The 72,089-nt window shown below is 47.6% G+C and overlaps 1 protein-coding gene, 1 long non-coding RNA gene and 1 other non-coding gene across 3 annotated transcripts; 2 read left to right on the plus strand and 1 right to left on the minus strand.

Annotated features, from left to right (window-relative positions):
• Positions 1-5,351: 5,351 nt before the first annotated feature.
• LOC134486331 (guanine nucleotide exchange factor subunit RIC1-like) lies at positions 5,352-9,081 on the plus strand (the record flags this gene model as incomplete). The annotated part of the gene is made up of 3 exons (XM_063285216.1): positions 5,352-5,399; positions 8,101-8,723; positions 8,967-9,081. Coding segments are annotated over exons 1-3 (786 nt in total), but the record flags the coding sequence as incomplete, so codon positions are not given.
• Positions 9,082-24,780: 15,699 nt separating this feature from the next.
• Positions 24,781-28,003, plus strand: LOC134486483 (uncharacterized). The gene is made up of 2 exons (XR_010065472.1): positions 24,781-26,366; positions 26,457-28,003. It is a non-coding gene; the product is annotated as an uncharacterized LOC134486483 (long non-coding RNA).
• A 40,473-nt stretch (positions 28,004-68,476) lies between these two features.
• LOC120102059 (small nucleolar RNA SNORA17) lies at positions 68,477-68,604 on the minus strand. Its single transcript, XR_005503092.1, has one exon. It is a non-coding gene; the product is annotated as a small nucleolar RNA SNORA17 (small nucleolar RNA).
• Positions 68,605-72,089: the final 3,485 nt, after the last annotated feature.

The following is a 72,089-nucleotide window of genomic DNA, read 5'->3' on the forward strand; positions in this document are numbered from 1 at the left end:
CTTCCTGGTATGGGCATTAGAGGTGCACATTGGTGTACCTAACTTTTTCTGTGGGTGCTGGGGACTCAAACTCAGGTCCCCTTGCCAGTGCAGCAGGCACCTTATACCCCAAGACCCAGAGGGACCCCAGCTTGACATGTCCCTCATCATCCTGAGGTGAGATTCTGTGTAAAATTGCCTGGTATTCGTCAAACATGGATCATGAAGGAAAAATGTGGTGAAGTGGGAGAGAACGAGTGTGTCTGTGTGTTCCTCTGTCCTTCTAGACCACCAGATCTCATGTGTAGTCCTGGCTGTCCTGGAACTCAAGCTGTAGACCAGGCTGGCCTCGAACTCAGAGATCTACCTACCTCTGCCTCTAGCACTAGAGGGCAAGCAGGACACACGGTTCTGAGAGCTCGATGGCCAGCGGGCCTAGCCAAAATCGTGATTTTAAAAGTTCAGTGAGAATCCAGATGTGGGGGCTCACACCATTATTCCCAGCACTAGGAGGAGGAGGAGGAGGCAGGTGGAACTCTTGTGTGTTGCAGGGCTAGCCTGGTCTATATAGTGAAACTCTGTCTAGAAACAAAACAAACAAAGAAAGATAGAAAAAGAAAGGAAAAAAGAAAGCCAGCAAGCAAGAAGGGAGAGAAGGAGGGAGGGGATATCCTGGCTAAAGACAGGAAAGACAAAAGTGACTGAGGAATATTCTGGTCTCTGAACACACACACATAAGTGTGCACATCTATGTACTCGTGTGCATTCACACACAGACCCCGAACAAAAAGCTCACTCAAGGTTCCTACAACCATGAAGAAACCCGACAGACAGCTAACTCCCCTGAAACACAACCACATCTGTACCCCATGTAGAAACAGCACGCCGCATCCCTGAGAGCTGCAGAGTTACCTCACGGATCAAAGCCGCTGAGAAGGGGCTGCGGAAGTTGCTGAGTGGGGTAAAAGCTAGTGCTGGCCTCTGAGGTCATCTTCAGGACCCAGGTGGTGGAAGGTCCTTCTCTGTCCTCGTCCACATGTATGAGTACATGCCCTACCCCCTCCATCCTTCCCACCCCTCCTCTACCCCCTGCTCCACATCCCTCCATCTTCCATATCCCTAGAGCTCACGTTATACATAAAGTGCACACGCACATACATGAGTAAATAAATACGATTTGAAACAAGGCAAACAAGTCCGCAGGTAAAGAGAGATATTCGGGGTTGAAAATCCAGTCTTCTAAAGAAGATCAAGTGTGGACTGAAATGAACCATCTGGAAAATATACTCGAGGCCAGTCGGGTGTGGTGGTGCATGCCTGTCAGCCCAGCTCTCAGGAGGCAGAGCTATGAGTGTGAGTGGGTGTGAGGCTAGCCTGGACTACACAGTGGCACTTTGTCCTTAAAAGGGGGGGATGCAGGGTTTGGGGATTTAGCTCAGTGGTAGAGCGCTTGCCTAGCAAGCGCAAGGCCCTGGGTTCGGTCCCCAGCTCCGAAAAAGAAAAAAAAAAAAAAAAAAAAAAGAAAAGAAAAAAAAAAGGGTGTGTGTGTGTGTGTGTGAGCTCAGAAGTTAAGAGCACTGGTTGTTCTTCCAGGGGTCCTGAGTTCAATTCCCAGCCACCACAAGTTGGTTCACAAGCATCTGTGATGCCCTCTTGTGGTGTGTCTGAAGACAGCTACAGCGTACTCACATCCCTAAAATAAAACAAATTTAAAAAAAAAAAAAAAAAAAGAAGAAGAGGAGAATGAGGAAGAGGGGGAGGATGATATTTGGGAAATGCTGTGGTTGTATAAAAATCCTTCAGTTTTAGCTTACATGACCTAAGGGACTTAGTGACAATTCGCAGGCCATAATTTCAAATTCCTAAGGAAACATAAATAACACATGGTGTTTACGATCATCCCCGAACATACACAATCTCCCTTCCATCTCAGAAGCCAGGCAGGGGTGGGCCTGATCAGTCCCTGGACCGGAACGTGGTAAAAGTCATCATCCGCGGTGATTCAGTCACTAAGGGCTGGGAGGTAGGATCTATGTTGGCCTTTCTGCAAGTCTGAGATTTTTCCAAAGGAGAGCTAAAGAGAGGTCTAGAAACCACAGAGCTTCTGAGATGCCTCAGGCAAACACCAGGTGCGAATGCCTACTTAGCATACACTTAGCATGTGATTAGCATATGCTTAGCATATGCATTATATTACAAATAGGCCTGGTTATTTATTCAGCCATTCATTGTTTTGTGATAGGGAATCTGTCATGGAGCCTAGGTGGACTTTAGACTTGGTCCTGTCACCTTCTTTCTTTTCTTTTTTTGTTTTTTTTTTCCGGAGCTGGGGACCGAACCCAGGGCCTTGTGCTTGCTAGGCAAGCGCTCTACCACTGAGCTAAATCCCCAACCCCCTGTCACCTTCTTTCATCTGTGTAAGTGCTGGGCCTGTGTAAGTCGATTTTTTAAAAATTTAAGCAAGGTAGCTCAGGCTAGCCTCAAACTCACTATGCAGTCAATGATGACCTTGAATTCCTGATTCTACCGGCTTTCCCTTCTTCTTTTTTTTTTTCTTTTCTTTTCTCTTCTTTTCCTTTCTTTTCTTTTCTTTTCTTTTCTTTTCTTTTCTTTTTTTCGGAGCTGGGGACCGAACCCAGGGCCTTGCGCTTGCTAGGCAAGCGCTCTACCGGCTTTCCCTTCTTGGTATTGGGATTATAGGCCTGTGTCCACACGCCTGGCTCTTTGAGGGTGATTTTACTATTTATTTTATTTGAGAGTGGTGTAAATATGCAGAAGACAATACACAGGTGGAAATATTGAGGAGAAAAATTGTCCCTGGGCAGTTCTTCCTCTCTTGTGTCCCATGTTCCCTGTGATTCTGTGTCCCAGCCCGACTCCGGGAGCCTGATCTCCAGACACGTGGAACTGCCTGAGACCAAGACTGGACAGGCTGCAGTCTGCTTTGCCCTTAACTTTTACCCTCCAAGATTCTGTCTGGATTCAGATTAATCCCTCCGCCTCATGGACACACCCAACTTCTCAGAAATTCCGTTTATTCTCTGGAACGGGAGAGCGCGATCCAATCTGGTCAGGTGGTGGCGAGGTGGGAAGCCGGTAGCTGTTAGACTATTTCCGTTAATGACAGAGATCAAATGTCACTTCTCTGAAGTGATCAGTTAATTTTCCAGGGAGAGGCAGCTATGAAGGGGAGTTGAGAGTGAACCATAAACTTGAGGGGTGGGGAGGAGGAAGGGGTTGTATTAACAGCTCAGTTCATAGTGCACTAACCCAACACGCAGGAAGCCCCTGAGTTCAGGTTTTAGACCCATGTAAACCCCGTATGGAGGCACGCTCCCACGCTCCCAGCTCTTTGGAGGGGAAGGCAGGAAGCTCAGCCGTTCAGGGCCATCCTTAGGTACCGGATGACTTTGAGGCTAGCCTGGGCTGTTCGAGAGTCTGTCTCAAAGGAGGAGGATAAACAGTTGGCTCCCGAACACAACATCAGAATGCCAGCTTTCTTAGAGCTTCCTGATTGCTCTCTGACTTTTTAATCTATGACCCTTAGAAGACAGCATTGTTGATAAATGCACAACAATACCAGCAGATACACTGTTGATATCGATAAAGGAATTTTGGAAGAGTCAAAGTCCACAGACCCCACCCCTCTATATGCAGTGAATGCCTCCAGCTAGGATCCAAGTCACAGCAAATCACTCATGGGCAGGACGAGGCACTGAGATTTCACAATGAAAGCTTCATATCTCCTTTTTTTTTTTTTTTTTTTCCCAAGGCAGGGTTTCTCTGTGTAGCCTCAGTTGTCCTGAAACTTTCTCTGTAAACCAGGGTGGCCTTGAACTCACAGAGACCTGCTTGCCTCTGCCTCCCAAATTCTAGTATTAACTTAAACTTGTTTCTAACTAAATGAATCTAAAGAGTAAAATGCTGACTAATAATCCAAGTGTGGAATCTACATGCTGTTCTGGTTGCGACTGGGCAAGGTAACTGTGAACTAAACTAGCTTAGCATAGCAACACAGTGTTGGGACATGTGTGTGTGGGTGGCTTGTGTCATGGGACACCAGAGGCCAATGGGTCTTTCTTTCTGCTATGTGGAGCCCAGATACGATCCTTGGTGGTGAGGGCCCTTATCCTTTTGAGGCATTTTTGACAGTCCAGAATTATTATCTTTTAAAAAAAAACAGATTTGCTTTGTATTATTTTTAATCATACACATATGAGAGGTAAAACATGTGAGTATTTGTAGCTGGTGAAGCCCTGAGGTCAAGTCGTGATTGTGACTCTAGTCCTGGAAGTTAACAGCTCTCAAAAAATTATAGCAGTAGCCAGGTAGTGCATGCCTTTAATCCCAGAACTTTGGAAACTGAGCCAGGGGGATGTCTGTGAGTGGGAAGCCAGCACTAGTTCTAGGAAAGGCCAGGACTACACAGAGAAACCCTGTCTCAGACAGACAGACAGACAGACAGATAGACAAAGCAAAACTAGCAGCTACTATTATTAATTTTGAACCTAAGCTCTCACAGGTTAACACATCCGTTGCTCTCTGAGCTGAGCCTCTGTGAATGAAATGTCTGCTTAAGTGACAGGGCTGCTCCCATGACAAGGGTGTTTATTGTTCTGGGAATGCCGACAGAGTGTGTGGGGTGGGGGTAGGGGGGTGTCATTGGACTGTTGTCAGTATTTTCATAGTAAAATCTTGGAGGAAGAATGGACATTAACAATGTAAGAAGGAGAGGGAGAGAGGGGGGGAGAAGAAAGGAGGAGAAAGAAGGGGGCAGATGTGGAGGTGGGGGCAAGGGGTTCATGGGCAGCCTGGGTTACATAGTACATTTGAGTGGAGTCGGAGCCAGGAGACACTCTATCTAAATAAACAAAAATAAGTAAGTAAATGAATAAATAAAAGGAGAAAGAGAGAAAGAGAGAGAGAGAGACAGAGGCAGAGACAGAGGCAGAGACAGAGACAGAGACAGAGAGAGCGCAATCCCTAACAGGGGAAAGACCCTGCATTCCATAGCTGGTTCACACACAGATCACAAATGTGGCCAAATAACAGATAGAACCACGTGGCCTCTGAACTTACAGTCACCACCTCTCTCCCCCAGCATACACTAGATAAGCAGGGGGAAGAAGAGTAGCCATCTCTCAGGTATGACCACAAAACAGCCGTGGCTGCAGCAACTCCTTCCCTCAGGAGATGCAGACAACACCCATCCTCCTCATAGGCACTTATAGGACAGCTGCAGTGGGATCCACCGAAGCCCATCCTGGCTGGCTGATGAGTCCATTGTGTTTACTCCCAGAGCACAGGCGAGGGGTTACTTACAGGAGGGTGGAGGACCACAAGGCAGCCACATCTCAGCCATCTCACACAGCATGGATGATGGCTTCCCCGAAGCTCCACAGATGGAGATCCCAGCTCTGGTAACTTTTCTACCACATTGTACTGGCTGGTTTTGTGTGTCAACCTGACCCAAGCTGGAGTTATCACAGAGAAAGGAGCCTCTCATGAGGAAATGCCTCCATGAGATCCAGCTAGTTGTAAGGCATTTTCTCAATTAGTGATCAAGGAGGGCGGGGCCATCCCTGGGCTGGTGGTCTTGGGTTCTATAAGAAAGCAAGATGAGCAAGGCAGGGGGAGCAAGCCATTAAGTAACATCCCTTCGTAGCCTCTGCATCAGCTCCTGCTTCCTGACCTGTTTGAGTTCCTGTCCTGACTTCCTTTGGTGATGAACAGCAATGTGGAAGTGTAAGCTGAATAAACCCTTTCCTCCGCAACCTGCTTCTTGGTCCTGATGTTTGTGCAGGAATAGAAACCCTGACTAAGACACACGCATGTGCTCTAGTTTCTTGATGCCATAAAACCACAAGGACACTTTCAGTTAGGGTAGAATTATATACAAGTGTCTGAGAGGTGCAGGGGGCAGAAACTGGAATCTCCCTGAGGATCCAATGGCCCTTCCCACCCCCTCCTGTGAGGGAACACCAACGGGCAAGCTGGAACTCAGGAGTCTGTGGTGGAGAGCGATCAGCCACAGCATCTTTAGCAGGCTGGGCTCCCATGTCACTTTGAGTTCAGTTTGCTTTCTCACAGTGGTGGGAATTGCTTCTGTGGATCACAGTGTAAAGTATTTTAATAAGTGATAGTACCTCGCCCCTCAGTCCACTGAGTCCAGGGTCTCTCTTCCTTTTCTCCCCTCGGTGGGGTCCCTATGTGCTACCAAAGCTGATCCAGAACTCTTGGTCTCTAGCAAGTGTGAGTCACTATGCCTGGTGCTGTCTCTCTATACCTGAGTTCTTGTTCTCTCTCTCTCTCTCTCTCTCTCTCTCTCTCTCTCTCTCTCTCTCTCTCTCTCTCTCTCTCTCTCTCTCTCTCCTTGGACATCCAGAAAAATCCATTCCTCCTAACTGAGTTTTCCTGCCTTGAGCAGTCTTCAGGTCAATGATGTTCACAAGATTTCAAACAAGTTGTCCTTCCAGCGGGAAAAATGAGCCCCGAGGATCCCAGCCCAACCATCGAACTGATTCCAGGGAAAATTCCCATCAACCATTTGTCACATAAGCCAAACAAATGGTCAACCGGATCAACAGGCTTTTATGTGGGGCTAAGGTGCAGGTGGGAGTGAGAATAGGCCGCCGGCATTGATTCTAGTTCAGGCATCGCCAGAAATTCAAGGTCTAGAAGGTCTGGATGGAGAGAGAGGAAAGAGAGGGAGAGAGGGAGAAGAGAGGGAAGAGGGAGGAAGAGGAGACCTCTTCAAAATGTCAGGTTGCAAGACTTGCTTCCTTGTTAATAACAAAACAGGTAAATACACACAGAGAGAGACAGAGAGAGGAAGAACAAGAAAAAGGAAGAGGAGAAGAAGGAGGGGTGAGTCTGGATGAAGGAGACACACACACACACAGAGAGAGAGAGAGAGAGAGAGAGAGAGAGAGAGAGAGAGAGAGAGAGAGAGAGAGAGAGACTGTACTGTCAGGACACTTCCTGGAGAATTCTGGACATTTGTTCTCTTGCTATTTACTTTGCTGATTCTCAGTCTCCCTGACTGTTAGATGGTGAGAACAGACTAAATGATTCATTGGGGTGGTGGGGTGGTGGGGTGGTCTCCAGCCTTGGTGCAGGGTAAGAAGGAAGAATCCTGCTGAGAGCGGTGGGGCTACATTTTTGTTTTCTAAAGATTTATATGAGTACACTGTAGCTGTCCTCAGACACACCAGAAGAGGCATCAGATCCCATTACAGATGGTTGTGAGCCACCATGTGGTTGCTGGGATTTGAACTCAGGACCTCTGGAAGAGCGGTCAGTGCTCTTAACCTCTGAGCCATCTGTGCAGTACCTTGTTTTTGTTTTTAAGACAGGGTTTCTTCCTGTAGCCCTGGCTGTCCTGTCCTGGAACTAGTTCTGTAGACCAGACTGGCCTCCAACTCAGAAATCCACCTGCCTCTGCCTCCTGAGCGCTTGGATTAAAGGTGTGTGCCACCATCTCCTGGCTTCAACCAGTGATGCTTCAAAGCAGGAAGCTGAGCTGATGTCTGAGGGAATAATTGTAGAGGTGATAGAAATTATGAGCCTAGATGTATTCACATGACACAGTTTGCCACTTAGAACCATTACTTAATAGGCCAGACATGATGGTTGGTGCTTGCATACCTATAACCCCAGCTTTCTAGAGGAAGAGGCAGGAGGATCAGGAGTTCAAGGTCACACTCAGCTACATAGTGAGTTTGGGGCTAGCCTGGGCTACATGAGACCCTGTCTCCATAACAAAACGAATCAAGAAAACAGAAAATGGAACTGGGTTGGGGTTATAGACCTGTCACCTTAGCTGCTCAGGAAGCTGAGGCAGGGGAATCTAGAGTTTCGGGTCAATGTGGGAAACAGTTCTAGGTTAGCCTAGACAATTTAATGAGACCTTGTCTCAATTAAATGAAAACAATAAAGTAGAGTGCTGTTAATGTGCCTGGGCTCCAGGCTGGATAACCAGTAACATGTCCCCCACCAAAGGTTATGCAGACAACTGAAATTGTACCATCCATTTCCATCTGTCCACTCTTTCCTCATCCATCTATTGCCCCTCATCCATTCTATCAGCCAGCCATCAATTTATTCTTATCTACCCATCAGTCATCTACCCACCAGTCATCTGTCCATCCATCAGTCATCTATCCACCCATCAGTCATCTATCTATCCACCCATCAGTCATCTATCTACCCATCAGTCATCTATCCATCCACCCATCAGTCATCTATCTACCCATCAGTCATCTATCCATCCACCCATCAGTCATCTATCCACCCATCAGTCATCTATCCATCCACCCATCAGTCATCTATCCATCCACCCATCAGTCATCTATCCATCCATCCATCAGTCATCTATCCACCCATCAGTCATCTATCCACCCATCAGTCATCTATCCATCCACCCATCAGTCATCTATCCACCCATCAGTCATCCATCCACCCATCAGTCATCTATCCACCCATCAGTCATCTATCCACCCATCAGTCATCTATCCATCCACCCATCAGTCATCTATCCACCCATCAGTCATCTATCTATCCACCCATCAGTCATCTATCTATCCACCCATCAGTCATCTATCTATCCACCCATCAGTCATCTATCCACCTATCAGTCATCTATCTATCCATCCATCAGTCATCTATCCACCTATCAGTCATCTATCTATCCACCCATCAGTCATCTATCCATCCACCCATCAGTCATCTATCCATCCACCCATCAGTCATCTATCTACCTACCCATCAGTCATCTATCTATCCACCCATTAGTCATCTATCCATCATCAGTCATCTATCCATCCATCCATCAGTCATCTATCTATCCACCCATCAGTCATCTATCCATCCATCAGTCATCTATCCATCCATCAGTCATCTATCTATCCACCCATCAGTCATCTATCTATCCACCCATCAGTCATCTATCTATCCACCCATCAGTCATCTATCTACCTACCCATCAGTCATCTATCTATCCATCCATCAGTCATCTATCCACCTATCAGTCATCTATCTATCCACCCATCAGTCATCTATCCATCCATCCATCAGTCATCTATCCACCCATCAGTCATCTATCCATCCACCCATCAGTCATCTATCCACCCATCAGTCATCTATCTATCCACCCATCAGTCATCTATCTATCCACCCATCAGTCATCTATCTATCCACCCATCAGTCATCTATCCACCTATCAGTCATCTATCTATCCATCCATCAGTCATCTATCCACCTATCAGTCATCTATCTATCCACCCATCAGTCATCTATCCATCCATCCATCAGTCATCTATCCACCCATCAGTCATCTATCCATCCACCCATCAGTCATCTATCCATCCACCCATCAGTCATCCATCCACCCATCAGTCATCTATCCACCCATCAGTCATCCATCCACCCATCAGTCATCTATCCACCCATCAGTCATCTATCCACCCATCAGTCATCTATCCACCCATCAGTCATCTATCCACCCATCAGTCATCTATCCATCCACCCATCAGTCATCTATCCATCCATCCATCAGTCATCTATCCACCCATCAGTCATCTATCCATCCACCCATCAGTCATCTATCCACCCATCAGTCATCTATCTATCCACCCATCAGTCATCTATCCACCCATCAGTCATCTATCCATCCACCCATCAGTCATCTATCCATCCACCCATCAGTCATCTATCCATCCACCCATCAGTCATCTATCTACCTACCCATCAGTCATCTATCCATCCATCCATCAGTCATCTATCCATCCATCCATCAGTCATCTATCCATCCATCCATCAGTCATCTATCTATCCACCCATCAGTCATCTATCTATCCACCCATTAGTCATCCATCCATCCATCAGTCATCCATCCATCCATCTTTTCTATCTACATATTTATCTATCCATCCATCCATCTTTCCTATCTGTGTATCTCTGTATGTATCTATGTATCTATGCATCTATCTATCTCTCCTATGTACCTATCCATCCGTCATCCATCTATCATCCCTTCATCCATCCATTCATTCATCCACCTACTCATCTTCCTTCCACCTATCATCCATCCATCTGCCCATCTGTTTTCCTTCCTTCCTTCCAGCATTATCCCTTCAACTAAGACGCCACGGCATAATAGAGAGGCGGGACTTGGCCTGGATCCAGGTTGCTTTGGTCTGACACGTGACTCCATCTCTCTGGCTTAGAGTGAGCGGCTCTAGCTCTCCGCCTCACCTTGCCCATCCAGACAATGGATACATTGATAGCACCTCTCTCCACCTGACAGAGTAGGAGGCTCTACAGGAGCCTGAGTCCTGATGCCCAGAGCCCATGAATAGATCGTTTCACGGCAAGGAGGGTTTAGAACTTCGAATGAAGGCTTCTGGCGAGACGATTAGATTTACTGGATTGTTGGAGGGTTTGGATTAGCACTACGTGGATGTGAAGATGTGGATATAGTGCCTGGGAAGGCGACTGAGGGGTAAGGACAGCTGTCTGCTCTTGCAAGGACCCAGGCTCTGTTCCCCGCATCCGCAGGGCAGCCCCAAGTCGTTTTTAGTTCCAGTTCCATGGAGCCCATGCCCACTTTGGCCTCTGTGAGCACCAGGCATGAATATGATGCCCATAGGTATGTGCAGTTAAAATACTCACACACCTCAGTGGTAGAGCGCTTACCTAGGAAGCGCAAGGCCCTGGGTTCGGTCCCCAGCTCCGAAAAAAAGAACCAAAAAAAAAAAAAAAAATACTCACACACACAAAATAGACGTAAGCCTTTATAAAATTGTCTCTAGATAAACGCAAGCGCAGATTCATGACAGAAAACTAAAGGAGAGATTTTTTTCTTTTCTTTTCTTTTCTTTTTTTTCTTTCGGAGCGGGGGACCGAACCCAGGGCCTTGCGCTTGCTAGGCAAGCACTCTACCACTGAGCCTAAATCCCCAACCCCTAAAGGAGAGATTTTTATATAAGATGCACTAAAATGGATTAAAAATCGATTCTGAGGCTGGAGAGATGGCTCAGCAGTTAAGAGCACCCGACTACTCTTCCAGAGGTCCTGAGTTCAATTCCCAGCAACCACATGGCGGCTCACAACCATCTGTAAAGAGATCTGATGCCCTCTTCTGGTGTGTCTGAAGACAGCTACAGTGTATTTATTTATAAATGAATAAATCTTAAAAAAAAAAAATCGATTCTGGGGGTTGAGGATTTAGCTCAGTGGTAGAGCACTTGCCTAGCAAGTGCAAGGCCCTGGGTTCGGTCCTCAGCTCCGAAAAAAAAAAATAAAATAAAAAAAAATAAAAAAATAAAAAAAAAAATAAAAATCGATTCTGGCCAATATGGTGGTGCACGCCTTTAATCTCAGCACTCAGGAAGCATAGGCAGTCTCATTTTTTAGTTCGAGGCCAGTCTGATCTACAGAGGAGTTCCAGGACAACCAGGGCTGCCCAGGGAAACCCTGTATCCGTGTAGCCTTGGCTATTGTGGAACTTACTCTGTAGACCAGGCTGGCCTGAGCCGGGGATGGCGCGCGTGTGTGTGTGTGTGTGTGTGTGTGTGTGTGTGTGTGTGTGTCTTGGGGGTGGGGAGTGGAGGCAGGAAGAGGCGAGGGGGCGGAATCGAATGAATGAATCCACAATGCTGCAGCAGGAATCCGGAGGTCAGGCGACTTTTAGGAGAAGCAGGCCTCCTCTGAGTTAGCTGCCAGCTCTTCAGAGTCATTTTATGGAAATGACACAATAGCCAGAAGAAGGAGCCTTGTCCTTGGTATTTCTTCTACGGGATTTCTTTGTTAGGACTGAAAAGGGATTTTTTTTTTTTTAATATACTTTCCTCCCCCAGAGCTGAACCCAGGGCCTTGTGCTTGCTAGGCAAGCACTCAACCACTGAGCTTAATCCCCAACCGCATAATATGCTGAGGTTTTTTTTTTTTTTTAATTAATTTTTGTGTGCACGATTTTGCTGGTCAGCCTCTGTTCAAACACCTATTTGTGCTTACTTCCATTTTATGTGACAGCCTAAAATCTGGGTCGCTTAGCAAACGTGAGTGCGCAGCGGCTGGGAGCGAGCGTCTTCTCCGTGCGTCGTAAAGTTATCATCTTTAATGAAAATATGCTCGCTGTGGGGGAGAACCTCCGAGCCATTTGGTCCTTTCCTGTCAGCAGAGGGAAGGGACTAAAGACTGAGCAAGGCTGAAGGGTTTTATTGTCACGTCGTAAAGGAGCAAATGGCGTCTGTCAATACAAAGCCAGTGAGAGCCCCAGTCGGGGGAGGCCATCAAGAGTGTCAAAATGGATTTTGATTAACCGGGGGTTCAACATCTCTTTATTTTGCTTCCTTCACTCTCCAGCATAAGAATGCTATAAAAAACATGCAAACAGGAAGCTGATGACCATTAAACCCCTGCAGGGCCACCCCTTACCGAGCTAGCGACAGTAAATAGTTCTAAATAGTTCTCATCAGACCCATAACTAGGGACATATTTGCATGCTCAGGCTGGGCCTGTTTTGGTATTCTGTGCTGAGTTTTCTCTCCAAGAATAAATAACACAATCTACTTGCCTAAGTGTTAATTCCCACACGTTTTTCATATTTGGGTCATAAATATCTTTTAGACACTGGTAAAAATGACCAAGGTGTTTATGGGCTGCAAAAAACACGGATGGCAAATGAAATCAACAAGAGTCCCACCTGGAAGGAGTGGAGCGCTCGGGAGTGGGGACGGGGAGTGGGGACGGGGAGTGGGAACGGGGAGTTGGGACCTGGAGGCCAGAGACCCACCCCTACCCTCTACACTGTCCTGAAAGTCGTTAAGGGGTGTCTGCCTCATAAAGATGTTTACTAAGTGGTCACAGGGATCCAGGCCTGGGCAGGTGTGGGGACACTGCCAGGCTGGCTGTTAGAACTGTGGTCTGGCTCTTGAGGGGTCACTTTCTCCTTTGCGGCCAGAGAGGATCATGGGACAGCCTAGGGCGCAGAAAACTGGAAGGGGATATTGGAAGAACCTTACAACAGCCACCGTTCTTAATGGATTCCAAATCTGAACCTCAGCTGGTCAGGAAGCGGCAGACAGAAGTGTCACCCCGGGGAGCATCGCTCCTCAGTGCTGGGTCTAGATTTGTTCTGGTCTACAAAGAAGTTCACTCCTTCCTTCCTTCCTTCCTTCCTTCCTTCCTTCCTTCCTTCCTTCCTTCCTTCCTTCCCTCCCTCCTTTCTTTCCTTCTTTTCCTCCTTCCTTTTTTCTAGTTTGACATTTAAGACTTAGTATATTTTAAAATGTTTATTACATTTTATTTGTGAGTCTGTGCAGTCGTACTGTGGTGCATGTGTGGAGGTCAGAGGACAGTTTTAGGAATCTGTGTGTTCCCCCACCAAGTGGGTCCGTTGGGTTCCACAGCAAACACTTCAATTCATTTAATGCGCCACCGCTCCAACCTGGATTGTTTTAAAATTTATTTATTTATTTATTTATTTATTTATTTATTTATTTATTTATTTATTTATTTATTTATTTATGCGTGTGGAGGTTGGAGGATGGCCTGTAAGGCTTGATTTTCTCCTGATGTGTGAGATCAAGGAATCAGACTCAGGTTATCAGGGCTTCTCAAAAATGCTTCTGTCACGGGTTGGGGATTTAGCTCAGTGGTAGAGCGCTTTGCCTAGCAACCGCAAGGCTCTGGGTTCGGTCCCCAGCTCCGAAAAAACAAACAAACAAACAAACAAACAAAAATGCTTCTGTCTGCTGAGCCACGTCTCTCTGTCTCCCTTCTAAATGTGTGTGTGTGTGTGTGTGTGTGTGTGTGTGTTTGCATGTGTGTGTGCATGTGTTTGTTGGGGGGAGCAGATGTCTGCTGTAGCATTGTGTAGAGATCAGGAACATTTGTGGGAGTCAGTTCACTCCTTCTACCGTTTGGTTTCCAGGGATCGAACTCAGGTCATCAGGCTTAGTGGTGAGCCCTTTACCCACTGAGCCACCAAACCAGCCTGTTTCATTCTATTTACTTACTTACTTAATGTATTAGTTTTCTAAGGCAGGCTTTCAGATAGTCCAGGCTAACCTTGAAGTCACTGTATATAGCCTTGGAATTCTGATGTCCCTGCCTTTACCTCTCAAGTGCAAGGCTTAGAGATGTGAGCGTTGCCTCTGGCTAAAATGACTAGATACCTGTTGTTGTCCTTGGGGACAGGGAACCCTGGGCTCAGTGCATGGCGGCCACTCCATAGTTCTGAGCTTAGTGCTGGGTTCCATCTGCCTGGTCATCCTGCCCTTAGGTTCAGTGAGAGACTCTGTCCCAAGGGAATAAGGCAGACTGTGATACACAGACACAGAGTCCTCCTCTAGCTTCCCAATGCACACACATAGGAGTGCACCAATGTGCACACACACAGGAGCACAGCAGTGCGTACACACAGGAGCACAGCAGTGCACACACAGGAGCACACCAGGGCACACACAGGAACATACCAGTGCACACACACAGGAGCACACCAGTGTACACACAGGAGCACACCAGTGTACACACACAGGTGCACACCAGTGCACACACACAGGAGCACAGCAGTGCACACACACAGGAGCACAGCAGTGCACACACACAGGTGCACAGCAGTGCACACACACAGGAGCACACCAGTGCGCACACACAGGTGCACAGCAGTGCACACACACAGGAGCACACCAGTGTGCACACACACAGGAGCACAGCAGTGCACCCACACAGGAGCACACCAGTGTGCACACACACAGGAGCACAGCAGTGCACACACACAGGAGCACACCAGTGCACACACAGGAGCACAGCAGTGCGCACACACAGGTGCACAGCAGTGCACACACACAGGAGCACACCAGTGCACACACACAGGAGCACACCAGTGCGCACACACAGGTGCACAGCAGTGTGCACACACAGGAGCACACCAGTACACACACAGGAGCACACCAGTGTACATACAGGAGCACACCAGTGCACACACACAGGTGCACAGCAGTGCATACACACAGGAGCACACCAGTGCACACACAGGAGCACACCAGTGTACATACAGGAGCACACCAGTGCACACACACAGGTGCACACCAGTGTACACACACAGGAGCACACCAGTGCGCACACACAGGAGCACAGCAGTGTGCACACACAGGAGCACACCAGTGTACACACAGGAGCACACCAGTGCACACACACAGGAGCACAGCAGTGCACACACACAGGTGCACAGCAGTGCACACACACAGGAGCACACCAGTGCACACACACAAGTGCACAGCAGTGCACACACACAGGAGCACACCAGTGCACACACACAGGAGCACACCAGTGCACACACAGGAGCACACCAGTGAACACACAGGAGCACACCAGTGCACACACACAGGAGCACATCAGTGTGCACACACACAGGAGCACACCAGGGCACACACACAAGTGCACAGCAGTGCACACACACAGGAGCACACCAGTGCACACACACAGGAGCACACCAGTGCACACACAGGAGCACACCAGTGTACACACAGGAGCACACCAGTGCACACACACAGGAGCACACCAGGGCACACACACAGAAGCACACCAGGGCACACACACAGGTGCACAGCAGTGCACACACACAGGAGCACAGCAGTGCACACACACAGGAGCACACCAGTGTACACACACAGGAGCACACCAGTGTACACATATGCACAAACCCCCACCCCAAGAAAGAACACAACACAAAATGTTAACTAAGTAAGCAGGTTTGGGAAGGAAACGGGGTAACACACTACAGAAGTTTTAGCTCATTGGCAGCGACTCATTGCCATTGCTGGCGTGTGTTGCAGAGACAAGGAAGACACAGTGAATCATTTGTAAGTGTATAGGAAGGTCAGTCATCGTGAGCTCAGGTGAAAGGTTCAGAGTCACTTCTGTTATCCATGACATTTACAACTTTCCACAATGAAAAGTCCCTGGGAAATGCCAGATTAAAACACAGTGCTGGTGGCTGGAGAGGTGGCTCAGCGGTTTAGAGCTCCAACTGCTCTTCCAGAGGTCCTGAGTTCAATTCCCAGCAACCACATGGTGGCTCACAACCGTCTGGGATCCAATGTCCTCTTCTGGTGTGTCTGACAGCTATGGTGTGTTCATATAAATAAAACAAATAAATCTTAAAACACAAAACAAAACACAGTGCAGAGAACCTGGGAGGCTTTGAAAGTGCTGTGGGGCTCTGGCTTCCCTCTGGGCCAATAAAGCTGGAGATCGGGAGGAGTGAGCAGGGAGGGGGCAGCACAGCAAGCAAGATGGTAGCCACAGGGATCCCCTATACCTGGGTGTAGTGGTGGTGATGGTGGTGCATGCTTTTAATCCCAGTACTTGGGAGGCTGAGGCAGAGGGATTGTTTAGAGTTTTAAGGTCAGCCTGGTTTACACAGTGAGTTCCAGGGCGGCTGTCTACACGGTGATAACTTACCTAAAAACAATATCAATAAAACAAGCAAACAAACAAACAAACAAACAGGTGGGTAAGATGAGGGAATGAGACTGGCTCCTGCTGTTGTCTGTGTTAAGATTTGAAACTTCCCATCGTGCAGCTAAAAAGGGGGGGCTGGAGAGCCGTCTCCGCAGCTCAGTTAAGAGCTGCCACTGCTTCTGTAGCTTCCTGGTTCAGTTCCTAGCACCTGTGTGGCGGTTCGCAACCATCTGTAATTCCAGTTTTCCGGGACCTAATGCCCTCTACTGGCTTCTGTGAGCACTGCGTGTGTGTGGTGCATGAACTCAGGCAAACAAACGCATATACACATAAATTATTTTTTAAAAGAAGGAGATGAGAGAAAGAAAGGTAGGATGTGAAAAGATTACACAACTTTTTTTGGGGGGGAAAATGAAAGCATATTTTCAAAAAATATTTTTGGGGCTGGAGGGATGGCTCAGGGGTTAAGAGCACTAATTGTTCTTCCAGAGGACCTGGGTTCAATTCCCAGTACCAACCTGACAGCTCACAACTGTCTGTAACTCAGTTCCAGGAGATAGCCAATCTCACCCAGACATACATGCAGGCAAAACAACAGAGCATTTAAAAAAAAAATCATTAAAAATTTTTTTTCCTCAAAAACTGACTTTTTGTCTGACCAGTTCAAGTTGACTGTAAAGGGAGAAAAATTCTACTCTGGGGCTTTCAGCTGTGTCAGGCCCCCCCTCCCCCAACCGATCACACACTCACATACTCACACACTTACACACACTGACACTCACAAACACACATTCTCATACACATTCATGTACACGCTGACACACATAGCCCTCGCAGACACACACACTGACACACATTCATACACTCACACACACTCGAACTCAGACACACTCTCACACACTCAGACACACACTGACACACACTAGCCCTCACAGATACTCTCAGAGACACACACACTGATACACTTCATACACACACACACTCCCACTCACAGACACTCACACACAGACGCACACTCACATACACACTCGAAGTCAGATTCACTCTCACAGTCACAGACACATTCATGCACACTCACAGATACACTCACAGACACACTCTCACACACTCAGACACACACTAGCCCTCACAGATACTCTCAGAGGCACACACACTGATACACTTCATATACACACACACACACACTCCCACTCACAGACACTCACACACAGACACACACTCACATACACACTCGAAGTCAGATTCACTCTCACAGTCACAGACACATTCATGCACACTCACAGATACACTCACAGACACACTCACACACTACACTCACACTGTCACACACACACACACACACACACACACACACAAGTCTGAGAGAGCTTAACAGCATCCTTAGAGCTAACCAACACAAAGTAAGTTTTTGTTTGTAGATTTGATTTTTCATTGTTCAGGATAAAACCAAGTTCAACTCCTTGACGCCCCAGGATTTGTAGGATCTTAGTTACTGCTAAAAGGAGAATAATTTGAAAAATTGTTCTCCAGAAGAGAAAGACCTATGCTTTTCATGAATCTTAGACCTTTCTTCTTCCTTCCTTCCTTCCTCTTTTTCTCTTTCTTTCTTTTTTTCTTTCTGTGTCTTGTTTTCTTCTTTTAAAATTTTTGTTTCGTTTTAAATACCACCATAAAACCACAATTTGGTGAATCGTCCTTTTGAAGTATAGAGGTTGGCGCAAAGGTCGCTCCCAGGATGTAGACGCTGTGTTCAAGTTTGGGGCCAGTTTTTATTTGCTTGTGTCTGATTTTTTTGAGAGGACTGGGAGTAGCTGAAATTTCAAAAGAGTCAACTTGTGTTTCTCCCTTATTGTCTTTTTGTTGACCCAACAAACAAGCCCAGAATGGCAAGGCTTAAGAAAAGGGAGGTTGTGGGTCCTGGCAAGTTTTCTCACTTGCAAAGAGGGAAGAGGAAGCCTGTGTTTTTGTCAATTATTGACATCTCGCTGTGGTCCCCAGATAATCTCTCTTTCTCCCCTACTGTCTGTGCTCTGGAACTCATCTTTGTATTAAGAACGCAATTGACAACCCAGTGTACGGGAAGCCAGTCCTTTGTACCTGCTGGAGTGAACATTGTTTCCTCTGGCTCGGGGAAGCTGTTCAAACAAGAGGTCCGTTGTCCCTTTCAGAAGTGGATAATAGGAAACTGAAACGAAATCTGGAGGTCATTTGGCCTCTTCCACTCGGAGGGGACAGACGCAGCAACTCCAAACCCTGGAGCGTGTGAACACGTGACCAGTTACCCACGCTCCAATTTTTCCCCGGAGCCCGGGGAGGATGGCCATGCTTTGGGTAGTCATAGGCTGGAGATTCATCATGTTGGGATTCTGACTCCGATCCAGACTGGGGACCCCACCAAACAGGCTTAAACCAAGATAAAAGTCCAGGAAAAGGCATGGTGATCAAAACACCAGCAGGCATGACAGCGACTACTGCTTCGTAAATATGTGGTGGGATACAAGGGGGAGACACGGTGTTTCCTCCACACACAGAGAGCTGAGGACCAGAGACAACAGCACGGAGCCTTGACGTTGGGACTCAAATCTGGGTTACTTTAGAAATTAGCTTCTTTTCTTCCTCCTCCTTCTTGAAACTTTATTATTATTTTTTTTTCGGAGCTGGGGACCGATTATTATTATTTTAGACAGGATCTCATTACATAGTCCTAGTTGGTCTACAGCTCCATATAAAGACCAGGCTGGCCTTGAACTCACAGAGACCAGCCTGTCTCTGTCTTTGCCGAGCTAGGATCAAAGGTGTGGGCCACATTGCATCTTTTTTATTTTTATTTTTTTTGAGATTAGGGCTCTCAGTGAACCTGGCTTTTATCAGTGTCTGGCTAGCCAGGGAGCCCCAGGGGTACTCCAGCCTCTGCCTCCTCAGCACCAGGATTACAGGCGTTCACTAATGTGTTCAGCTATTTAGGTCGGCTTTGGGGATTGAACTCCCAGCCATGTCATCTTTGTGTAGCAAGCACTTCCTGTCCTGAGCTATCTCCCCCTGCTTCAGGTATTTGTCACAGGGATACAAAGTTGCTATTCTTTTTACAAGTCATAGCTCTAGAGTAGCCAGCATAGTGAGTACAAAACAAATTCACTGAGGTTTACAGAGTCTCAGAATTATCATCTTCATTAGGCTCAGGCCTTTGCAGAACTCACAGTCAAGTTGGAACCAGTCAATGATGCTAAGCGAGATAAAGGAAGCTTAATGTATTTTTTAAAAATTCTATCAAATTATAAGAATACATATTTTGTAATTACTGTGGGAGTTGGCACACATACGTAGAAGTCAAAGGACAACTTCTGAAAGTCTGATCTCTCCTTCCACCATGTTGGTCTAGAATCAGACTGGTTAGGTCTAGCAGCCAGTGCCTTTAACCACTGGGCTATCCTACCCCAACCCCCACAATGTGTTTGATATTTGCATTTTTGCCTTAAAACGCTGTGAAAGAGGCTAAGTAGCACAGCACAATCTCACTTTAGATCGGGGCAGGGCAGGGGAAGGCTGTAAGAACAGTCTTGGGCTCTGTATGTGTGTTCTGCTTTTAAATATATTTTTCAAAGCCAGAGGAAGTGCAGGTTGATGGCCGTTGAAATCCAATATTTCCCCATACAAATGCATATCGTACTTCTAAAAAATAACTTCAGGCTTTCAAAACCCGTTCCTCGCTGGGCATAGCTGCTCATCCGCTTGGGGCGCATTCATTTCGCCCAGAGTAAACCCGGCAGCACGTAGACGCCTGCATCCGGGGAAGATGCGCTGTTGTTCCACTGAGACCCCTTTCAGCTTTAAAATGTGGACCTTCACCAAAAATCTCTGACCTCCGTTCCCCCCTCCCATCCCGAGGCAGAGCGGGGACGAGGCATTGAATTACTGGCTCGTCACTGACGCCACGGGCTCTCCCAGCCCTTTGAACAGGAGCTGGGCCTAAGAAGAAAGTTTTTCTTAATAAGTAGCTGTTCCCGCTTTGATATGCACATCTGGATGCGAGGTCTTATCTGCAGCCCGCTAAGACCGCTTCCTGTGGGCAAATGATAAAAGAACAACTCAAAATAACAAAAACGGAATAAAAAGTGCCAGATGCCTCCGAAAGCGGGACAATGCGAAAGAAAGCAACTCTTGACAATTGGAGCAATCATTTTAGAGGCCTACTGGCTCAAGATTTTTTTTTTTTTTTAAGGGATTAGGAAGAAGAGAAAGAGGGGGGATGCCAACCTCGGCTGACAGGCACGGCTGTATTCTGTTGGAAATGAAGGGGGGGGGGGATAACGTCGAGCATGCTATCAATCACGTTGGGGGTTAATTTTACTTCTGTCCCGGCCTGTTTCTGAAGCTTAAAAAAAGAAAAAAAAAAAACTTCCCTTTTCTTTGTCGCCCTCTGTTTAAGCACAGTTAACTCTGAGGCCCCGACTCAAAGATTCTGATTCACGAATTCTTTCAGGAATGACAAAGGATTTCACACAGACCGAAACCACCAAGAAGAGTGACCCTCGGGTGGGGCCAACTTCCCACTTTCTCTCCCGTTTAGTTTTGAAGAGTAAGTTTTTCTTTATTCTGATCCCTTCCGTACCGGGTTTTGTTTTTGTTTTTGTTTTTGGTTTTTTTTTTTTTTCCCTTCTTGATTTCTTCGCCACCTTTGTTAGAAAGAGTTCTTATGAAAACCTTATGATGATCTCGGCTTGGGGACTTTTTGAAGGAGCTTCGGTCCCCTCCTCGGTGTGGGCTGGTCTGATGTTTTCGCAGTTAGGGTGGAAGGGCGGAACTGGCTTTAGGTGACGTGCGAATATGAGTCTAGCGCTCTCTTGTTCATTTCAAAGCTTGCTTTGTAAACACGCGCCGGGGACTTCAGTTACCTCTGAGGCTGATTGCAACTGATATGTTAATAAGCGAGTGAAACTTAGGGCTCGGCCCCCATCACTCCTTAGAGTGGAAACTGAGGACGGGGTGGGGGAGGGGACCAGGAAGGCAGGCTGCCCCGCACCCCCAGCCTAACCAGATAACGCCTGCATTGATTCCACATTAACATACAGCAGGCATGGGAAAATGATAGACTCCCACCACACTGTCATGGCAACCGAAAAAATGGCTGCTTTAGAGGGGCGGGGTGGGGAAGAGGGCCTTGGGGAAAGAAAAGCCAAGGCCTGTCTCTTTTTTTCTGTTTGACATCTGTTGTTTAACATACAAAATTGTATTATCGTGATGAAGCCGCCGCCGCTGTCCGGCTGAAGCCTCGCCCAGAAATTAGGGGAGTGTAACCCCGGTTTTGAAGTTAAGAGTGAGGTTCCCCACCCCTGACATTTCCACCTAGAGCTGAAAGTTTCCCCCCATCATTGCAGGTGTGAGAAGCTTGACTCTCCCGGGAAAGGTGGGTGTAGGGAACCGGGCAGGGAGGGGCCTGTAAGGCACACATCAAGTCCTGTCAGCTACCTCCACTTCTCTTCTTTTAAACAGATTTTGGACTTTTTCTAAAATGCCGTTTGAGAGGGCTTGTCGTCGCGGGCATCCGGAGAATACGGCTACGGTTTGTAAACACAGGTGTGGCCCAAGGTTTAAAATGGTTATTGAAGGGCCGGAAGGGCTTGCCCCTCCCCCACAGGTCCCAGGACCTTGCACATGTATTCCGGGATTCCAGCCCAAGAGGTGGCTTTTATTTCTTTCCTTCTGCGGCTCCTTCCCAAATTTGTATAAAGCCCTCACTCACTTAATGTTCCGAATGGGACTGTAGAAACCCATATTCAGGGCTCCCAACACTGATATAAAATTTTCATATTGCCCTAAAGGTATTACCTAGAGATTACTTCTTTGTTGAACACAAACACAACACACACACACACACACACACACACACACACACACTCACACGTATATTTTTCTATTTTTTTTCTTTTCTTTTTTTTTTCGGAGCTGGGGACCGAACCCAGGGCCTTGCGCTTGCTAGGCAAGCGCTCTACCACTGAGCCAAATCCCCAACCCACGTATATTTTTCTTACTCAACGGGTAAAGGTGTTTGTTACCAAGACTGACCACCCGAGTTCAAGTCCAGAAACCCATTTCCAGTGGAAGAAGAGGACTAACTTCAAAAGCTGTCCCCTGACCTCCGAGTGTGCAGGCACGTATGCACACACTCTCTCTAAAGAAATGCATTTAAAAAAAGATAGAGTTTTAAACGCAGCAATACGTAATCACACTCGGGGGCTCCCATGGGTAAACAGCTCACAGCAGGAGCTCAGGAACAGCTGTAGAAGATTGCTACCATCCTCAGAGCCACACTGAGGCTTTCCAGGAAGGCTGAGATTAAACCCGTCGATAGGGAAAGATCAGATAAGTCCAAACAAAGACCACTTATATAATTGCCATCAGTCATCAGCAAAGTTAGCATTTTAAGGTGGGGAAGCAGGAAAGAAAAAAAAAAAAACCCACCCAAACCAGGTCCACCAGTTAGCAGCCGCAATCTGTAATAAGGGGTCCTCCCAAAGGCAGGCTTGGGAGGGGGACGCAGAAGCCTCAGAAATCGGAAAGGTCAGAAAGGAATTGTTTGTTTTTTCAAATTGTCGAGTAAAGTTACAAGAAGCCACCTGGGTAAAGCCACAGCCTGAATCTCCAGATAAAGGGCGTCTCCAGTAGATTGAGGACTGGAAGGAGGAATTTACTTGGGGGGAGGGAAGGAGACCAAAGGACATTAGAGGATCAAACCTGGCTAGGAGGGACTGCTGGGTGCTAGGCGTGAAGACGCCTGCCTCCTCACCCTACAGCAGCTTTTCGGAAAGGGCGTTGGCCAGCCTGTATGATCCTAGCCGGGAATATTTTTTGCTCCTTTTTTATTTGTTTGTTTTCTGTTTCAAGGTCACATCAGCAAAGTCTTTGTCCCTGGGGGCCTAGACTTGGACATTTGCAATTCTAGATTTTTGATTCTGCTCAGATTCCGGAAGGGCAGCGGACTGTTTTTGTTTTTTACAGTCATATTTATCGCACTTCAAATGAGGGAAGCGGGGGGGGGGGGGGGGGGGCCTCAGATTCTGCGGGAGATGGGGTGAGGGGCTCATGTGAGATCTGAAAGGCATAATTGGGGGGGGGGTTCTCTCAGGGAACTGTTCCTTTTCGAATCTTCTTCTGAAGTCTGACCTATGGATTTTTGAAAACCTGAACATGCTCCCCCAACAATTGTTCAATAAAACGGATCCCATATCTTCCCGCAGGGTAAGAGAGTCACCCAGTGAGTTCACAAAATGGGAACTGGCTTCAGATTTTCCGGCTCAAGGTCCAAAAATCGAGAAATTAGACCAGTCGGGGAAGTTTCTCAACAGCGAGGAAAAAAAAAAAAAAAACGAGTTTAAAAATAACGAATATCCCTGATACACTGAAGGCAGCTTCCCATCTGACCAGCATCCGGGTCATATCACTTGTGAACGTCACCTCCCCAGAGCCATCCTTTCCTGAACTCAGCCTCTGACTCTTAAACTTAACTCCAGCCTTCTCTTAACTATGGGTCAGACAGTGAATTGGCTCGGAGGGGAAAGACGCTTCCCGCCAAGCGTGGTGGGAAGGGAGAACCATGTTTTGCAAGTTGTCCACTGAGGACAGGGGTGAAGGCCTGACGCATGCGCACTCCGGATCCACACTATGTGGTCAGAGACAGACGTTTTAAGGCGAAAACTGTGGTTAAACAATTATTTTTCCAGGCTAGAGAGATGGCTCAAAGGTCTTAAATTTGGGTCCCATCATCCATGTTGGGCAGCTTACATTGCCCCCTTCTGGCATCTCCTGGTATTACACGCATGCATGTGGAGTACATACATACACATATAATATAAACACAACAATTTAAAATGAGTTGCTTTTCTCACCATCGTCATGAAAATACCTGACAGAAGCAATGGAGGGAGTGAGGGAGAGAGTTTGGTCCGTGGTTTCAGAGTGCAACATGGTGAAGGAGGAATACCGCTTGGTGGCAGCAGACTGGAACAGCTGCTTGTCCACTTGGCAGTAGACAGGACATGGACTATTTAGGATCAGAACGGAGGGTGGGCTTCATCTTTAAAGATCCACCCCTCAGAATCATACCATGAGGCAGGGACTGACCCATCACAGCCTGTGGGGAGATCACAGCGGTGAGGTCGGAAGGCTGGGCTCTAAGGGATACATTGTTGCTTTTATCCGTCATTACTTCATTGTTCATTTAGTTTTTAGGTTTTGGCACCGAGTAGTGAGGTGTTTGTTTGTTTGTTTTTGTTTGTTTGTTTGTTTTTGTGGTGGCTTTAAAAGACAAAAAAGGGAGGGGTGAGGATGGGGGGGATGGGGAAGAGCACTTGCTGAGCTCACAGAGGACCCGAGTTCGGTTCCCAGAATCCATGTTGGAGTTCATAGCAACCTGTAACCCCACTTCCAGGGGCTCCGTCGACTTGGCCTCAGTAGGCATCAAATTCAAGAGGGCGCGCGCGCACGAGCACACACACACACACACACACACACACACACACACACACACACACACACACAGACCTGCTTCTTTCCCTATGGGGGGATCCCATGGCCTGTCTCTCTATAGGCAAGTTCTCAGATGCAAGTACCAACCACGGGCAAAATTTGGATCCAGTGCCATTGTTTTCTTCCCTTGACAAGAACCCAAAGGTCACCAAAAGTTGGCATCAGATCACCTGTACCCAAGAGAAACCAGCCCTCCCCATTCCGGCGTCCCTGCCCTGTCCTCAGAGTCACGACATGGCCGCAACAGTCTGATCTCACAGTCATGAAACAGGCACTGTGCAACCGCTGTGGTTAGAAAAAAAGAGAGAGGGGCTGGAGAGATGGCTCAGTGGTTAAGAGCACTGACTGCTCTTCCCAGAGGTCCTGAGTTCAAATCCCAGCAACCACATGGTGGCTCACAACCATCTGTAATGGGATCCAGTGCCCTCTTCTGGTGTGTCTGAAGACAGCTACAGTGTACTCATATAAATGATAAATAAATAAATCTTAAAAAAAAAAAAGAAAGAAAGAAAAAGAGAGAGAGAGAGAAAAGAAGAGAGAGAGAAAAAAGAAGAGAGAGAAAGAGAGAGAGAGAGAGAGAGAGAGAGAGAGAGAAAGGCATCATCAACTCTCAGGCCCACAGCCACCTAGGAGCCAGATGGAGTCCAGATATCTCTGCCTTCTTTTGGAGTCTGTACTTTGGCTGAAGGCTCAGAGGTAAGTTATTGTTCTAACACAGCAGGCCCTTGGATTCCAGGAAGAACAGAACCTAGAAGGACAATTCACTCCCCCATAAATGAGGATAATTACCCCAGAGGGTGAGGCCATGTCCTGCACAAACTGCCCGATTTATCCCCTCTAGCGCATGACAGGGAGAAGGACTGCTGGGGACCAGCACTCAGATATGGATAGAAATCAAGGATAGCAACCCCCACAACCCCAGGAAGGCTTCGCTACGTGTACCCTCGCTCCATCTTGCATTTAAGCCTAAAGATCATCCAGTTCCCAGAGGATGGACTCAGGGTCCCTGAATCTCTTTGTCTTTATATGGTTTGGTTGCACTGAGTAAATCCCTCTCTGCCTCTCACCAAGACTTGTTTCTCCTGTTGGTGTATTAGTGGCCAACCCTTGCCTGTTGGGGTTGCTGGGACCCAGGCTTGTACCCTAAAGATACCCCTAGCACCCTCTCAATGTCTAAAGCAGTAGGAAGAATTCTGTATTGAATACCCGTCTTCTCCGTGGGGAGAGGAGAACCCTTCAGAAAGTCTTCTTTTTAAGGTGCATTTACTTTTTGTATATGAGCGTTCTGTCTGCGTGCCTGAAAGGGCCCCGTGAGCACTCCTGATGTCCACAGAGTTTCAAAGAGGACACAGGATCCCCTGGAACTGGGATTATCAATGGCGTGGGTGCTGGAAGTTGAACCTGGGTCCTTTGCAGAAGGAAAGAGTGCTCCAGCGGCTGGAGAGATGGCTCAGGGGTTAAGAGCACCGGCTGCTCTTCTAGAGGTCGCGAGTTCAATTCCTAGCAACTACATGGTGGCTCACAACCATCTATAATGGGATCTGATGCTTTCTTCTGGTGTGTCTGAAGACAGTTATAGTGCACTCACATACATAAAAAAATCTTTAAAAAAAAGAAAGAAAGAAAGAAAGAAAGAAAGAAAAAGGAAAGAGTGCTCCAAACCTCCAGGTCATCTTTCCTGCCCTCAAAGTTTCCCCCTCTTCCATTTTTGTGGTCACAGCTGGGTGACATAGCTGCTTCTGGAATGATCTCTGGTTCTGGGGTCCACAACTGGTGATGGGTTCTTACCAAGAGAAGTGGCTGGCGTGTGGGGAGGTGAGTGGGAATGCTAGCCACAGTCCCATTTCATGAGTACTTCCCTGGTGAAGAGGAGTCATTTTAGGCCACTCCCAAGTCCCCGGACCCTCTGCCACACAGCCTGCTCGCTCACATTCCAGGCCTGAAATGACCAGTTTGATGCCAGGGCGATCGAGGGGGTGCTCAAGCTAACGACGAGGAAAGCAGAGAAATCCGAAGACGCTTCAGTCTCTGCACGAACTGCGGCCTCTCCCAGAAGAATCCTGACACAGAGTTCTTCCTCAGCTTTCTCTGGGCTTATGAGTAGCTGAACACTGGTCCTGAGGAGATGACTCACTGGGGACAGGTGTTTGTCACCGAGCCTGACCAAGCCGCAACATCTGAGTTTGATCACCAGAGCCCAGAAGACGAATCGAAGACCAACTTCCTCTGCTTTCCATATGCATGATATGGCGTTTCTGCAACCATATACAAAATGCATAAACATACAAAAAAAGTAGTTATTGGTTAACGGGCAGTAAGTTCTGAACCATCTTATCGTCCTGGGGTTTGTTTCCGTAAGACTCATTTATTTAGTTGTGTGCATAGGCGTGCCTGAGAGTGTGCATGCCTTTCCGCTTGCTGCCTGTGTGCAGGTGCCCACGGAGGGAGACAAGCTCAGGTCCCCTTGAGCTGGAGTCAGAAGTGGTTGGAAGCCAGCGTATGGTGCTGAGAACCAAACCCAAGAGAGCAGTGAGCACTCCTAACCCCTGAGCCACCTCTGCAAGGACAACTGCTCCTTCTCTTCTTTATGCAGAGAGGGAAGAGAAATGGACAGAATGTACTCTGGTCTCATCCCTTGCTTCCAAAGCGGGTCAGTTTCTCATAGCCTCTACCACCCACCAACCACAGTGGGAGAAACGACCCCTCCAGCGGAGAAGGGGACTGCGGGAGGGAGTGTCTAGTTCTTAGTTCTTTGCATCTTTTTGGCTGTTACATTTTTTTTTTTTTTTAAAGACAAGGTCATGTAACCCAGGATAGCCCAGAACTCAAGATCCTCTTACCTCTCAGGCGTCTAAGGACTAGAATTCCTGGCATGCACCTAGCTGGATCTCAATACCTTGGAGAAAGTTTTCCCTCTGGCTACTTCCTTCTACTTAATTGAAGAAGAGATTTTGATAACAGACGGAGACGGAGGGTGGGATTGAAGATGGCATTTGCTATAAAGCCAAGCATCACGCCAAGCACTTTTCTTGTATTAAATGTGTGGTGTGAAATTCTTGTGTAAAGTTGGTTGTGGTGGTGTTGCCCTGTCACACCAATACTTGAGAGGCACAAGCAGGAGGCTCAGGAGTTCAAGACCAGCCTCAGCTACACAGGGAGTTAGAGACCAGTCTCAGCTCCCATAGGCTGAGGGCTGCTTCTGTGGGTAGAGGACTTTTTGTTTAAGTATCAAGGCTTGAGTTTGGAGGCCAGCACTCACATGAGGAAAAACTAAATGACAGTGTATACCTCCCCCTGCTGCTGGACAGATGGACTCCAGGGCTTCCAGACCAGCTGGTTCAGTCAAAAAAAACTCCAGGCCGGGCTGGGGATTTAGCTCAGTGGTAGAGCGCTTACCTAGGAAGCGCAAGGCCCTGGGTTCAGTCCCCAGCTCCGAAAAAAAGAACCAAAAAAAAAAAAAAAAAAAAACTCCAGGCTAAGTGAAAGACATTTAAAGAAAGACACACAGCAGCAGCTTCTGGCCTCCATGCCGCCATGCTGGCGTACTGTCGAGCATGTTCATGCACACACATACATTCAAGTACACATATGCGTGTATGCACAATCAAATATACATACACACCTGCACACACATATGTATACATCAAATACACACACATCAAATACATATACTTGCGTGCACATACAAGTACACACACAGATTTGAATACACCTATGTTGTGGACCATTACACTACAAAGTAGGCTTCTTCCCAGGCCCCCTTTACAGGCACAGAAGCGGAGTTTGTGAAGGTTGAGGAAGTCCAGCAGGAGAAAAGGGACTAAGGACGTGCAAAGGGGGTATGTGTATTGGGGAGTGCTTGGGGGAGTGCTTCCTGGAAGAAGGGTGCAGCGCCTGTGATAAAGTGGGGGAATGAGGGGAGCCTGGATTCATGGGGAGCAGACCCTCAATCCAGCGGTGACCAAACTCATGAGAGGGAGAGACAGAATCTGGAGGAGCCATTGAGTCATGGCTCCAGGCCAAGGCTGTCTGGAGCCAGCAGGAGATGGACCAAGCAAGAATTTTTTGCCTAGAGCGTCAGGGCAAGCACAGGCTCTGGTGCCATCCTGTCTGTTCTCCAGAAGTGTGAGAGAAGACAGCTGTCGTTCTGAGCCAACCAGTTCTGGGTCTGTGATAGATTACTACAGCAGCCCCTGGAGGTAGCAGGTGTCACTGGCCACTGGCGACCTAGCTGCAATCACCTGGGCTTCCTTTCCATAGTCTCAACCCTCAAGGCTTGGATGACAGCGCAACTCTGAGGATACTGTGTCTGTGTGCCTGCTGCCATCTGAGAGGGGTGCATACTGAATGCCTGCATGTAAACCAAAGGGGTCTAATTAGAGTACTTGCATTCAATAGGGAATGCTTGTTTGGCAAAGGCTGGTAGGACTGGTAGTCTTGGTTTTTCTTTTCCCTCCCTCCCTTCCTTCCTTCCTTCCTTCCTTCTTCCCTCCCTCCCTCTCTCCCTCCCTCCCTCCCTCCCTCCCTGCCCTCTCTCTCTCTCTCTCTCTCTCTCTCTCTCTCTCTCTCTCTCTCTCTCTCTCCTGCCTGTCTGTCTGTCTGTCTGTCTATCTATCTATCTATCTCTTATAGCCCAGATTGCCTTTGGACTTACTATATGGTGAGGCTAGCCTTGAACTCCTGATTCTCCTTGTCTGTGTCCCAGGAGCCGAGGTTATAACCTAGCTACACATTTGTTCACACACTCACTCACTTACACACTCACTCATTCACTCACATATATACACACTCACTAAGTCACAAACTCACTCACTCACTCATACACTTACACACTCACACTCACTCATACACTCACTCACACACTCATACACACTCACACTTACATTCATTCATTCCCACACATTCACTAACTCATAAACTCACACATTTACTCAATCACACATTCATATAAGACTTAATCACACTTACCCACTCACACTCATCCACCCATTCATTCACACATACTCACACACTCACCCAAACACTCTCGCACACACTGACACACACTGACACACTCGCTCATACACTTATACAATCACACACTCACTTATACACTCATTCACACACTCACACTCACTCCCATATACACACACTCATACACACTCACACTTACACACATTCATTCATTCACACTCACACACTCATATAAGACTTACACCCTCACTCACACTTACACTCATACACTTAAACCCACTCACATTCATCCACCCATTCATTCACACATACTCACATTTGCACAGTGACACACTCACTCACACACTCACACTCACATCCACAGAGCTAATATTCTTAGAGTCCCCATTTGGGAACCTGACTTTGTATCTGGGCTGTGATGTCACTTCCGCCGCTTGCTTTCAGGTTATTGACGGAGCCCTCTTCTAACCACTGGACCTGTGCTCTCATCCACTTGTTTCCTCAGTCTGTAGGGAGGGGACTTGCTGAATAGCCGTTTCCCTCCTACTTTTTTCCCTTCTCCTTTCTCTTTCATTCTCTCTCCTTTTCTTCTTTCTCTGCCTTGTTGAGGTGAACATGGCGGTATCTCACACTTTGCAGGTGAGAAGCCCAGGTTCAGGGCCATCCATGCCTGAAGCCCTGATGGAGTCAGGGTTCGAATCTAAACAGTCTACTCCAGAGAGCAGATTCTTAGTCAGTGTTCAAAAACCACTCCTCTGACCACGCAGTGATTCAATGCAGGCCAGCAACCCTGCGTTCAGAAAGGAAAGAGTCAGGAGAGTCCTGGGTTAGCCTGGGCTAACAGCCTGTCTCCCATTTCCCCAAAAATATTATTATGTATTTTTTTTTTACTTAAGGCAAACAGGCAAATAGAAATTTAAAGTCTTGCTTGCATTTTACATTGCACCTTTTAAAGATTGCCTTTTCTCTTATGTATTTACAATAAAGTTACTGTTTGCATGACATATTTTTTTTAAAAACTGGACCTTGGGTTGCTGGTCTGAGCAAGAAGGATGTTTTGTGTGGTCCATCCATTGCTACTGGGCTAAACCAATCCTGTTTTTTCAGTTTACATATACTTTCTTTCTTTCCTTCTTTATTTTTTAAAAAGATTTATTTATTTATTTGTTTACTTATTTACTTATTATCTGTAAGTACACCGTAGCTGACTTCAGACACACCAGAAGAGGGCATCAGATCCCATTACAGATGGTTATGAGCCACCATGTGGTTGCTGGGATTTGAACTCAGGACCTTTGGTAGAGCAGTCAGTGCTCTTAACCAAAGAGCCATCTCTCCAGCCCACTTTCTTTATTTTTTAAAGATATATTTATTTATTTTATGAATATGAGTACAGTATAGCTGCTTCTAGATACACCAAAAGAGGGAATTGTATGCATTACAGATGGTTGTGAGCCACCATGTGGTTGCTGGGATTTGAGCTCAGGACCTCTGGAAGAGCAGTCAGTGCTCTTAACGTCAGAGCCATCTCTCCAGCCCCCTACATATACTTTCTTAATTATGATAACTCGGGTACATTTTACTTATTAGGTAGGGGACAATGTCTGAGTAATTGATCCAGGCAAAACTGTGTTTTCTTTCTATTTGAGCGGGATTGTCACCAAGCAAATAAAATGAGAGTTAAAACCAGGAGAGATGGGGTTGGGGATTTAGCTCAGTGGTAGAGCGCTTGCCTAGCAAGCGCAAGGCCCTGGGTTTGGTCCCCAGCTCCGAAAAAAAAGAAAAACAAAACAAAACAAAAAACCAGGAGAGACCTTGACACCCAGCCGCCTACAAGAATTAGCGTGTACATTTTGTGTGTCTTTAGAAGACAAGATGGGAGACCCCGTGAGATGGCTCAGTGGACTGAGGTGCAGGCAGTCAAGCCTGACCGAGTGAATTTGACCCCCAGCACCCAAACGCTGAAAGGAGAGAGCTGATTCCTGCAAATTGCCCTCTGACCTCTACAAGCATGTCATGACACACATGTGCCCACAATCCATTCACATACCGTACACAAGTAATACAATAAAAATTTAAAGGAAACTTAAAAAAAGAAGAAAATTAAAAATATTTTAAGTGGAGAGAAGAAAACAAACACAGGATCTGGAAGCAGAGGGGATATGATAAAATTCCCGGTGCGCGCAGGGAATGCACAGGCAAAACGGACCGTCCAGACTAAACTTGGGTTTTGTTGGGTGAAGCCGTCACGATCTGCCTCCTTCCTGTGAGTTTTGGGATCCTTCCGTATCTGTTTCCCAGCTTTGGGGTTTTTGGAATTGAATTTACTGTGTGTGAGAGACATCTCTATCTCCATTTTAAGATTGGAGAATGTAGGGCTGGGGATTTAGCTCAGTGGTAGAGCGCTTACCTAGGAAGCGCAAGGCCCTGGGTTCGGTCCCCAGCTCCGGGGAAAAAAAGAACCAAAAAAAAAAAAAAAAAAAAAAAAAAGATTGGAGAATGTGAGGGCTATTTTCCCCCCTCTGGGCAAATGGGTCTGAGTTCGTGCTGGGTCCTGAGAGAGGCTTGCCCGCCATTTCCACGCCTCTGCCAGCGTCTAATGAAGAGCGAAGTTTGTTTTATTCCCCAATATTTTAATTGCTACTTTAGATGTCTGGGCTGTAATTTTGCCTCTATGTAAATTACATCACCACCAAAGAAAGCCAGCAAACAGTATTTATTTCCTTCCTCCCCCTCAGAGAGCGTTCCTTTTCTAGAAGAAGCTCAGAAGCTCTATTAGCAAGACCCAACTCCCGGCCCTACCCTGCTGATTAGATTTTAAACCAGTCCCCAGAGCAAAGGACAGACAAAAATGATACAAACCCTAGGTATCGTTCTTAGCTCTTTCTGACAATCTGTCAAGCAATATGCCACAAGAAAAACATTTCCTTTTAAAAGCCGTAACGGTGTCGGACAGCAACCACATCAGGAAGTCTACAGATCGCAGACAGGGGAGCCCCTGGTCACTCCGGCAGCAGAAGGATGCTGTGTTCAGTGATGTCTGGCGGGGGGATGTTTGCCAATTGCACATGGAAATTAAATGGAAGCCTAGCTTAAATTTTTATCCCTGCTTATTATATACATACAGCTGAGAGGGACCCAGGACCCACCCCCCTCCCAGTGCTTCCCACAGGATCTAAGTTTATTTTCTTTTGATTAAAAGCTATGTAGGTGGTCCCAGGCGGAGAGGTGCCCTCCGCCCCAGCCCCCTTGAGGTCCGATCTTATACAGCCCGTGCTGGCCTCTAAGTCACCCGTGTACTGGAGGATGATCTTGAACTCCTGATTTTCCTGCCTGGTTTATATGGTACAGGGGTTTGAACCCGGGACCTTATACATGCTGGGTGTTTGCTCTCCCCCACTGAGCCGCGTCTCCTGTCACTTTTGTGCACGTTTTACAAATGTCATAGGCTCAAGATGACAACCTCTACATGGAAGCAGCAAGAAATAAGGGAAGAAGAGATTGGAGAAACGACTCTGTGCTTAAGAGTTCTGCTTTTGGGGCTGGGGATTTAGCTCAGGGGTAGAGCGCTTGCCTAGCAAGCTCAAGGCCCTGGGTTCGGTCCCCAGCTCCGGGGGGGGGGAAAAAAAAGAGTTCTGCTTTTACAGAGGAACCTGAGTTCAGTTCCAGGAGACTCTGACACCCTCTTCTGGCTCCCATACTAGGTACACACAAGGTGCACAGACATACCTGCGGGCAAAATACTCATATACATAAAATAAATAAAAGAGTTTCTTTTTTTCTTTTTTTTTTTTAAATTTTTTCATGAGGGTTGGGGATTTAGCTCAGCGGTAGAGTGCTTGCCTAGCAAGCGCAAGGCCCTGGGTTCGGCCCCCAGCTCCAAAAAAAAATTTTTTTTTTCATGATTTATTTTATTTATGAGTACACCATTGCTGTCTTCAGACACACCAGAAGAGGGCATCAGATCCCATTACAGATGGTTGTGAGTCACCATGTGGTTGCTGGGAATTGAACTCAGGACCTCTGGAAGAGCAGTCGGTGCTCTAACCGCTGAGCCGTCTCTCCGGCCCAAGAGTTTATTTTTAAAAATTAATAAAGACTCAAGTCTTTTGGAGTTTGTTCTCTCTGCTGCCTACTCGTGGATCAAGAAGCCCTCAGCTTGCAGACCCCTCGGCCATGCAAGCTGCCTCTGCTATTACACGTTCCTCCTTCCTTTTCAGAGACAGGTTCTCACTATGCCTAGCACTCGCTATGTAGACCAGGCTGGCCTTGAACTCACAGGGATCTCTCTGCTTCATAAGTGCTGGGATTAAAGGTGTTTCACCAATATGTCTGGCTCTTTCATGCGTTCTCATCTCTCGGAACTATAAGCCCAAATAAACTTTTTTTTTTTTTTTTTTTTTTTTTTTTTTGCTATATGTTCCCTTAGTCATGATTTTAAAACAGCAACAGAAAACCAACTAAAGATACCAGCTCATTAAAGAACTCTACCTTGGGGCTGGAGAGATGGTTCAGTGGTTAAGACCACCGACTGCTCTTTCGGAGGTCCTGAGTTCAAGTCCCAGTAACCACATGGTGGCTCACAACCATTTGTAATGGGATCTGATGCCCTCTTCTGGTACACAAGTATACATGTAGATAGAATCTCTCTCTCTCTCTCTCTCTCTCTCTCTCTCTCTCTCTCTCTCTTCTCCTCCTCCTCCTCTCCTCTCCTCTCCCTCCCTTCCTCCCTCCTCCCTCCCTCCCTCCCTCCCTCCCATTGACCTCCACTTGTGGGCTATGGCAGTCACTGGCTGCCTCCTGCCAAATATATATGTCACCCAGTAAAGGAAAAGTGTTTGCTTAACTTATCAAGCCACCCCTGTCTGCTCACAGAGCTCTGTACTCACCCAAGGGACAGACAGCAGCGGCTCCTCGAGGCCACAGGGCGGGACGGCAGGATAGAGTGAGTATGACAATTGGCACCCAGCAACCACAAGATGTGCTTTTAATTTTTTGTAGCTGTGTCTTTTCCTTTTGTATTTTTGAGACAGGGTTTCTCTGTGTAGCCCCTGCTGTCCTGGAACTTGCTCTGTAGACCAGGCTGGCCTTGAACTCAGAGATCTGCCCACCTCTGTTTCAAGTGCTGGGACTAAAGTCTTGTGCCACCACTGCCTATTCATTACCATTTCACAAACCATGTTGTCCTCTCCCTCTCCCTCTCCCTCTCCCTCTCCCTCTCCCTCTCCCTCTCCCTCTCCCTCTCCCTCTCCCTCTCCCTCTCCCTCTCCCTCTCCCTCTCCCTCTCCCTCTCCCTCTTCCTCTCTCTTGCTCTCTCTGGAGTGCTGGCATTGCAAGTGTCCGCTGCTGTACAGAGCCATCTATGCCAGGCAAACACTCCCCTTCTTGACACTTGGAGTCACATAAGTCTGTGTGTTGGGGCTGGTCTGAGAGGGATGGGGAGTTTGAAGCATTCTGAAGCTAACAGCATTCTCCCTACCTATGACACTATGTCTCCAGAGACACTATGATGATATGTCCTACTGGGTGGGTGCCAGCTTTACCTGGTGACCAGGCATAGTGAAACACACTTATTTTAACACCTGGGAGCCTGAGGCACAGGGATTGCCAGCCTGAACTACATAGGGGAAACTTGTTTCAAACAAAACAAACAGCCATGCTTGATAAAGACTTCTGACACCTAATGTACACATTAAAATATATAGTTATATTCATATAATTATATACATATGCATAATACAAGAATGTAAATGTTATTCATTTATGTTTGCAATACAACAAAATACCGTTTTAATAGATACAAATACTGTATATTTGTAGATAAGAATATATATACACAAATAAATGTAACAAGAAATACAACATGTAATTACAAATGAAACAAGAAGCATGCAGAGACATTTGTACAGAAGACTCAGAAACTCAGAGGAAAGATGTCTGTCTTTCTGTATGGAATGGATTGACAGCGACAGTCTGAAAATCAGGGAAAAATTAAAAAGCCACATATATGGAAAGGAAAAACTTAAGTAAACAAGAGGCCATTCAAAACCCAAGCCTCAGTGACGTGGTATCTAATTTCTACCAAGGCAAAATGTAGACCAGATGGGATGTGCCGTCCACACACAGAGGAATGTGCTTTGTTCTGGGGACTGTGTGTGTGAGTGTGTGTGTGTGTGTGTGTGTGTGTGTTATATATGTGATTGTGATTTGTGGGTGGTGTATGTGGGTGGGTGGTGGTGTGAGTGGTGTGCGGTGTGTGGTGTGTGTGTGTGTTATATATGTGATTGTGATTTGTGGGTGGTATATGTGGGTGGTATGTGGTGCGTGTACGTGCGTGTGTGTGTGTGTGTGTTATATATGTGATTGTGATTTGTGGGTGGTATATGTGGGTGGTATGTGGTGCGTGCGTGTGCGTGTGTGTGTGTGTGTGTGTGTGAGTGAGTGTGTGTGTGGTGTTTGTGTTCTCATTAACAGGGCCAGGGAAGAAGGAGAGACAGCCAAAGCCATGTTGTAGCCATGGCCTTGCTGGTATGGATACCCTGTGTTTGGAAGGCCATTGAAGGCTCTAGGAGGACAGACATCCCTGCTGTGGAGACCATGTTCAATGAGAAAATCTCCCTTTCTGTCATAACTCAAGGGTGCATGCAGGAAGCAGCGAACATTGGCATACTGCTGTCATTGGGCCTCATCAATGGATTCCAACAGCTCTTTCAGTGTGTGTGTGTGTGTGTGTGTGTGTGTGTGTGTGTGTGTGTGTGTGTCTGTGTGTGTGTCTGTGTGTGTTTACCCATCTCAGGCACAATGTCTGGTGCCAGGCTCTTGAGTGACTGACTGCTTAGTGAGGACAGAGGGTTTTGCTAAAATTCTCCCCAGGAAAACATAAACAGCCTCCACCCTCCTCCTGTGGTTCCATCAACAAACCTAGATACAATTCTGCCAACGTTCATGGAGGTGGACTACGGAGGTGGGTGTGGGTGTGGGTGTCAGTGTGGGACAGGCAGGGAGTTGGGAGGGTAGAGGTGGGGAGGTGAGGGGGACACAATGATGACGGTGTGGGTCACTGACAGACAGAGGGACAAGCCCTCAACATGACAACACATGACACAGGGTGGGTAGGTGGGAGCAACACAGGGATATGACCAGGGGTTTATGGGGCTTACTAAGAGAATGTAGGTGAGGGGTTATGAGAAGGAACGTGGGTGACCTTCAAGCAGCCACAGAGGAGGGTCTGGATCCAGCTGGGATGGCTGGCTTCCCCATGGATAGACCCACCTCCCTCTTCTTTCACCTCCTACATCCCCAGCCCCACCCACAAGAGCACAGGCAGAGCAGAATTGTATTCAGCCAGTTGGGAATGGTGGCTAGACACACAGGTGAGGGTCCTGTGACCCTCCCTGCCCTCTCCTTCCATTCGAGAAGGCCAGCAATCCACAGGCCCAGTTGTGATGATCTTTTGGGAGCAAACCAGGTTAAACTGAAGATGGCGGCAGTTTGGTGTGAAGGACCGTCTGGATGGCAACGGGTGACCTCAAAGTCCTAGACATGAGGGAACATTGTTAGACAACACGGATGATGTTGCCCTGTACCCAGTGTTTTCATGTGTCTTGCCTTGTCCTGAGCACAATATGACAGTTCCTTTTGCCTTTATAGGAAGTTCAGGTGTTACACCAGCCCTTGAGAGGTGGAGGCAGGGGAATTGTAAGCTGGTGACCAACCTGGGCTAAATAGGGGGCACTTGTCTCAAAACCTACCAACATCAGCAAACTCCTGGAAGACGGTGTGTCCGATCTTGTCTCACAGATGAGGGGGCTGAGGCATAGAGGGCAGAAGTCACAGGCTCCCTCCCCTAGCTGACAGGGGCCAGAGGCAAGGTTTGAACCCATACTACTCAACAGCCCATGGCTTCCCTCTGGACCAGTAGGTCTCAAAGGTATTGTGGGTGAAAGCATTTTGAGTCCCAAGGCACATCTGCTTGTAGCGGTCGGGGGTGTCCCCAGAACCCCGCAAGGGGAGATCAAAGGTGTCCCTGAAAGTCCTATAGCACAGGGACACTGGCCTGTGGGACTTATTCTGTTCAAGCTGTCAGAAGCCAAGTCTGGTACCTTTGGAGATGGGGCTCAGAGGTGTAGAGGACTTGGCTAGCATGGATGAGGGAGGTCCCAGTGTTGTGTTTCATGAAACTCAGTACTATTGTGCCTCCCACTCGGCGTGCCCTGCCAAGGTGCTCCCCTGAGGAATTGGGATGGGAAGGGGACTTGGAAAAGGGGTAGAAGCAGAGAAAGAGGGGGACAGAGAAGAACAGAAAAAGAGGGAGAGGCTGGGTGGGGATATGTGGGGAAAGGAGGAAGAGCATGAGTGTGGGAGAGGGAGAGGGGAAGGGGGAGGGGGAGGGGAAGAGGGAGAGATCGGGTAGTCTGCTTTTATGCCTGGCTCCAGACTCATACCTGGCAGTGGAGAAGCAAGCTGTTGCTAGGTAACCGTTGGGTCGATCCTAGAGGTGTTGCTAACACCTGGTGTTGGTCCTTGGTGCTGGCAAAAGTGAGGCTGGTGAGAGATCCAGATACCTATTGCTTTGGTTTTGAGACGGGGTTTCATGGACCCAGCCATGCTAGTCTCAACCTGTCTGGGTAGCCAAAGCTATTCTTGTATTTTTTTTTTATTTATTTATTTTATATAAGTACACTGTAGCTGTCTTCAGACATACCAGAAGAGGGCATCCAATTTCATTACAGGTGGTTGTAAGCCACCATGTGGTTACTGGGATTTGAACTCAGGACCTCTGGAAGAGCAGTCAGTGCTCTTAACCGCTGAGCCATCTCTCCAGCCCTAAGTATGACTTTTAAACATGTCCCAACAAAGATTATTAAAACCACATCATACAATCACATCTTGAAATATATATAACATTTAAGTCCATATATTTTCCAGTGCAGCCAATTCACACGGACCGGAAGGGACGGAAACTACGATCAACTCATTTTTGCCAAAATAATGCAAGCTGGGAGTTTTCCAGTCCTGGAAAAGTCTAAATGAAGTCAAGACGCCATGACACAATGAAAGTGAACTATTATTTTACTGGGGCAGGGGCTCACGTAGCTCAGGCTGGCCTTGATTTGCTATGTAGCTGAGGATGGTCTTGCCCCTCCTCAACCTCTCAAACGATGGACTGCCGACCAGAACCCGGCCTTGGGTGGTGCCAGAACTCAAACTCTCCAAGGAGGCTACACTCCAACCCTCCACCCCCCAATACCTTTAGATGTCTCATACACTCTGGAGAAATCCCTTTGTGTTTCTCTCTCTTCCTGTCAAAATGTGAACAACCGTGTCTCGTATTTGCTGTATCTGTTCTCTAACGAATGAAGCTTTTCCTCTCTTAAATTTTGATTGCATTTTTCTTGAGTGTGTGTGAGTGCACGTGTGTGCATGTGTGTGTGTGTGTGTGTGTGTGTGTGTGTGTGTGCTCGTGTGTTCATTCATGGCTATGTGACTCATTCCTGTGTAGAGGTCAGAGGACAATTTCTGGGAGTCGCTTTTCTGTTTCCGTGTGGTCCTGGGGATCACACTTGGGTTGTCAGTGTTGGCAGCGAGCGCCTTTACACACTGAGCCATCTCACCAGCCCAAACGCAGCATTTTTAGAGCTGATGACCCAACGTTCAACTTTCAGAGAATCCCCTGTCTGCTTCATCACAGCAGTGAACTCAGAATCAGACACACAATTGACATTCATGTTTGTAGTCTGTAGAGAGGAAGGAGGAGGACAAGGCTGAAGATATTAGCTTCTCTAGCATGTGTGAGGTCCTGGGTACAGCTCTAGACACACACACACACACACACACACACTCATGCACACACATACATAGTGAAACTCACACATATACATGCACACACATACATAGTGGAACTCACATACACACATGCACACACATACACATGTACACAGATATACACATATGCACTCATACATACACACACAGGCACACACATACATATATACATGTACACACATACACATATACACAGATATATATATATATGCACTCATGCACACACACATACATATGAATGCACACACACACACACACACACACACACACACACACACACACACACACCATGCACCTTTTACATGCCAGGAGTAGTGGTGCACACCTGTAATCCCAGCACTCAAAAGGCAGAGGCAGGGGAATCATCCTAAATACAAAGTTAGACTGGTCCATCTTGGGAGTTCTCGGTTACCCAGGGCTACAAAATGAACCCTTATCTAAAACAAACAAGCAAAAAACAAAACAAAACAACAACAACAAAAAAAACCCTTACCAATCTGGCTGCGGCTTTAGTCTTTAGTCTCAGTGCTTGAGAGGCAGAGGCAGGAGGATCTCCATATGCTCCAGAGCAGCCAGGGCAACACAGTGGAGACCAGGTCTCAAAAACCAAAGTGAAACAAACCGCCAAGCAAGGCAAGGACAACAACAGTAACAAAATATCAGAGCGAGCGTAAGAGGACCGGAGGTAACATTTCCATACTGTGATTAAAAAAAGTCTTGCCTGGCCTTTCTTTACTAGTTTTGTTTTTAGGTGGTATTTAAGCAATCTGCAAGTTACTAGGACGAGTCAAATGGGTTATTTCTCACCACGGCCCCAGGCTGGGCTTGCTCCTCAGTCAAACCCCCTTTGCTATGGCTTTCATCCTCGAAGCAAGACCCTGGCTTTTATCCTAATGCCATTTTAAAACAGGAGCATATGTTTCCGGGAGTAATTAGTGCTTGTTTAATACAAGGACCCCGCAGGCTGGAAGGCTGTGGGTCTGAATTGTTAACAGGCAAAGCAGTGAAAAATAGCGAAGCATTAGCAGATAGCGTAAATAGTGCGGCCTGACCTCTGAGGGTCAGGGAGAACTAAATAACTGGGTCTGGGCACTGACTGATTTAAGTCTCCACAGCCTCTATTTCCTCTCTCAGGGTCTACCCTGGGCATTCCAGCGCCAGTGCTGGAGGCTTAGGACAGGGGACAGGCGGGGACAGGCGCGGGGCCGTGAAGCTCCACTTCGTCCTGTACCTGACTTCAAGGGGGCGGGGGGGGGGGGGGAGCCAGCCGTGTTTCAGGAGCCAAATGAAGTTATGTAAACAGTGCCACTTGGTCCTACGGCTGGGACAGGCTCTGCAGGGATCATTTACGAAGGATCCATAACTAACTATGGAAGTATTTTGGACGTCGAATCTTCGTACCCCACTTCCTCCAGTTGACAATTCCACCCTTAGCGTAGAAAATGGAAATCTGGGGGCACAGCAAACACTTCCGCTTGGCTCAACCAAATGATACGCTTTTCTTTTCTTTCTTTCTTTTTTTCTTTTTCTTTTTTTTTTTTACAAAATATATGTTAAATTTGATCGCTTGTACTTTCAGATTTCCAGCCATTTAAAAAGAAGTTGTAAGATTCCCTCCCCTCCCCCACCCCCACCTCTTTAAATTTTTTTTTTTAAAACAGGTTTGGCTGCTGTTAGCTCATTTTTTTTAAGGCAAGAGTTCTGTATCTAGTTTTGATTAAGAAAAGACTATTTAAAGGAAAAGAAATTTCTTTGGGCGATCCCCAAATCACTCTCAGACCCAGGGGGACCGTGCCTCAGGACCAAAACAAATTTGTCACAAATCATCGTATAAAAGAACAGCAGGACCTAAGCCGGGGCGCAGGGGCCGCTCGCATTCAGCCTTCGTCTGTTTGGGAAGCTCCACCCTCCCCCTACCATGTTCAATATCTAATTGGCATTCTGACCCTTGAGATGGCTCAACATCTGCGACTCGAATGCGTCCTGGAGACCCTTTGTTCCTTCCAGCGGAGTTCAAGGGGTTCTCCACGGATACACAGGGCTCACGCAGGCTATTGTGCGCCCTGGCCTCATGGAGCTGACACAAAACTCTTGCCTGCCCATATGGAAAACTGAGCCGGCTCCATGGTCCCACCAAACCATTCCCTACTGGTTTAAACGTTGGGAGAGCCAGAGGCACTTCAGTTTAGCTTCTCTCTTACAAATTTCATTAATGTGTTTTAGCTTTACACAATATAGTATAATAACGGGCTTCGTTAAAAATAATAGAATATATTATATAAATATAATGTATATTGATAAAAATACATATATTTGTTGTTGCTGTTGTTTTCTAAACAGAGTTTCTCTGTGTAGCCCTGTCTGTTCTGGAACTCACTCTGTAGACCAGGCTGGCCTTAAACTCAGAGAGTTACCTGTCTCTTTTATATTTATCCTCCCTCTCTCCCTCCCTCCTTCCTTTCCCACCCACTTTGAAACAGAGTCTCACTCTGTAGCCCTGGCTGGCCTAGAACTCACAGAGACTCACTTGCCTCAACCTTCTGATTGGTATAAAAGACATACACCACCACAAGTGGGGTAAATATATTTTTTTAGGTTTATTTTTATTTATCATTCATGTGTGTGTATGGGTATCTTTCAAAAGCCAGAGAATATCAGATTCCTTGGAGCTGGAGTTACAGATGTACGTATGTGTATATGTATGTGTGCATGTATGTATGTGTATATATGTATGTATATATTATGTGTGTATATGTGCACATATATGTGCATGTAAATATGTATATGTATGTGTGTATGTGTATATGTATGTGCATGTATGCATGTATACACGTATGTGTGTATATGTGCATGTAGGTGTGTACACATGTATGTTGTGTGCATGTATATATGTGTATGCATGAACGTATATGTATGTGTATGCATACATGTGTATATGTATGTGTATGTATATGTGCATGTGTACATATATGTATGTGTATATGTGTGCATGTATGTATGTGTGTATGTATGTATGTGTGTATACATATGTGTATGTATGTGAGTGTGTGCGTGTGTGTATGTATACGTGTGTGTGTGTCTATCCATCTGTATGTGTGTGTGTCTGTAGAATCTCATTTAGAAGTGAGGACACTGTTACCTTACGTCTTTAGTGACAGAGTGAGGTCATGTCCATGAAACTCAGGACCTAAAAGAAATAAGAAATCCCCAAGGAATAAGCTTTCAAAATTTGAGATAAAACAGTGTCAGTGGACAGGGTTTTAGTGGGTGAGGTATAGGTCTCTACGCTTCAGTTACTCTATGTCCTTTTTTCTTATGATATTATTTATTTTATTTCATCTATTAGTACTACATATGCATTTACCCACGCACATAGGCGCCAGAGCTAAGTGTGGAGGTCAGAGGACAACTCTGTGTTGGCCATGTTCTCCTACTCCATTCATGTGGGTTCTGGGTATTGAATTCAGGTCATCGGCCTTGTGCCTGTGTGGGTCAGGCTTCTACCAGTCCGGCTTTGCGCCTGTGTGGTGAGTTCTTTTACCCATCAGGCTTTGTGCCTAGGTGGCCAGGCTTTTACCCATCAGGCTTTGCACCTGTGGCGAGTGCTTCTAGCGACTGAGCCATTAGCTGCTGTAAGATTCTTTAGTTTTGGGCTGGAGAAATGGCTCAGCGGTTAAGAGCACCCGATTGCTCTTCCAGAGGTCATGAGTTCAATTCCCAGCAACCACATGGTGGCTCACAACCATCTGTTTTTGTTTTTTTTTTTCCTTTTTCTTGGAGCTGGGGACCGAACCCAGGGCCTTGCGCTTGCTAGGCAAGTGCTGTACCGCTGAGCTAAATCCCCAACCCCCACAACCATCTGTAAAGAGATCCGATGCCCTCTTCTGGTGTATCTGAAGGCAGCTATAGTGTACTTATATATAATAAATGAATAAATCTTTTAAAAAAGATTGTTTAGTTTTATTTTTGGCTTATTTGAGACAAGGTCTCATCTCACATTGTGTAGGTAGCCTTCACAGTAGACCAGGCTGGCCTTGAACTCGTAGCCGTCCTCTTGCCTTTGACTTTCAAGGCGTGGGATAGCCAGCACACCACATGTTCTTCCGGTAAGTATTTAAAGGTCATCTTACAGGTGCTTACACACGCTAAAACAAACAACAGCAAGTGCCTAGGATGTCTGCTTACCCTGGATTTATTAGGATCAAACCCAAAGAAGGTTTACTCCCAGTGTTCAGTTATCTGAGACCTCACCACCAGGCTGGCAGGGGTGGCGGACTGTGGAATTCCCAGTCTTAAGTGTCCCTGGACCCAAGCATGAAACACAAACAAACAAACAAAGTCCTTACTTATTTTTCAATCCTGTTTATTCAAGAGAAAAGCCAGAGGGGCTGTGAGAACAGTTGTGGGATGAGCCCAGCCTCTCATAACACCCAAAGCCTCCCTTTGGCCAGGCCTGGCCTCCAGGTGCTGGGCCTCCAAGTCCCTCCATTCACTGTTTATGGCCCTCCCCAGGACCTAATCCCCTGTCAGTCACAGCAGGGATGTTCTGGGAGTCAGGCCCGCAGAGCATCCGCAGCTCATATCTCTCCTTATCCCCACAGACACACCGGGACTCTCTGTCACAGCCACCAAGGACTGACACCCCTTGTTTGGATAAGAAATGGGGAATTTTATTTTCTTGGACAGAAATCCTTGTTGATCTGATAAGACGTTTGTCAGGGAGTTTTCAAACAGACAGTACCTGGGATCCTGGATACAGCAGCAGTTGCCAGCACTAAGCAGCCGTGTCTGGTCATTTTCTCTGTAAGTTCAAATGGTTTAATATTTTCTGGTATAGGGTGGGGGAAGGTGGTGGAGGTATTCTGGATGAGTAGGGTTTCTAATATGTACTAAAGATTAAAAAGAAACGACCGCATGCTTAAAATTTGATGCTCAAAGCTTCCGGACTCATGCAAAGAAAGAAGCCTGAGCATGGCATATTCTGTTGTACAGTAAATGTAAATGTACTAATATCAAACTAAGGTGCTTGGTTAAAATTTTTACTGGCTGCCGATGCTTTTTTTTTTTTTAATATGATAGTCTTACTATTTCATTTTTTTTTTTTAATTTTATTTTGCGGTCTCGGTCTCACTATGTAGCCCTGGATGGCCTGGAACTCACTATGTAGATAGACCAGGCTGGCCTGGAATTCCCAGAAATTTGCCTGCCCCTGCCTCCAAAGTGCTGAGATTAAAGGCGTGTGCTACCATACCCAACTTGGCTACAAGTTAAAAAGCAAAGTTTAAAAAAATTAAACTATGTTTTTTATTATTATGATTCATGGTGGGGGGGTGATGAGGAGAGGGGCAGGGGGATGGCACACACGTGGGTGTCAGAGAACAACTTTGTGAATTATTATATTAATAATAATTAATTATACAACCAACAATGAATTCAGTTTTTCTCGTGATTACATTTATATACTTTAAAGGAAAAAAGTCTTTCTAGATTCTCTCCCTTTTTTAAAATTTAAAACGTTTTATGTTTTATATATATATAATATATGTTTTATATATATATATGTAATATATATCTATGTATCTAAGTGTAAGGTGTGTTCTTGAGGGCAGTGTCTTCAGCATCCAGAAGGCGTTGGATCCCATGGGTGCTGGGGACCTGAGCCTGAGTCCTCTGCAAGAGCAACAAGGGGCTTAACAGTGGAGCCATCTCTCCAGCCCCTTTATTGACTCCTGATTACCATCCCTGACTTCAGACCCTGCTGGGCACCATGGCACAGATCTTGAACCTCAGCACTGGGGAGCAAAAGTCCACAAAGGGGGTGCCAGGGACAGCCAGACTTCTGTAGTGAGACCTGTGTCTCAAAAGCACAGCTAACCAAACAAAACCCCCTACCGGACTTTATCTCTAAGTATGTGGATCTATTTGTCTGTCTATATAGTTTGTTTGGTTGGTTTTTGAAGATAGAGAGGGGCCAGGCTGGTGTCCAACTCATCATCCTCCTGCCTCCACCCCATCCCCCACCTCCCAAGCTGATGTTGCAGGTGTGCTGCCCTTGCAGAGGTTTGGTTCCTGGTGCCACATGGCGGCTCACAAGTACCTGCAACTCCAGTGCCAGCTGATCTGATGCCCTCTTGTGGCCTCCAAGGGTTCCTGCACAGAAGCAGTGCCTATAAACTTGTATAAACACATACAGAGACATGTACAGAGAGTGATACATAAATAATGTCTTTTTGGGTTAAATGGGTATTTAAAATATACCTCATGGCACCAATTTCCTTGTCAATGCAATCCGAAAATCCAAAAAATTAGATTTTCTTTTTTTGTGGGGGTGGGGGATATAGGCACAATTCCAACATGATACTGAACGCTGACTTATGATAGAATATGCTACAACTGACGATTCTCCTTCACCTGAAACTTGAAGCCTTAGGTTTCCAAAGTTGAGTGAAAAAGGATTTTTCTCAAAGGGATTGTGCTGCACCCCCTAGAAACCAGCACACGGGAGGCAGAGATAGGAGGATGGCTTGATGTGTTCGAGGCAAAGCCAAAGCAGCCCAACCAAACAGAAAAGGACTGTCCTTGGGCTGGAGAGATGATTCAGTGGTTAGGAGCAATGACTGCTCTTCCAGAGGTCCTGAGTTCAATTCCCAGCAACCACATGGTGGCTCACAACCATCCGTAATGAGATCTGATGCCCTCTTCTGGTGTGTCTGAAGACAGCTGAAGTATACTCACAAATATGAAATAAATAAATCTTTGGGAGAAAAAGAAAAGGACTGTCCTTAGGGGTTGGGGATTTAGCTCAGTGGTAGAGCGCTTGCCTAGCAAGCACAAGGCCCTGGGTTCGGTCCCCAGCTCCAAAAAAAAAAAAAAAAAAAAAAAAGGACTGTCCTTAAAGCTACTTTGGCCCCTCCCCCACTCTGTTAACCCTGTTGAAGAGGACGGTAACAGAAACTTGGTAGTTCTCACGGCATGCCGCCATGTTTCAGTGAAGAGCAGATTTACTTAAGTGGGGTTTTAAGCCTGTCTCCCTCTTTGAATTCCACCAAGTGGTTTTTTCCTTCTTACTCTCTGTGTATAGAACTGCTTTCTATGATGGCCTCTCATTATTCAATTTGTCACAGGTCCCATGCTGTTGTTGTAAAAATTTAAAAAAATAAAGTCTTTTTATCCCCCACTAGGTCCGTCACCACGGTGCCCCAAGATATCTGCTAGATATCTTCATCTCAGTCAGCAAAGCCTCTCATCCGCTTTGCTCCATCCCATATCACACTGCCCAAGGCCTCTCTCTGAGCCTGGCAGCAATCTCTCTACCTGTCCAGTTCCCAAGGCAGGGTGCCACCATGCCAGAAACACACATCCCAACTCCGTGATGGTCCAGTGTCTCTAGCTGCCGCACACTCTCTCACACTTAAATCACTACATGAAAGCACACACAACACAATGACCTCTGGTCCAGTTGATAAGATATAATTGCCCGCCTAAACACACAAAGCCCTGTACACATCCATCCCTTGAGAACATTCATAACAACCTGTAGAGGTACAGTGTGGAATCTTTTCTTTTCTTTTTTTTTTTTTTTTTCGGAGCTGGGGACCGAACCCAGGGCCTTGCGCTTGCTAGGCAAGCGCTCTACCACTGAGCTAAATCCCCAACCCCCAGCGTGGAATCTTAACGTCAGCTTCCATCTTGTCTCCACCGCGGCTTCTCCCCTTCCTCTCTCCGGTTTCCATCTCCTCCTCTTCCTTCAAATTTTTCTCCCGCCCATCCTTCCTTCTCGTCCAATGACAGGCCTCCTTCTCTCTTGTGCCGGCCTCACCTGTGACGTCATCCCACACCATGCCGGCGATGGGCGGGTGCAACTCTCCAGCCCAGAAGCTTTCAATCACTCTTAAGATACTCGAAAGAGGGACTGGGGATTTAGCTCAGTGGTAGAGCGCTTACCTAGGAAGCACAAGGCCCTCGGTTCGAACAAGGCCCAGATCCGAAAAAAAGAACTCGAAAGAGCTGGGGGTGTGGGGGGTGTGGCTCAGTTGGTAGAGGGCTTGTCTAGCATGTACAACGCACGGGTTCGAGACCCAGCACTGCCTAAACTGGGCATTGTTGCGCGTGCCTGTAATCCCAGCTCTTAGGAAGAGGGGGCCAGAGGAGCAGGAGTTCAAGGTCATCCTCAGCTACCTGGCAAGTTCTAGGCCAGCCTGGGTGTCCAGAACAAGTGTCTGACCATGCATGTTCCACAGGGCCATTGTGGAGGCCAGAGGACAGTGTGCTCAATTAGTTCCTTCCTTCTACCACAGAGTCCCCTGAATCAAACTCAGGTGCCTTTACCCATTGAGCTTCTCTCCTATTGGTCTATTAAAAAAAAAAAAAAATCCAGTCCTTGCTAAATTAAACCAGTGAGCTCTGACGAAAGAAACTGCTAACGAGATTGTCAGATTAAGTCCAGAAACTCCGAGAACAGTCAAAGCTGAGTGTTTCACAAAACATGGTTTTTTAAGACAGAAAGAAGAAAAGGAGACGGCCTAAAGGAGACGGCCTCTCCTGTTTGTTTAATTCCCCCTCAGATGTAGATGTCTCAGTCAGAACAGACGCCATGACCAAGGCAACTCTTATAAAGGACAACATTTAATTGGGGCTGGCTTACAGGTTCAGAGGTTCAGTCCATTACCATCAAGGCGGAAACATGGCGGTGTCCAGGCAGGCATGGTGCAGGAGGAGCTGAGAGTTCTATGTCTTCATCTGAAGGTTGCTAGGAGAAGACTGACTTTAAGGCAGCTGGGATGAGGGTTTTAAAGCCCTCGTCCACAGTGACACACCCACTCCAACAAGGACACACCCAACACAACAAAGACATAACCACCCACTAATAGTGTCACCCGCTAGACCCAGCGTATTCAGACCATCACACCAGATGATCCTGAGGGTGAAACTGATGGTTCCACCAGAAAATTGTGACAGGACCTGAGAGGCACACCTGAGGTCCCTGGCCAGCTGCCCCTCAGCCCCACACCCTCAGGGGTATGTCAGATCCCAGCAACAGTACAGAAGGCCTCCAGCTTAGCCTTGAAGCTGAAACCCTGGCGGTCAGGTCCCAGCTGATCCATGGTTCATCTGCCAGCCCAAAGTGTTTGAGCCAAGGCCTGCAGGGATGCCCCGGGGTGGCAGGTACCATTTTATAGTATGACCTGAGGGTAGCCCCTCTCACCTCTCACTGGCTAACAAGGAGGCTATCTTTAGGGAGTCAGAAACTCTAAAAGCTCCTGGACCTTCTGTGGTGGACTTTGTGCTTGATCATCTCATGTCCCCAAATAACAACGGGTAGTCATAGAAGCTTGTGACATGAAAGGTGGGTTCCATGGATTTAGACCTGTACGTGAGACACCACAGGGGCTGCAGAGGGCAGCTCCTCAGTGGAGTGCTTGCCCAGAATGCTCAAGGCTCTGGCTCAGTTCCTGCATCATAAAGGGACTGTTGGAAGTTAAAATAGACAGCTATGGGCACGATGTGTTTTGTTTTTAACAGTGGGGCCCTCAGCTCTCATTTCGGAACGTACCTGGTGATTCAGGGCTCCATTCTCTCTGTATTTAAAAAAATCTTTGATGGCTGTGATGGCAGAATGGCTTGGCTGTGGTGGGAGGTGTACTGTTTTCAAGGCAGACACTCAGATGACTCCCCAGGCATAAATGCAGAGGAAAATTGAAGGATTCTGTTACCACTCAAGGAGGGCCCCACGCTATCACCGAGTCAGCTCAGATTGCCTTCTCCAAGCTCATAAAATTCTCCTGGGCTTCAAAAGTCTGCGGGATGGGGTGAGTGCGGTGTGGTGCTGGGTTCGTAGTTCAGTTGGTGGAGTGTTAACTTAGCACGCACAAAGCCCTGGGTTTGACCCTCAGCACTGCATACACCAGGCACGAGGGTGCGCACCACTGATCCTCGCAGCCAAGCTGGAGGTAGCAGGCCAAGCAACTCTGCTCACCCTCGGCTGTGATCACCCTGGGAAGCCTGAAGCTGTGTTATTTCCTGGAAGAACCTGTTTTAAGTCATGGTGTGGCTCAGCTGTAGCATCCAGCTCTAATTCAAGAACTTTCTGCTTGAGTATTGTGAACAGGATCCCATACAGTCAACCATAGGTCAGGAGGTGGGACGAGCAACCAGGTGACCGGAAGTGGGCATGGGATCATTAAGGAAAAAAACAGAGAGATCGTTAAGGAAAAAAACAGGGGGGCTGGAGAGATGGCTCAGCGGTTGAGAGCACTGACTGTTCTTCCCGAGGTCCTGAGTTCAAATCCCAGCAACCACATGGTGGCTCACAACCATCTGTAATGAGATCTGATGCCCTCTTCTGGTGTGTCTGAAGACAGTTATAGTGTACTTACACATAAAATAAATAAATAAATATTTAAAAAAAAAACAAAAAACCCCCCACTCAGCTACTTAAAAATTTGCCAGCTGTAACTACATGAAACCATATGTGTGTGTGATGTGTATATATATATGTGCATATTGCCTATATGTATATATGTATGTGTATGTAGGTACACATTCTCATGTATGTGTATATATGCATATATGTGTGTATATGCATATGCACATATGCCTATATGTATATATGTATGTGTATGTACACATTTTCATGCATGTATATGTATACATATATATATGAGAATTGCACACATATATTCTATACACACACACACACACACACACATATTCTAAGATAACAGCTTCATGAGCATCCGTGCCCTCAGATCCTGAGTGACTCAGATGACATCTGTTAACACTGGAATGGGGACGTGGAGATGGCTCATGAGGTGACGTCGCTGCTGCCAAGACTGACAACTTAAATTTGATCCAGTACCCGCATGAAAGGAGGACAGAGAACCAGTTCCTACAAGTTGTCTTCTGACCTCCACTTCTATGTCATGGCCGGCAGGGGTCTTTCTGGGCACACTCACATATTTACATTCAATACATGTAAAAAGAAAACAAATTTTGGTCTTTAAATATTTATTTTATTTCATGAGAATTCATGTTCACCTTGCATGTATGTCTGGGCACCATGTTGGAGCCTGGTGCCCTTGGAGGTCAGAAGAGGGCGTCAGATTCCCCGAAGTTACAGACGGTTTTAAGCCTACATATGGGTTCTGGGAGCCAAGCCAGAGAGGCCAGTGCTCCTAACAGCCGAGCATCTCTCCGGCTCCAGAAAACACGAAAGGCATTGAGAAGCTGAGGCAAGATCAGAATTGCAAATGGCTTTCTCCATGCAGGCCTGGCTGTCCTGGAACTCGCTCTGTAGATCAGGCTGGGCTCGAACTCAGAATCCCCGTGCCTCTGATTACCACTTCCGTGTCACAGCCACATAGGGACTGTGAAAGCCAGGAACCACAGGTGTCGTCCCTATTTCCAACACTGGAGCAGTTTGCTCCCTCTCAGTCGTATCTGTTTTCCAGGAGGTGATGCAACTCCCTCCTTCTTCACAGCTAGAAACGGTCCATGGAGGGCTGGGTGGCGGGTTCCTTGGTAGAACTCCTGGCAAACATTCTTGGAGCCCTGGGTCCCATGCCCAACAAAGCATAGACCAGGCATGGTGACACACACCTATGGTCATAAACCAAGCATGGTGGCACACACCCATGGTCCTAGACCAGGTATGGTGGCACACACATATGATCCTAGGACAGCATGCCAGAAGTGTAGGCTGAAGGGTCAAACGTTTAAGGTCAGGGACCAAGATACCTGCAGGTCATTCCTGCCTGGATTATGTTCCCAGGTTTTCTGTTTGATTGTTTTTGTCCTTAATGTGGGTCCTGAGGACTAGAGTCCGGCCTTCATGCATAGCAAGTTCTTTTCTGACCGAGTCACGTTCCCAGCCCTGCTTCCCACCGGGGGGATTTGGCCTGCATGTATGTCTGTGTGAGGCGCTGGGACCCCCGGAACTGGAGTCACTTAGTTTGTGAGCTGCCATTTAGGTGCTGGGAATTAAACCCCTGTACTTTGGAAGAACAACAACTTCTCTTAGCTACTGAGCCATTTCTCTAGCCCTGTTGTCTCTCCTTTTTAAAGACAGGATCTGAGGGCCGGAGGACAGCTTTAGCACGGTTGAGAGCACTGGCTGCTTTTCCAGAGGACTGGAGTTAGAATCCCAGCATCTACGTGGCAGCCCGTGATGGATCTAACTCCAGCCCCAGGGGATTGGACACTCTCATCTGGTGTCTTAGGCATGCATATGGTGCACAGATGCACACATGCAGACAAAACACACACACACACACACACACACTCATAGTCACACCCCACCCCCACTCACATCCACCCCCAAACCCCCCATATTCACACCCACTCACACACCTCCACACTCACCCCCCAACACACAGACACTAAACCCTCCCTCCCTCCCCCTCACACACACAACTCCCCCAAACACGCTGAGAGGCATTTCATGCCGGTCACAACAGAGCGTGAGCCAATCACAGATCCTCCTGAAACCACAACTCCATGAAGCTGGTGTCCCCTGCAGTTAGCACTATCCGGTCCCCTGTCACAGGCTGAGAGTGGGCAAAGCATCTTTCTCTACACCATCACAAGTGTGGGTCCTCTGCTTCTAAGTGATTCCAGGACCTGGGGATCCCTCTGATGCCTAAGGGGCTTCTCTAATGTAGTCAGGATAGCGCGAGAGCCCGAGTCAAACCCTGGATGGATTAGAAGTGTTAGAAAGAAGCCACCTCTGTTCCCTGCTTCCATAGTGCCCATAGTTTACAGTGAAGCCATGATGTTCGCAATTGGGGAATGGAGATGGAGAGGCGGGGCTGGGGCAGAAACTGGGAGGCAGGAGGATACTGCTTACTGGCTTGCTGCTCCTGGCTTGCCCATCCAGGACCACCTGCTCAGGGATGGCTCCCCCACCAAGTGGGCTGTGCCCTCCCACAGTAATCATTGACAAGTAAATGCGCCAGAGGCTCCCCCTACAGGCCAGTCTGGTAGGGCGTCTTCTCAGGTGAGCTTCCTTCTCCCCAAAGCGCTCCCTCCAGCTTGGGTCAGGTTGATATAAAACCGGATACCACAGTCCATGAGCTTAGCGACAGGCCACATCTCAAAACCACAAGGTTTTGTACACCTATGATCCCAGCACTCGGGAGGCTGAGGGAGGCAGATCTCTGAGTTTGAGGCCATCCTGGTCTCCAGGATTACATAGTGAGAGTCTGTAATAATAACAAGGAGAAGTGGTTAAGGATGACACCTGACATTGTCCTCTGGCCCACGCATGCACATACTGTCCTCTGACCCTACTCTGTGCATTGCTCATGCACACACACACACACACACACACACACATGCACACACAGTTTCAGATGCCGAACAAAGCCAGAAACCTTTTCTTTTTACTGTGTGTGTGTGTGTGTGTGTGTATAATATACATACATATGACTGTGTGTGTTTGCGAGTATGCATGTGCACTTGTCTATTCCTCTCATGCAGTACTGGTGCACAGAGTCTAGAAGAGTGCACCAGATTACGTAGAACGAGAGTCTCAGATGCTTTTGAGCCATCATGTGGGTGCTAGGACTCAAACCTAGGGCAAACCTACAAAAGCAGCAAGTAAATTCAGTGAGCCACCTCTCCGGTTGTGAAATATTTTTATATCAATATTTATTTATCGTGCGTGTGTTTGTGCGCGCGTGCGTGTGCACGCACTTGCGCCCCAGAGGATAACTTTCAGGAGCTACTTGCCTTCTTCCACCCTGTGGGTCCTGGGATTCGAACTTGGGTCATCAGGCTTGGCTGCAGGCTCCTTTATCTGCAGAGCCATGTCTCAGCCTCAATCTTATAATTTTTATATTTTGCTCACCAGCCTCCGCTAAAAGGAAGAAAGGGTGCGGTTTTGATTTGCGCAAGAGCGATGTTTGCCTAAAGCTCGACAAAAGATCATGGGAGGAACCAGAGGAGGGAAAAAAATAATCAATCATTCCTTTCTTGATGGCTATTTTAAATATTTAGCTGAAATTGTCCTCATCTGTGTATCAGCTGTTTTCTTTGCCAACAGCCCTAACCCCCGAGCTCACACACAATACGGGGAGGCGGGCCCCAGCTGCAGGGCCCCCCCCTCTTGTGTTTTCAGTTTAAAGTTTCTCCTAGATGGGTCACACAAACACGGATGGAAATACGCAACTTGTGAATTGAGAAAGCAGTAGTTTTGACTCATAAAATCCTTTGATAGTTTAGCCATCTGGTCAGAGTGAAGCTCTGCATAAAAGAGGTCCAAGTAAGGTCAAAGGGCACCCTCTCGGAGGGTCAAGGGGCCCGGGCAGAGTTTGCTCCAGTGGACTGGGCTAAAAGGATGCCTGACAAATTATTGCACATTCCATAGCTTTTTGCGTAAGTATTTGATTACAGTGTGTAGGAATGTTGTTGATATTTCTAACCTGAGTGGGGGAGGAGCGGGAGGCAGGGGCTGTGTCTCCAATGCTTTCTTCCCATCTTTGGGTTTCCCGGCCACAGTCAGGCTCTCTGGCCGCGCTTCGGGCCCTATCCCCGCGGACTTGTCCCTAATTTGTCCTATGGCTGCCTTTGGCAAGGGGTTCCAGAGAGAAGGAAACACATATCTTTGCCTGGTTCCAAAAATCCTCGCTGCTGTCTTTCCAGCCGTTCACAGTAAAATAGGCAACAGCAGGATTGTTTCCGGTGTGGATGGCAACAGAGTCACGCATATTTATGGGTGTGTTTCTCAGAGGGGATCTTGGGCAGTTGGGGATTTGAGATGATTTAGCAGCTTTTGCTTTTTTGGCCTGGGCCCGTGCTTTGGAAGAAACCACTGGATTTTACAGGGTCTTGGCTAACAGGAGTACAGTAGTAACAGAGTAACAGGTCTTTGAATGGCTTTGGGCCATCATGGGATATTCTGTGAAGGGCTAAGGAGACATGGTCTTACTGGAAATCTTGGAGAATTATCTGGTGGGGGTGGAGCTGGGGGTGGTGACACAGTTTAGTTATGGTGGCATCTGCACACCCAGGGCCAGCTTTGAGACACTTTCCCATCAGACATTTTTTAGGGCAATCTTCAGCTTTCAGACCAGGGGGAAGTAGACATGGAGGCCAGCATGTCCCCACTGGCCCAGGAGGAAGTGCTTCTAGAATCTTCTCCAGCAGTTGGGGATTCCTTGTGGTGGGGAATCAGGCTGTGAGGGGTCGCCTTGTCACTCCGGGAAACTCTCCCGGGACCCTCTAGTCTGCTCATTGTGATATAAAACATATAAGGTAAAAGTTAAAGGGGTTGGGGATTTAGCTCAGTGGTAGAGTGCTTGCCTAGCAAGCGCAAGGCCCTGGGTTCGGTCCCCAGCTCCGGAAAAAAAAAAAAAAGGTAAAAGTTAAATCTTTTTTTTCCTTTTTGCAGTGCTGGAGTTCAAAGCCAAGGCCTTGTGCATGTTAGCCAAGCACTTCGCCAATGAACCACACCTCCCAGCCTGAGTGTGAGGGCCTTATTTTATGTGTTTTACCTGCATGTGTGTCTATGTATTATATGCATGCAGAACCTGTGGAGGTCAGAAGAGGGTGTTGGATCTTCTAGAACGGGAGTTACTGATGGTCATGAGCCACCATGTGGTTGTTGGGATTTGAACTCAGGGCCTCTGGAAAAGCAGTCAGTGCTCTTAACCACTGAGCCATCTCTCCAGCTCCCAGATTAGTGGCATTTTATAGATTTACACTATTGTGTAAACAGGGAGGCTACTTTGTTCCAGGACATACTTGCCAACTCAAGGAAACCCTGTGATCGTTAGGCAGCTCTTAGGTGTCCTTAAATTCCAGGTTCTCTTAGACTGAGCCGTGGGCTCTTGAGGAGGGGGAGATGGCCAGGGTGAAGGCTTATTCACTGTGTAAGCAAGAGGATTGGACTTCAGATTCTTGAAAGCCACACGAATGCCTACAGTGTACACACACACGCACACAGGCATACACGTACACACACCTTACATCCACATCCCATATCCCATCCACACAAATCTGTCATCTGTCATCTATCTATCTATCTATCTATCTATCTATCTATCTATCATCATCATCTATGTATCTATCTATGTATCTATGTATCTATCATCATCTATCTATCTATCTATCTATCTATCTATCATCATCATCATCTATGTATCTATCTATGTATCTATGTATCTATCATCATCTATCTATCCATCTATGTATCTATCATCTATCATCTATCTATCTATCATCTATTTGTCATCTATCTATGTACCTATCATCTATCTTTGTCTATCTATGTATCTATCTATGTATCTATCTATGTCTCTATCTATGTATCTATCTATGTATCTATGTATCTATGTATCTATGTATCTATGTATCTATGTATCTATGTATCTATGTATCTATCTATCTATCTATCTATCTATCTATCTATCTATCTATCTATCTATCATCTGCTTTGCTTGCCTATCCATCATCTCTCCCTTCTGGGGATCCGGTGTGTGGCTCAGTGGTTGAGCCCCTGCCTAACATAATAAGCATGGTCCAGGGTTGCATCTCCAGTACTAAGAGTAAAATAAAAACTGATTGTCAGCCAAGCGGCCGGCATGGTGTATGTCTTTAATCCCAGCAATCTGGAGGTAGAGGCAGTTCGAGGCCAGCCTGGTCTACAGAGTGAGTTCCGGGATAGCCAGGGCTAAACAAAGAAACCTGTCTAGAAAAAAAAAATGACTACCACCTGGCATTCTGAACACATCTCTTACCCAGGCAGGATCTTACACCTTTGGTCGTGTGGAAATGACTGGAAAACTGTTTTATGTAGATCATCCAGTTATTGGCATATTTGATTATCAGATGTTAAAAATACTCCTTTCTGTACACTCCCTTAAAGTGTATGGGTAAGCACTAGAGAGATGGCTCCGTGGCTAAGAGCACTGGCTGCCCTAGGATCAGTTCCTAGCACCCAGATGGTTGTAAGCCACCAGTTCCAGGGGACCTGGTGCCCTCTTCTGACTTCCAAAAGCATCTGCATGCCTATGGCACACATGTACATTCAGGTACACGCACATGCACATAAACCTAAAAACGTTTCAAAAATAAAGAAAAGGAATGTGTGAGTGTCTTGGAGCTGTGAGCTTGCGATGACAAATGTAAACGCTCCCAAGCCCTGGTTTTTACTTGAAGGTTGAATCATTTTTCCTCAGCCAGTGCTGACTGTGGAGGGATAGCTTACGTGATTCATACTCAAGGAAGTCTGCCAGACACTGGAGTGAGAAACCACAGCTTGTCAGCTGAACTTCAGCATAAGAAGAATGCTTTTTGGAAAACACAGTGAGGGTCTCAGTGGGTTAAAGGTGTCTGCTGCCAAGGTGGAATAACTGAGTTCAAGCCCAGGATCGACACAACAGAAGGAGAGAACCAGTCTCTGCAAGTTGTCCTCAGACCTCTATGTGTACCAGGGTGCACCCCACCCCTCCAAACAAACAAACAAATACAGGGGGCGCTGGAGAGAGGCAGAGTCCCCTGCATCCCGCCCCCACCAGGACCTGAGTTCTATTCCCAGCACACAACTGTCTGGAACCCCAGTTCCAAGCCATCAGCGACCCTCTTCTGGCCTCTGGGCACCAGGCGCACACATGGTCCACAGAAATACACGCAGATAAAATATTCACATGTGCTGGGCAGTAGTGATACACGAATTCCATCCCAGCACGGGAGGCAAAGTGAGGTGGATCCTTGAGTTTGAGGTCAGCCTGGTCTACAGAGCAAATTTCAGGACAGCCAGGGCTACACAGAGAAACCCTGACTTGAAAAAAAAAACACATCCATAAATTAAAACTAGATGAATTTTTTTTTAAATCTAATTAAAGGAGTTGGGGATTTAGCTCAGCGGTAGAGCGCTTGCCTAGCAAGCACAAGACCCTGGGTTCGATCCCGAGCTCCGAAAAAAAAAGGAAAAAAAAATCTAATTAAAAAAAATGGCAAAAAAAAAAAAAAAAAACCATTGTAAAGTTGGGGATTTAGCTCAGTGGTACAGCGCTTGCCTAGGAAGCGCAAGGCCCTGGGTTCGGTCCCCAGCTCCGAAAAAAAGAACCAAAAAAAAAAAAAATAAAAAATGGCTAGTTCTTCCCAAAACCACTTCAAGATTTAGGTAATATTTCTTTGCACATATATCATGACTTCATCAGGCAGCAAATGCCCTACCCACTGAACCATCTTGTCTGACCTTACACATGTATCTAACACATTCTCTGCCGGGTCCAGTTAGTCCATTCTGCTGCTGTTTTTTGTTTGTTTTCCAGACAGTGTTGTTTTTTTTCCACATAGCCCTGGCTGTCCTGGAACTTGCCATGTAGACCAGGCTGGCCTCGAACTTAGAGATTCGTCTGCCTTGCCTCCTGAGTGCTGGGATTAAAGGCCTGTGCCACAGCCATCCAGCTTATTCCATTTGGAATTGAAGAAAAAACACCATGCGTATGGAGGGCCGGCGCCCGGCTGCCGGGAGAGCACAAGGAATGTGCATCCCTAGGAACCGGCTGGCATGGGACAGGAACCACCCCTTCCAAAGGGCACCTGGCCAGGAGAGAGTGGTTTCATAGACTGACCCAGGTGTGGCACATTTAGGCATCTTAGGTTTCTGGACCAGGCTTTGACTTGCAGTGTGTCCAGCCTCCGGTCGCCACGTGTCAAGCTTCTTTGGAGAAGCTGATGGTCCCGTCTCACTCCGTGGTGCCATTTGTCACCAAGAAAGGCACGTTTAGATGACATGCCACCCTCCACCATTTCATCTAGGGCTCCGTGGCTCACTGCTCACTTCTCAGACACTTTATCCAAAGCTCTGGGGTCACCGGTTTCTGTTGGCGTCTTCTCCAGCCTGGGCTACTTATCAGAGGCACGGGGTCTCCTCGGCCTACAGCAAGAGCTTTGAGACGAGCGGTCAAAAGGACGGCCCTTCCCTTCTTTCGTGACAGCTCACTTCTGACAATTCTGCTAACTTCTTTTTATTTTTATCTTATCAAGAAGGGAACAATTTTCAACCCCTTCCCCTCCCTCCACCCCCCGGTTTGAAATAAACATTCAAACTAGAAGAATACAGAAGCTAACGCTGGTTACTTGAGAGGGAATCTGACAAAAACTGCAAAGGAAACTGCAGAGTTATTTGATTGTTTTCAAAAATTGAAGCTAGGGCTGGAGGGACGGCTCAGCTGTTACGAGCTCTGGCTTCCAGAGGACCCGGATTTGGGTCCCATCAGTTCCAGGGGATTCCATGCTTTTTTCTGATCATCGTGGGTACGACATGTATGTAATACCTGCTGGCAAACATGCACGCATGCGCACACAGGCACAAAGCACGCGCACACAGGCACATACGCACGCACGCACACACACAAAGCTGTTAGCCTGGGGGTAAAGGACTGTAACCCCAGCACCTGGGAAGTGCAGGCAAAAGGATCAGAAGTTCAAATTCGTCCGTGGGTACAATGTAAGTTTGAGGGTAGCCTGGAACACACGAGCCACGTCTCAAAAAACAAACAAGCAACCAGCTTAGTGGTCAAAAGTCTATTGAAAGGACTGGAATTTGGCTTTTTTCTTCCTTTTTAAATTTTATTGTAGTGTAGTCTCCAGACACACCAGAAGGCATTGGATCCTATTACAGATGGTCACGAGGTGTGATTGCATGAGAAGGAATTGAACTCAGGACCTCTGGAAGAGCAATCAGTGCTCTTAACCACTGAGCCACCTCTCCAGGTCTTAGGGCTCAGTTTTCAGTAGCCCTGTCAGGCAGTTCACAGCTTCTGGTGACTCCTACTCCAGGGGACCTGATGCCCTCTCCTGGTCTTAGGCACTGCATACATGTGCAGCACATACAGGAAATTTTGGTTGGTTGGGTTTTTTTTTTAATTTATTCATTTATTATATATAAGTACACTGTAGCTGTCTTCAGATACACCAGAAGAGGGCATCGGATCTCTTTACAGATGGTTGTGAGCCAGCAGGTGGTTGCTGGGAATTGAACTCAGGACCTCTGGAAGAGCAGTCGGTGCTCTTAACCGCTGAGCCATCTCTCCAGCCCGGTTGGTTGGTTTTTGAGACCCAGTTTGTGTCTTCTTGGCTGTCCTGGAACTCACTCTGTAGAGTAGGCCAGGTTGGCCTTAAATTCGCAGTGATCCTCCTGTCTCTGCCCTGCTGAGGGCCGGGATTAAAGACCAGAGCCACCAGACTTGACTTTCAGTCCTTATCCTTTCAGAATCCCTCACTGGACCTGGAGTCCACAGATGTGGCTATACTGGCTGGCCGGTGGGCCTCAGAACTGCGTGTTTCTTGGTGCTAGGATTACAGGGTGGGTATGTGTGTACCCCGGCTTTCACAGGTCCACTTCACCGACTGATCCACCTTCTTAAAGCTCGGGTTGGAGAGCAGAAGTGGGGAGAGTGCTGCAGGAAGGATTCTGGGGGAGCATGAAGGAGGAGGGGCCTTCAGGGTGATCCAGGGCAGGGCTTGTAGGAGTGATAGGCCCTATGTGAACCTCGCTGTACGCTGTACGTTAGTAAGCCTCCCTCCCCTAAGCAAGCACCGCTGCTGTTTACCCAGAGAGCCATCAATCAAACGGCGGAGAATGCAAACATGGAGCGCTAAGCTGGAGACAAAAACTGGAAACCAGCCTCTGTCTGCGGAACGCGAGGAACACTCCAGAGCAGAGCCTTTTGTTTGCTTACTTGGTTTTTTTTTGGTATTCAGGGTTTTGCTATGTAGCTGTGCTAGCCAATAGGAAGAGACTGTATTAAGGGGGCGTATTCAATTGGCTTACGTAATACCGCCTAGGATCCCCACCCCCCACAAACAATGGCTGTCCCCTACTGAAGAGGCTGAGAACCCTGAAGCTGCTCAGTCCACAAGGATGGCCTCATCAAGTGTCAGCCTGGCCCCGAAGGCACAGAGGATTCCTGGAGAGTCGCTGGTCTTCAGTCCACATTGGATGACTGACGTCATCGAGACCGGAGCGTTGCAGTAGCAGTACCTGAGCAGAGGTTGGCCAGCCCAGGCTTCCGTTCTCTGGGCTGCCACTGGGAGGCGCCACCCACATATCGGGTGGGTCTTCCCACTTCAGTGAAACGGACGGACTGAGGAAACCCCTCACAGGGGTCCTCAAGCAGCTCGTTTGTTGCTTGATTCCAGATCCAGTCAAGCTGGCAAGGAGTCATCATCGCAGTAGCCCAGGCTAGCGTAGCCTGGAACTTGTGATCCTCCTGCCTCAGTTTTTTGAGTACTGGAGTTCTGGAGGAGGGCTCTTCCTTTGCATTCCGTCCACAGGATCCAACAGAAATCACAAGCCCAAGTTTGGTTCCCACTGCCTACACCCAGAAGCTCTCAACTGCCTGTAGCTCTGTGAGATATGGCGCCCTCGTCTGGACTCCACAGGCACCTCCTGCATTCACACACACACACACACACACACACACACACACACACACACACACACACACACCCTCTTTAAAAGCTCAAGACGGGAGTGGAGGGGAAGGTGGGAAGAAAGAAGAGGCAGTGCTGAGTCTGGTGGTTCAGCTTGTACTCTTGGCTGAAGCTGAGGCAAGAGGATTGAAAGTTCAAAAGTCAGCTTGGACCACATAGGGAGACACAGTTGTGCAGTTTAAAAGATTCGGGTGGGGGTCGGATGGGGGAATAACTTAAGGGTAGAATAGGCTGTGCCCAATACCCATCACTGCAGAAACTATATGGGTGTGTGTGTATTTGTATATGTATACATATGTATATATTCTAGTTAAGCAGTCACCCACAAGTGGCAGCCTCTGCACTTTCTTTTTTTTTTTTTTTTTTTTTTTCTTTTTTTCGGAGCTGGGGACCGACTCTGCACTTTCTTATACGTCTCCATGCCCCTGTTTCTTTTTTTAGATACATCTTCCATCTTGCCCCGCCGGAGAACTGAACATTAAGCTGGTCCAGGCGTCACACAACTGAAAACCCGGCGCTCTGAAGGTGGAGGCAGGAGGATCAAAAGTTCAGGGCTGTCCTCAGCTACACAGCCAGTCTGAGGCTAGCCTGGGCTACAGAAGACTTTGTATCTCTAAATAAATAAGGTGAGCCGGGTGGCTCAGCAGGTGAAGGGGCTGTCAAACCTATGCTCCGTCCACGGGACACACAGTAGAGCAGAGAACCTGCTCCAGCAGGGGGCCCTCTGAATGCCACACACCTGCCAGTGCCCACCGCCTTAAGCCAATAAATATGAATGAGTGTGATCTTTAGGAATTAAAAGGGAAGTGAGAACAAACCACTCTAAAACAAAAGAACGAAAGGAGCATGCCACGTATTCATGCTATAAACAGGCACTTGATGTTCTCAACTGTGCAAGAAAAACGACTTAGCATTCTTTTTTAGTTTTTTTTGGGGGGGGGGAGGGGAAGGGTAGGCCCGTGCCTTGGCATGTGTGTGGAGGTCAGAGGATAACTTCCGGGAGTCAATTCTCTTCTCCTTCCATGTGGGTCCCGAGAACTAAACTCAGGTCACCAGCCTTGACAGCAACCCAGGAAGCACCTATACCACTGAGCCATTTTGCCACTCCACGGAACGGATTTTAAACGGTCGCTTTGACCAGCTGCTTGGACTCAATCTGCAGACTTGTTGTGTTTCCGTATCCTCCCCTCTCTCTTTTTTTTTTTTTTTTTTGGTTCTTTTTTTCGGAGCTGGGGACCGAACCCGGGGCCTTGCGCTTCCTAGGCAAACGCTCTACCACTGAGCTAAATCCCCAACCCCATATCCTCCCCTCTCTTAAATCTATGTCTCTAATGCTGGATGCTACATTTTTCTTTTTTCTTTTTTTCTTTTCGGAGCTGGGGACCGAACCCAGGGCCTTGCGCTTGCTAGGCAAGCTCTACCACTGAGCTAAATGCCCAGCCCCTGGATGCTACATTTTTTAATCCATATTTTTTAAAAAATATCCAGAAGCTTCTTTGCCCCTCACTGGAATTGGAGCAATGACCGGGATGGCAGGGTCAGTCAGAAGACTCCAGGTACTTCCCAGCCTTTTGGGCACCTGAGCCCTCCTCTGGTTTCTGGTCCCTACTCACCAGTTTAGCCAGAATAAGCCTCCATATTCTCAAATTCCATTTTCAAAGAAATGGGGATTCAGTCACCCCATGTGGGGAAAATGTCACCAAAAGGGACGGCTCCAGTCAAAGGTTGTCTGAAGCCAGTTTGGATGACTTAAAGCAACTGCCCTCTGCCCTCTGCAACTGTAGATCCTTCTGAAAGTCAGCCTGGATGGGTGCTAAGTGAGTGCCACCCAGTATTCCAGTCTGAGCTGAAGGAAAAGAAAAGGAGAAAAAAAGCCAGCTGGAGGGACTTGGAGATCGCTTAGTGGGTAAAGTACCTGCCACCCAAGTGTGAGGACATGGAGTTAGATTCCTGACACTCACAGAAAGACTGCATGGTGGCCCGTGTCCCTGCTGATGGTGAGGGTGGATCCATGGGGGTGCGTGGCCAGTAAGTTGAGCGGATTCTGTAAGAGCAAAGGTGGAGAGGGCTGGAGAGGTGGCTCAGTGGTTAAGAACACAGACTCCTCTTTCAGAGGACCCAAGTTTAGCTCTCGGCAACCACACTGGGTACAGTTCACGGTTGCCAGAACTCCTGCTCCAGAGGATCCAGTGCCTCTGGACTGACACCTGCACTGACCAGCATGGAGCATTCGTCCATATTACTACTCCTGCTGCTGCTGCTGCTGCTGCCACCATGGCTGCGGCTGCTGCCACCGCCACCACCACCACCACCTCCACCACCACCACCACCACCACCACCACCACCACCACACCACCACCACCACCACCTCCACCACCACCACCACCATCACCACCTCCTCCACCACCACCACCTCCACCACCTCCACTACCACCACTACCACCATAATACAAGTCTCAGAGCAACAGTGAAGGCACACTAAGGTCCTGTTCATGGCTCAGTGCTACTGCCGGTGACCTAAGTGTTAGGTGTGCTAGGTTACAGGCACAGACCACCGTGACCAGCTTCGTTTCTTTCTCTCTCTCTCTCTTTTTAAAAGAATTATTTATTTTATGTATGAGTACACTGTAGCTGTCCTCAGATGCACCAGAAGGGGGCATCAGATCCCATTACAGATGGTTGTGAGCCACCATGTGGTTGCTGGGATTGGAACTCAGGACCTCTGGAAGAGCAGTCAGTGCTCTTAACCGCTGAGCCAGCCCCCAGCTTCATTTCTTTTATTGTTTTGTTTATTGATTTGAGTGCAGGTCTGTTGTACCAGGAACGGCAGCAAGCGCCACCTCTGTGTAACTGCTGGGAGCTGCGCAGGCGCAAAAGCATCTCCTGCAGGAGGACCTAGTTGGGGACAGCCTGAGAGACCGAGGATTGCTGATGCAGACAGTGCCAGCCAATCTGGAACTGCTGTTTAGAAGAGATGCTCTCTTGGGACCAATGGGGGACGCGGAAGGGGAGTATTAAAGGCGCTTGCAGTGGTGTTCAGAGAAGCTCGCATTTCTCCCCTGCTACCTGAGTGTGTGTCGGGACTCTGTGCCACCTTACCTCCAACCCACAAAGGTAGGGTCAGCATGTGGTGCCTGACAAGGCTGATTGGGCTACCTCATCCTCCTCACTTTGTGGTGGCTGCTTCTGAACCTCCTTTTCTGGGACCTTGTTTCTGCCTGTTGCTGCTGGTTCCACCCGATCGGCTCTTCTCCTCGTGGTGCTGGTGTTGTGCCCGCTTCAGTTGCTTCTTTGGTGAATTGGCCCTTAGTGTTGTATGTTGTGGGTCCCGTGAAGGTGACCGTGTGGACCTCATTTCTGTCTTCTTTGTCTTTTCTGTCTGTCCGTCCCAGTGACCTCGCTTTTGGTCTCGGTTTAGTCTGAGGGTGAGCGTGTGAGGGCGATCTTTTCTGTTTTCTTTGTCTTTGGGTGAGTGTGCCGGGGCCATCGTTTCTTTCTTCTTGGCCTTTGTCTAGGTGTACCTGCGGTGGTGAGCACGGTGCAGTGAGCATGCTGCCGTGAGTGTGCTTCAGTGACCGTGCGGCGGCCAACTTTCCTGTCTTCTCCGCCTTGGTCTAGGTGAGCATGCGGCAGCCATCTTTTCTGTCTTCTCCGCTTTGATCTTGGTGAGCGTGCGGCGGCCATCTTTTCTGTCTTCTTTGTCTCTGTCACTTTCCCTTTCAGTCTGGATTCATCCTGGTACCTAACATAAGGGCTGGTTTCCCTGGTGGTACCATGGATCGGCTCCCTAACGCCTTTCTCTTCCTGGACATCATCCAGGCTTTTGAGCTGCACCTGAGGGAGTCCCACGTGACTTTCACCACCTCTTTTGTCATGTCTGTCATATCTGTTGGTCACTTGTTTCCTTCATGCTCATCGTCATCATGGACTCTCTCCCCCCCACCATCAGGGAACCACATATTAGGGCTCTTAAAACCCCTTGGTTACCTGGTCTCAAGGTTAAGACTCACAGCCTGGGTCAATTTGAGGAAGCTACTATTTTGGCTCCCTGGATGTCCCCAGAGAACATGTGGGACCCTGACCCCTGGAAGCCTGTTCTCTTCCTTGCCTGAAAGTGCGAGGTACATTCTGGGATTACCCCTCCCTCTTGTTCCTAGTCCCCATTCTCCTTGCAGTCCTAAGTCTGCCAGTCTTAAGATTTCTTCCCCAGAGGAAGTGGTGGCTGCCCGGAACAGGATCAGGCTAATACTCACCTATTATAGACCCCGTCCCACTTTCTCCTGGGAAACAGGTTGATTTCAGTGATGAGGATGAGGGCGCCTCTGTTCCAGCCCTCCACCCATCAGGCTCCAAACTGTCCCCCGGCCCTGCGGTCCTAGGTCCCTCACTCACTAGCCCATCTGCTGCTGCCCCATCTGAGGTATCACCAGCTTACTGCATGATTTAGGGGGACTTCGCCTTCCAGCGCTCACTCCTGTGGTGGTCGCTCCTGCTATGCCTGTCCCTCGTTTTGGACTTCCTCTTCCCGGGAGTGGGGAGTTCATTCTCCTTGGGTATATTGTGAGTCTTTCCCTGTCAGTCTTGGTCCTGATGTGGCGACTAGGCCCTGGTTTCCCACTCTCTGGCAGACTTGGCACTAATCAGAGAAGCTGCCAACGATTCTGCCTAGATTCCCCTTACTTTGCACAGGTGCTGAAGCAATGGGCCAAGCACCTCCAGACCTATTGCAATTTCGATAATCTCCTTAAGGTGGCGCTCGACCCCCACCGTGTTTCCTAATTGGAAGTCTGCATATCATGACTTGGCTGAGGACCAGGCTAGGGTTCATTTGGAATATAACCTTACTGTTACTTTTGCCCTGCCTACTGGCCACAGACCAGGGTGCAGTGAGCCAGAAGACCAGGATATGTAGATGTAATGTATGAACTGTGCTTATTAATTTTTAAATTAATTAATTTAATTAATTGGCCCCAAGAGGGACGATGAGCTCCTGACTTGGTGCTCCTGACACCCACCCCCATCCCCCCACCCCCATTCTTTTACCTGTGGCCGTTAACTCCCAAGCCTACCTTGTCTTTCTCTCTTCCAGTATGAGTTTGGGTTTGCTCTTCATGGACTTAGTCACCACTACACGACAATAGAAGGCATGAGGCCCACGAGGAAGGTCTCTGCCTTACCGCCAGTGTCTCTGTCAGCCCTTGTATCCAACTACACAATTTGATCACAGGGGACTTTCACGTATCTAACCTGTGGCACCATGTTAGAAATGGCACTTCCTGTTCCCCTGATTGCAAATCTCCCCTAAGTGTATCATGTTCACCCCTGCCTCACCGTCCAAGGGCCCCTCAAATACCCTCTTTCATGGGACTTCCTTTCCCTTGGGAACACGGCCAGCCCGCACTAGGTGTAAAATCCACCGGGACCAACCGATATGGTCACCTCACCTCACACTTGGCTGTGGACGTTCACCTCACCCGAGGCTTCCTATATGTTAACAGGGACCCGTTAGATTCCGATATGACCCCATTATGAGCAATTGGGATTCGTGTGGCCCCTCTAATTGTCTTGATTTGTGCCCTCCTTACTCTCTTAAAAGGTGGCTGTCTCTTTAATGAGATATATTTCCACGTAAACTGGTTGGCGAAAATGTGAATTGGGGCATCCCCCATGACTGTGACCACTGGCAGCCATATTGGCTGGAAAGCCACCCCAGTCTGTGTCCGATCCCCCTTTTTTTCCTGATCACCAATATCTTCATTGTCACAGACAGCCTTGACTGCCTTAATGAACCTGTAAGCTGACCACCACGGTGGCTATCCTGATGAGGGAAGCAGCCTCTCTTTGGATGCCTGTGGTAAATACCACTCACTTTAATGCTGTCACTCTGATGGCCCAGACTCACAACCCTACACCAGGGAATAGGGATTTTGGTATTACGGTTGCCACCACTGAGGCCACCATTGCAGGCATTGCCGGGTGACAACACCTGCTGCTGCCTTGACCCAGACAGACACTATGGCGGAGACTGTCAATGCTGCAGTCTCTAAGTCAGCTGAGGTGCTGCAGGCACAGTGGGTACTAAATCAATATCTTTATCATGGCGCCCACATTTTACAGCAACAGATCGACTTACTGGCAGAAGAGGTGGCCCTTGTTAGGGACATGGCTCTATTGCCATGCGTCCCCAGGTTTCACTCAATCTGCCTAACCCCTTACCAGGTACACAACACCACTGAAGCCCGACAACAGTTGGCTCCATATCTTAAAGGTACCTGGTCAGACTAATTCCTTAACTATTCTGTACTGTAAGGGAGAACATAGCCAACCTCAAGGTGCTCTCCCTAGATGCTGGGTTCTTGGGAGAAGTGTGGGACGATATTGAGAGGCTGCTTGACCTCTCATGAATGGCCACTTATGCAATGATGGGAGGAGCGGTCACACTAATAATTATTGTGTTTAAGTGTCCCACACAGCACATCTCCAGGCAGCGCTCCATAAACAAAGCAACCCTCCAGGTGCTGATGGCTCTCAAAAATCCCGATTGTGGCCCCTGAGGAAGTGATCAAACACGGATGGCAGAGATCCGAGCGACCACCATGAGACCACCATGTAGGCTGTTCCTTGTCTCCCCGTTGTGTGACATGGCCCCAGAGTGATTTCTCTTTGAAGGCTGGTAGTCAATGGTGGGTAATAATATCTTGGGAAGGCCAGGGGCCAGCCACAAAAGCAACTCCTGCAGGAGGAAAAAGCATCTCCCTCAGGAGGACCTAATTGAGGACTGCCTGAGAGACCAAGGATTGCTGATGCTTTTTTGGGACCAATGGGTGGAGGGTATTAGAGGAGCTTGGTGCAGTTTCTCTCACTCTCGAGGTGAGTAGTCCCGGGTACAGGCAAGTCTGTGTCTGATGTGAGTGTACCTCTGGTAGGAGGCCTCTGGCTTCCACTACTCTGTTAATACTGGATCCTTACTGGGACTCCTCTGGAATATCCTGTTGCTCTGTGCCATGGAGACCCTGTAGTTTTGGATCTCCAAGGAGGTTAGGCCTCTTCATGGGGTAGATGTTGTGGTGGGCCAGTTTAAAGCACTGGATCTGAACTGCTACCTCCCATCCTGCCCAATGGCCTCTTGTGAGGGTCGTCTGTCCCGGGCTCAGTCTTCCTTCCCAGACCAAAGGTCCCAAGCAGGGTTCTTCTGGTCTCCAGCTTGCTCCCCATCTTGGGAGCCTGTCTGGGCTTGCCTGGAGCTGGACAAGTGGTCACTTCAGGACCCCTTTATTCAGGGTATATTAGACTACTAATCCATCAGGTGTTCATAGGTCAGAGCACTGAACACAGACATAGCCTCTCTTCTCTGCCACCTACAGGTGGACATGTGACACAGCAGCCACACCTGCAGCCTCTAGGATCAGGTACTCTTTTTTTTTTTTTTTTTTTTTTTTTAAATCGAGCTTGCAGGGGTGTGGTAGCCCATGTTTGTTACCACTAAATTTAGGAGGCTGAGGCAGGAGGATTGCTACAAATTTTAGGCTAGCCTGGTCTACATAGCGAGACCCAGTCTCAAAAAAAAAAAAAAAAAAAAGACAAAAAGAGGAAACAATAAATCAAAACAAAAATGAAAACAGGGCTGGCAAATGACTCAGCAGTTAAAGAAGTTTAGCAGCCGCCTGAAGACGCGGGAGCCCCAACTCCTGTGAGTTCTCACCCGATAGCCACATGTGCCTGGCATGTGCACCCTCACTCACACACATACAAGTTAATAAGATAAACGTGAAATGCGAAAAACAAACAACATCGGCCCCAACGCCATTTAATGATGCTTCGGTGCTGACTGGGGAAGGCTAGTCAAGGTGTTCTCCATTTCTGACAGCTTGCTCTGGCGTTCCTCTAAACACAAACGAGCTGGGTTTTTTGTTTGTTTGTTTGTTTTTTGGTAATAATATAAAATTATTACAGTGGGGGATTTACATTACGGATCTGGAGAATTTACTTTCCCACTGAGCTCAGCTGTGTTCCGACTCCAGCCAAGGGAGTTTTACAGATTCAAAAATAAGAACCCTGACTATTTCTGTCCTAGATAAGCCCCATGTTTGCACAGCCTTTAACAGCCAGTTTCTTTGGGGGAAATCCCACCAATCGTGACGTGGTGTTCTAAGTGGGGAGGGCGTCGATGAAAGAATTGGAATTCTTAACAATTCAAGAATGTCTGAAAAGTCCAAACCCTGGGTGGGGATGGGCGGGGCGGGGTCATTGCCCATCCTACAAATGGAAATGCTTCTGGAGCAGGGTTTGTCCCAGAAGCCACAGAGCAGCCTTTCCCTGCAGACAGTCCCCACCCTCCACCCACCAAAGGGTAGCAGTCAGAATGTTTTTTTTTTAAAGATTCATTTATATTTATTATATATAAGTACACTGTAGCTGTCTTCAGACACCAGAAAAGGGCATCAGATCTCCTTACAGATGGTTATGAGCCACCATGTGGTTGCTGGGATTTGAACTCAGGACCTTTGGAAGAGCAGCCAGTGCTCTAACCACTGAGCCATCTCTCCAGCCCCCAGTCAGAATGTCTAGTATCCATCCCTGCCATTCCTCAGTTGGCATCCTGGTGGGGCTGAGGAACTGCTACAGGGTGTGGGTGCAGACCCCCCCGGCTGACCACATTCTGTTCTTTCTCTCTGAGATGTGAACTGTGAAACACCTACGAGTAGCCATATTTAATTGTTTCCAAGGAACCTCATCCAAGGCAGCCAAACTTCTTTTACCTCTGTCCTCCACCAAAAAAAAAAAAAAAAGAAAAGAAAAAGAAAAATTTTAAAGCTAGAAGAGGATAAAATGAAGAAAAAAACAGTTGACACAGTTAACAGAAATGAAAAACCTTTGAGGCCTTTGCTTCAGAGGGGTGATCCTCCAAGTTGGGTATACCCCAAGCTGGAAGAGGGGCCCCCACCGGGTGCCTCATTAAAACAATCTTAGGGGCTGGAGAGATGGCTCAGTGGTTAGAACACTGATTGCTCTTCCAGAGGTCCTGAGTTCAAATCCCAGCAACCACATGGTGGCTCACAACCATCTGTAATGGGATCCGTTGCCCTCTTCTGGTGTGTCTGAAGACAGTTACAGTGTACTTATATATTATAAATAAATCTTAAAAAAAAAAAAAAACCCTACCCCTAATTTTAGATCCCAAGACACAGAGATAAAGCCCAAAAGACTGGAACTGTCTAGGGCCACTTTTTCTTTTAAAACATTTTTGTTGATTTATGTGTGTGGTGTTTTGCCTGTGCTTTGTGTGTGCCCAGTGCCTCAGAGGCCAGAAGATGGTGTCAGGCCAACTCCAAGTGGGTTGAAGGCTAGGTGGGCAAGTCAAGGAAATCCCATTTCCAATTTAAAGCAAAAGATGGCTGGGATGTAGTTTAGTGTTCAAGTGCTTGCCTTGTGCATGGGGGGTGCAGGGTCTAAATATAAAGTCTAGGTCACCAAGAAAACCAAACCACAGAAGCCCAAACAAGAAATTAACAGTATAAAATAAAACCTGGGGCCAGAGAGGTGCTCAGTGGTTAAGAACCCTGGCTGTTCCTTGCAGAGGACCTGGGCTTGTATTCCAGCACCCACATGGTGTTCACAATTGTCGTAACTCCATTCCAGGGGATCCGATGCTCTCTACTGGCCACCTTGGGCACAGGCATACAAGTGGTGTGGGCACACATGTGCACGTACACACACTCACATACTCACTCATGTCTGCCCGCAGAGGAGACCAGAGATCTCTGATCCTCTGGAGCGCGAGTCATGGGTGGTTAAGAGCCACTATGTAGGTGCTGTGAACTGAACCCAGATCCTCTGGAAGAGCACCCAACATGTTCTATTTATCTATAGTTCACTAATTTACCATTGCACCATCCTACAAGCATAAGGGCAGAACTATGATGGGACACTTCTCTGGAGTCCACTTAGAGTCCCAGTGATGTTGCTGGGTATGCAGCAGGCTGGGTACACAGGGTGGTGGGGGTGTGATGTCAATAACCACAGGAAGAGGTTATCCGAGTGGCCCAACGTAGGAAAGTTCCAGGGCTTCCGAGGATCAGGTGTGCCAGACCAGCCACCAGAGCAGGTGGGGCACATCGGCACATTTGTCCTTTTGTCTACCAGGCACGAGGGGACTTGGGAGAGCTATCATAACACTGTGTCATTTCCTCCTGTCCCTCCTGACCACACACCCAGCTAGGTGTGCACGGCCTAGGTCACTGAATGACACCTTAATGCAAGGTGGAGAACTGGCTGCTGATCTCACAAGAACCTTCCCTATCAGAGTCCTCAACTTGGTGCCTGGCCAGGGAAATAGGAGGGTAGACATGGAGTGAGCATTGGGTGATGCCTTAGGAGGCTGTGTGGCATAGCAGGCAGAGTGTCTGCCTAGCATGCGTGACCCTGTTATATCTTTAGTCCCATCACTCAGGATGCAAGGGATAGGCTGATCTACATAGGGAGTTCCAGGCCAACAGATGCTACATCGGGATACTATCTCAAAATAATAAGGTGCAACAGTAATCATAAGAATTATTTATCTGACACAATGAGCTTGGTCTGCAGATCTGTCTGCTTTTATTTGACTGTGGTTCCCAGCTCTCACAGTCCTTCCGGATCCCTGTCTCGTCCCACAGTCGAAACCACATTGAAATGTGGGAGTCTGAAGAGCCATGAGAGGTAATCAATGAGAAATGGTTCCTTTCAAGTAGGAACATCACCAAAATCCGACTGTGCTGGCAGCCTCCGGTCTCGGGGAGCATCCTGTCCCATTAGCAGGTCCCATTAGCATTTGCTGAGTCCTGGTATCTGCAGACAAGTGGTATTTTATGTGGATTTGAGCAGATCAAGGCACGGAGGATAAATTTCCAACCTTC

This window comes from Rattus norvegicus, chromosome 3, assembly GCF_036323735.1.
Source record: "Rattus norvegicus strain BN/NHsdMcwi chromosome 3, GRCr8, whole genome shotgun sequence".
In the NCBI taxonomy this organism is placed as follows: domain Eukaryota; kingdom Metazoa; phylum Chordata; class Mammalia; order Rodentia; family Muridae; genus Rattus; species Rattus norvegicus.